Consider the following 66,642-nt stretch of genomic DNA (forward strand, 5'->3'; position numbering starts at 1 on the left):
TCAAGTAAATTGTGAAAAACAATTGACCAGTGATATACAATATGTGGATACCCGCGCCTGCCGTCTTGGACGTGGCAAAATTTGGTCGATGGTAAATCTAGCTTTTATATAGGCAGTATGTGACGGAGGCATCTATCTGCACTTAAATATTATAGACCTGTAACTGACGAATGTTTAACAATATAATAAATAGAGACTGACAGGTTTCCCCAAATCATATAACCGACTTCTCCATATTTAACATAGATTAATTTTAAATTGAAGATCCGATTCGCCGTGCTCTGTTCAGCTCTTTCCCTTTATAAACTCAGCAGGAAGCCAGTCGGCTTTTGGTCAAGAATCAACATGCAGTAAAATCTGTGGCTTGACAGAGAGCGACTGTCACAATGCAGGAAACAGGAGAGATTCAGCCATCTACTCTCGCACTTGTGACTGTCGGAAAGAAGGAATTAGGCAAAACGGCACTGTGACTGTTACATGTAAGTAGTCATTTAAAACAACGATGAGTAGTACACGTGATTAAGGCTTAGGAGCAATTTCTCACTGATGTAGAACACACGAAAACGCTGTCCTGAGCCCGGGGTCTGTATCTACAAAGAGGAAGTATGGATAACGTTTCACTGGGAGATATGAAAAATCCAATGAATGTCAAGCCGTTTGGTAACGTTAGAAAGAAAACGGCGAGTGAAGAGATATTGCAATGGCAGAGGTAGAAATGGCGGCAAATCCTAGAATTCGAAACAACACTTGCTAGGGCAACCCCAGCCCACCGCCCAAAACTCTTCCTCTTAACTTTCTTGCAAATACATCTATCCTTTTAACCTGACTCCAGTAAAACACCACGTCACCTGGTTTTTGATTATCCCCTTGCCTTACACTTTCCGATCCTGATCCACTTCAGCCAATCCTAAGCTGCACCTGATGCTGACCTGTCCTTTCGCTCAAATGGTGTTGTTGACCAGGAGGATCTCGTTTCCCCGTTTTGCTGTCACTCTCTCTGCAACCGGACAGCACGGTAGCATGGCGGTTATCACAATTGCTTCACAGCTCAAGGGTCCAAGGTTCGATTGGCTTGGTTCACTGTCTGTACGGAGTCTGCACGTTCTCCCCGCGCGTGCGTGGGTTTCCTCCGTGTGCTCCGGTTTCCGCCCGCAGTCTAAAGATGTGCAGGTTGGGTGGATTGGTCATGCTAAAATTGCCCTTAGTGTCCACAATTGCCCTTAGTGTTGGGTGGGGTTACTGTGTTATGGGGATAGGGTGGAGGTGTGGCCTTGGGTAGGGTGCTCTTTCAAAGAGCCGGTGAAGACTCGATGGGCCGAATGGCCTCCTTCTGCAATGTAAATTCTATGATACCCGGCACATCTCTGTATCTTCCCCAATAAATTGCGGCTCACATTCACAAAACCCCCTCAAAGCATTTTCATCCACCCAACTCTGAAGGTATTTCTATATTGCCGCCGTTCTTATTCGGTGTCTTAACTTTGACCCTCTTTTGACAACTATTTTGACCCTCCTTCACAGCATTATGAGTGTGCCGCTTGTACTGACGTTCCATGCCACTGGGTTGGATTCCAGGTCCCGCAGACGCGTGCTTCTCGGCGGCGCTCCGTTCACTGGCGGCGGTATTCTGTGCTCCTGCGATTGTCAATGGGATTTCCCATTGAAGCCGTTACAAAACCGGGCGGGGAAGGGGAAAAGTAAATCGCAACGGTCGGAGAATTCCGGCCTCCAAGTTGAACCCTTTGACAGTTCTGCGACTCAAAACAGGACCCCAGCAGCAAAACCCCTTCCACTTCCTGTTAATATCCTGGAGCTACGTGTGCTCCGCAGAATCTTTTCGCATTCTGCGGCCCCATGTCACTGGCACTTACATCCTGCAGCAATATGTAGATGTATATCTGTTTATTAACTGTTCTGACAATATTGTTCAAAGACACCAGTGCTTTTTTTACGTTGCGCAGTCGTGAAATTGCTCCCTAAAATTTCCAATGCTGTAAATTAGATATTTATATTTTTGTAAAAGATTGTATTATAATGCGAAATTTAGCACAGCGATGGGACTTACAGTTTTGCGCGGGAGTGTGAAGTGGACGATAGCAGTGCACACAACTGCAAATTTTACTTTCCAGTGATGTGAAAATCAGACATGCAAGAGAGGTTAAGCAGCAGAAATTTCTATGCCAACTTTGATAATATCACGCTCAGTTGTAAAATGTCGCCTGGTGAGAATGGAAGGTGGGGAATAGTGCGCGACCAGATCGCACCATTTAACTTCCTGGGGGGGTGCGGGGGGGGGGGGGGTAAGATGCAGCGGAACAGTTTGCGGATGTGTTATTTTGTCCGTCCATGTGCTCCGATATTAGATCTGCCCACTGTGTTCCAATCGCGCGCCAGGCAGAAGAAACTGACCGAGTGTGAGCTGTAGGTGATCATCGCTTCTGCCCTGCAGTAACCCCGTGCGGATGTGGGTGACTACTTTGCTGAAAGTCTTGGTTCTGTCTCTAAATAAGAGCTTGGTCTCCAATTAGCTAAATTGCACGTCAAGTAAACGTCTTTAATTTCCCGTCTCCTTCAAAGTTAGCCCAATATACATCTCCAGCGACCTGCTGGCACGGTGAAAGGCTAAGTTCTGAATATTGCTCTCAGCTACGGTCCCACCATCCTCACTTCAGTTTTCTGAAGGTTTTGATGCAGGCCAACATCTGAAAGAGTGAGGGGGAGGGGAGGAGGCTGATAGAACACAGTTCTGACAGGAATACAATTAAGCTGCTTTCACGCAGTTGTGAACAGTTACTCTGAGTACAGAAACACCAACATCTAACTCGTGTTTCTAGATCAATTAAAATCTCCGCGGTTCTCCCTGTTTACTGTAGGCCTCGTTAATGAAACAGAGAGCGACTTAACACCGATTTTGCTGGGCGCCCTGGTGCTAATGGCTATGTTCATCGTATTTTTGACAGTTCAGGAGGTGCGGGGTAAACGAGGTTTGTCTTTTCATTATATTTAAATATACTGAATCAAATGTTGTTCTGACGACGCTATCAATGTCTTTCTTAACCCGGGACTATTTATTTACTAACGTGTTCAAATAATTATATGCTTAATGAGTGCCCTCGACCGAAGAATACTTAATTATTTAAGGCATGCATCAACACGCCAACGGTTTCTAAGACAACGTGCGGTTATTCCCATCTTCCTATCAGCCGTGATTCATTGTTAGGGCACTCGGGATCAAGAGCACAAATCAAGACGGATCTTCCAGTGCAATACGGTAGGACGCGTTGAACTGTTGGATGTGCTGTCTTTCGGGTGAGGGGTGGAACCGAGGCCCCATCAGTACTAACTTGGTGGAAGTAAAATAACCCATGGTATTATCTCGAAGTCACCGGGTGTGAGGAACAATATTTATCCCTCAATCCACATTTAGCATTGTTGCCTGACAGCGCCAAATTCGATCCCCGGCTTGGGTCAGTGTCTGTCGGAGTCTGCACGTTCTCCCCGTGTCAGCGTGGGTTCGCTGCGGGTGTTCCGGTTTCCTCCCACAAGACATGCTTGTTAGGTGAATTCGCCATTCTCAATTCTCACTCACTGCACCCGAACAGGGGCCGGGGTGTGGCCACTGGGGGATTTTCACAGCGACTTCATTGCAGTGATAATGTAAGCCTACATGTGACAATAATAACCATTATAGATTATTACATTTCGCGGCTGGCACTGTTACTCCAGTTAGCACTGCTGCCTCACAACGCTAGGGACCCGGTTCAACTCCCTCTGTGGACGTTGCACATTCTCTCCCTGTCTGCGTGGGTTTCCTCCCAAAGTGTGCAGGTTAGGTGGATTGCCCATGCCAAAATTGCCCCTCAGTGTCCAAAAAGTGTTAAGTACGTTTATGGAGATAATGCGGGGGCTGCGCCTAGGAAACGTGTTTTTTCAGATGGTCGGTGCAGACTCGATGGGCTAATGTCCTCCCTCTGCAATGTATGGATCCTACGTATATAAAGGCACAAATTATTTGGTGTCTGTTACTTTGTTGTATGTTGGGAAAATTGAGAGAAAATTAACTGGCGTGTATCCGATATTATAATGTTAAAGTGGTTCATTGGCTGTACACCGCTTTGAAATGCCCACTGGTCGTGAAAAGCGTCCTATAACTGTAAGTCTTTCTTTTCATTTCATAGAAAGATTGAAAAAAGGAGCAGGGGGAGGCTATTCAGCCCTTTGGGCCTGTTCCATCATTCAACATGATTTGTCAGAAACAAGAAAGGAGCCAAAACTTTATTGGGAGTTTACTGTAGACCCCCGATAGCAACATAGAGATGGAGGAACAGATTGGCCGGCAGATCTTAAAAGGGCAAAGAAGTAACATAGTTGTTGTCATAGGTGACTTCAACTTCCCTATGATGTGCGGGTTGTTTAAGGACTATTTGCTGGGAGTGCTAGATAGCTTTGTCCCACTGAGACGAGGAAGGAATGGTAAGGCGAAGGAGCCTTGGATGACAAGTGAAGTGAAGATTGTAGTCAAGCGGAAGAAGGAAGCTTATGTAAGGTTGAGGAAGCAAGGATCTGATGCGGCTCAAGAGGGTTACAAGGTAGCCATGAAGGAACTCAAAAATGGACTTAGGAGAGCTAGAAGGGGCCATGAAAAATCCAGGGTGGGAAGGATGAGAGAAAACCCCAAGGCGTTCTACACTTATGTGACAAATAAGAGGATGATCAGAATGAGAGTAGGGCTGATCAGGGATAGTGGAGGGAGTCTGAGGAGATAGGGGAGGCCCTAAATGAATATTTTGCTTCTGTATTCATTGGAGAGAGGGACCTTGTTACTCATGAGAACAGCGTGAACCAGGTTAATAGTCTCAAGCAGGTTGATATTAAGAAGGAGGATGTGCTGGAAAATTTGAAAAGCATCCGGATAGATAAGTCCGCTGGGCCTGACGGGATATACCCAAGCTTAATACGGGAAGTGAGAGAGGAGATTGCAGCGCCATTGGCGGCAATTTTTGCATCCTTACTCTCCACTCGAGTATTACCGGATGATTGGAGGGAGGCGAATGTTGTTCCCCTATTCAAGAAAGGGAATAGAGAAATCCCTGGGAATTACAGACCAGCCAGTCTTACATCTGTGGTGAGGAAAATATTGGAAAGGATTCTGAGAGATAGGATTTATGATTATTTAGAAAAACATAGTTTGATTACAGGTAGTCAGTATGGCTTCGTGAGGGGCAGGTCATGCTTCACAAGCCTCATTGAATTCTTTGAAGATGTGACGAGACACATTGATGAAGGTCAGGCAGTGGATGTGGTGTATATGGATTTCAGTTAGGCTGATAAGGTTCCCCATGGTAGCCTCATTCAGAAAGTTGGGGAACATGTGATACAGGGAAATGTGGCTGTCTGGATACAGAATTGGCTGGCCAAAAGAAAACAAGGAGTGGTAGTGGATGGAAAGTATTCCGCCTGGAGGCTGGTGACCAGTGGTGTCCCACATGAACCTGTTCTGGGACCTCTGCTCTTTGTGGTTTTTATAAATGATTTGGATGAGGAGGTGGAAGGGTGGGATAGTAAGTTTGCTGATGACACGAAGTTTGGTGGATAGTGTTGTGGGCTGTTGCAGTTTACAGCAGGACATTGGCAGGATGCAGGGCTGGGCTGAGAAGTGGCAGATGGAGTTCAACCTAGATAAATGCGAAGTGATTCATTTTGGAAACACGAATTTGATTGCTGAATATAGGGTTAAAGGCAGGATTCTTGGAAGTGTGGAGGAACAGAGGAATCTTGGGGTCCACATACATAGATCCCTCAAAGTTGCTACCCAGGTTGATAGGGTTGTTAAGAAGGCGTATGGTGTGTTGGCTTTCATTAACAGGGGAATTGACTTTAAGAGCCACGAGGTTTTGCTGCAGCTGTATAAAATCCTGGTTAGATCAAACTTGGAATATTGTGTCCAGTTCTGGTCGCCTCATTATATGAAGGATGTGGATTCTTTGGAGAGTTTGCAGAGGAGATTTACCACAATGCTGCCTGGACTGGAGGGTATGTCTTATAAAGACAGGTTGAGGGAGCTAGGGCTTTGCTCACTGAAGTGAAGAAGGAAGAGAGGTGACTTGATAGAGGTGTACAATGTGATGAGAGGCATGGATAGAGTGGATAGCCAGAGACTTTTCCCCAGGGCGGAAATGGCTGTCACGAGGGGGCATAATTTTAAGGTGATTGGAAGAAGGGATAGGGGAGACGTCAGAGGTAGGTTCTTTACACAGAGAGTGTGGGTGCGTGGAATTCACTGCCAGCAGAAGTGGTGGAGTCAGAGTCATTAGGGACATTTAAGCGACTCTTGCACAGAGACATGGAGAGCAGTAAATTGAAGGGGTGTAGGTTAGGTTGAACATAGGTTAGGATAAATGGTCGGCACAACATCGTGGGCTCAAGGGCCTGTACTGTGCTCTACTGTTCTATGTTCTATGTTCTATGCCAGATCATCCAAATCAATAGCCTGATCCTGCCTTTCCACATATCCCTTCACCCCAAGTGCCATATCGAACTTCTTCTTGAAAAGATACAATGTTTTGGACTCAACCGCATTCTGTGGTAACGAATTCCACAGGCCCACCACTCTCTGGGTGACGGCACTTCCCCTATTCTCAGTCCTAAACTGTGACCCCCTAGCTCTGGAGGCACGCACCTTCGTGAACATCCTTCTTGCATCTACCCTGTCTAGTCCTGTTAGGATTTTCTGTGTTTCTATTAGACTTCCACCAACCCCTATTCCTCTGAACTCCAGCGAATATAATCCGAGCTGACTCCAGCTCCCTCGTACGTCAGTCCTGCCATCCCAGGAATCAGTCTGATAAACCTGCTCTGCACTCCGACTGTACCAATAATATCCTTCCTGAGATAAGGAGGCCAAAACTGCCTGACCGAGGTCTGGTATGACTGCAGATAGCCATCCCTTCTCCTGTAACTCAAATCATCTTGCGATGAACGCCAACATACGATTTGCCTTCTTTACCGTCAGCTGCACGTGCATGAGTGCCTTCAGCAACTTGTGTACGAGGACACCCAGGTCTCGTTATACTTTCCCCTCTCCTAATTTATGAACATTCAGATAATAATCTGCCTTCCCGTTTTACTACCAAACTGGATGCCCTCACATTTATCCAAATTATACTGCATCTGACATTGATTTGCCCACTCAGGCAACTTGCCCAAACCACATCGAAGGATCCCTGCATCCACCTCACAGCTCATCCTCCCATCCAGATTTGTGCCATCTGCAAACGTGTGGACATTGCATTTAGTTCCACCATCTAAGTCGTCAATATATATTGTGGACAGTTGGTGACCCAGCACCAACCCTTGCGGTAATCCACTAGTCACTACCTGCCAGTTGGAAAAATACCCGTTTATTCCTGTTCTTTGTTTCCTGTCTGCCAGCCATGTTTCTATCCATCTCAATAAACTACCCCTAATCCCAAGTGCTTTAATTCTACACACTAATCTATTATGTGAGACTGTGTCGAAAGCCTTCCGGAATTTCAAATAAACCTCATCTCCTGGCCCACCTTCATCAACTCTCCCAGTTACATCCTCGAATAACTTCAATAGATTTGTCAAGCATGATTTCTATTCTGCAAATCCATGCTGACTCTGTCTGATCCTGTCACTGTATCCAAGTGCTCTGCTATCTAATCCGTGATAATAGATTCTTGAATTCCCCTTACGTACATCAGGCTCACTGGTCTATAATTCACTGATTTCTCTCTACATGCTTTTAAAAATAATGCGGTTACATTATCTACACTACAATTTGTAGGAAGTGTTCCATAGTCTATAGAACGTTGGCAGCTGACCACTAATGCGCCCAATATTTCTAAGGACACTTCCTTAAGTACTCTGGGCTGTATATTATCAGGCCCTGGGGATTTATTGGCCGTTTTATTGTGCAGCACCGTAGCACAGTGGTTAGCACCGGGGCTTCACAGCGTCAGGGTCCCAGGTTCGATTCGCTGCTGGGTCACTGTCTGTGCGGAGTCTGCACATTCTCCCCGTGCCGGCGTGGGTTTTCTCCGGGTGCTCCGGTTTCCTCCCACATTCCAAAGACGTGCAGTGTAGGTGAATTGGCCATGCTAAATTGACGTTAGCTTCCAAAATGTTTAGGACGAGTTATTGGGTTACAGGGATAGGGGAAGTGAGGGCTTAAGTGGGACGGTGTAGACTCGATGGGCCGAATGGCCTCCTTCTGCACTGTATGTTCTATGTTCTATGTTAATCCCATCAATTTCCCATATACCATTTTTCTAATAATACTGATCTCCGCCAGTTCCTCCCTATCACTAAACCCTGTGTTCCCCAACATTTCTCGCAACCATTCCTTTGTTGGCCATTATACATTCCACTGTTTCGGACTGGAAGAGGCCTGAATTTGGCTTCACAATTCTTTTTCTCTTCCCATACCTATATAAACGTTAAGAGTCAGTTTTTATATACCCTGAAGTCTTACTTTTGTACTCTATTTTCCTCTTCTTAACCAATCCCTTGGTCGTCCTTTGCTGAATTTAAACTGCTCCTAATCGTCAGATCTGTTGTTTTATTTGGCCAATTTGTATACTTCTTCTCGGATCTAATGCTAGCATTAATTTCCATTGTACGCCATGGGTTCGCCATCCTTCCACTTTTACTTTTGTGCCAGACAGGAATAAACAATTGTGCGCCTTGAAATTTTGCCATTGCCGATCTAACGTCATCCCTTTAAGTAATGTTTCCCAATCTATCATAGATAACTCGTACCTCATATCATCGTAGCTTCCTTGATTTGGATTCAGGACACTGATTTCAGAATCAACTATGTCACTCTCCACCTTGATGAAAAAATCTATCATGTTATGGTCACTCATCTCAAGGGACGTTCTCAACTATATTCCACATTATTATTTTCTCATTACAAAGTAACTCGTCTAGAATGGCCTGTTCTCGAGTTGTTTTCTCAATGTATTGATCAAGGAAGCCATCTTGTATACACTCGAAGAATTCCTTCTCTGCGACATTGTGGCTGATTTGATTTGCTCAATCTACAAACAGCTCAAAATCAATCACAATTGTTGACATTCCTTTATTGCACGTGTCTCTAATTTCCTGTTTAATGTCATTCCTAACATCACCAGGACAGTTTTGGGTATATATACAACCCCTACTAATGTTTTTGCCTCTTTTTGTTTCTCAGCTCCACCCATACATAATCCACATTGTCATAGTTAATATATTTCCTATCTATTGTGTTGAATTTCTCTTTAACTAGCAATACAACTCCACCACCTTTTCCATTTGTGTGCCCTTCCGGAATGCTGAATACCCTTGAATGACCAATTCCCATCCCTGCTCACCCTGCATCCATGTCTGCGTAATCCCGATGAAAGCATGCCCGTTTACCTTTATCGCGCGATCAATTTTTCATAGAATTAACATTGAATTTACAGTGCAGAAGGAGGGCATTCGGCCCATCGAGTCTGCACCGGCCCTTGGAAAGAGCACCCTACCCAAAGTCAACACCTCCACCCTATCCCCATAACCCAGTAACCCCACCCAAATTGCAAATGCTCCTTGCGGTTTTGCACAAAACCTTAAAACTTTTCTCTTTAACGTTGCTTGTCCCATTCCCATTATTTCCACTGTGGCTCGGTTTGAATTAGGCCCTTGCTTTCTCTGCCTATCAGCGTTTTTTTATTTCCCTTTCTGTCTTTTACATTAGACCTTGATTTCCCCTCCTCCGCCACCTTGCATAGGCTCCCATATCGCACACGATATCTCTTCACAAAACGACCGGATTAAGTGTTATGCACAATCCCTCCGCTTTAAACTTCAAACATTTCAGTTGTGCCTTGACAAAAAGCAGAACGACAATGAATAAGGATTGTTGGAGAGTGAGAAAAACATTTTGTTCAGACTTTGAAATTACGATGATGTTACTGAGAAGCAGTGCAGGGCTGAACATTAAACACTCACACATTTTGAATGGTATTACCACGATATAAACGCGATCATTGGGACGGAAGAAGAGAGTTGATTTCCTATTTCCTCTTTGTTTTGTTGCGTAGAATTTATTGGGAACGGAAACGACTTCGATTGTCGTTCTTTATTTAAATGCGATCTGAGACGAGATCCGTCCTTCATACTACTAAACAGGAACATAGAGTTCAGTTACATGACAAACTTACTTTATTGCATTTTACATAATTGTGCTATATTTTTATTACCACAGATTCCAGCGATGTAAAGACAACGGCACAAGTAAGAACTATCAGACGCTTTACGGAGAAATTGATAAGTGGTTCAGACACAATCTTAGGTTCCCGGGGTTATAATAATCTATTGAGGCTTCTGATATTACCCTTGTACAGAAACAAGGAAACGTGACTTTTAGCATGTTACTTAATGCCCCAGTGCTTCGCAAAGGGAAACTATTCCTTGCATCTGATATCTTCGGAAAGGAAAAAATGGATTTATCCCCATAGCACTTATAATAATTTATGAATGGGGTGTTGTATGCGGAATTGGTTTCTTGTCCCTTGCAAACACTTTGTTTGACAGCATACTTGTGTCATTGTGACCTTTTGACAGATCTCATAGAAGGCGAGGAACCGTCCTATGCCTAAATAGCATCTTCATTACTTTTTAAAAATATTTCACGGAATGAGGGCATTTCTGTTGAGACCAGTTTTTGTTACTCATCCCTAATTGCCCTATAGAAGGTGGTGGTGAGCTGACCTCTTGAACTACCCAGTTCCTGAGATGTAGGTATTCGCACAGGACCGTTAAGGAGGGAATTCCACGATTTTGACCGAGCGACAGTAAAGGGACGTCGATGCAGTTCCAGGTCATAAAAATGGGTGACTTGGGAGGGAAATTGGAGGTGGTGAGATTCCATGTATCTGCTTCCCTTGTCCTTCTAGACGGTAGACTTTGTGGGTTTGGAAGTTGCCGGCGATGGAGCATTGGTGAATTTCCGTCGTGCATCTTGTGAATGATACATACTACTGCCTTTGTGCATCGGTTGGAGGGGGTGGCGTGGGCGGGTAGGTGGGTGGGGGTAGCGTCCAGGAAATGAATGGTTTATGGGATGCTAATCATTCGGCTTCCGGACGGTGTCGATCTTCTTGTGGTTTGTTGAAATGCAGTCATTTAGCCAATTGGGAAATATTCCGTCACAACCCTGATTTGCACCTTGCTGATGGTGGACAGTCTTTGGCGAATCATGAGGCGAGGAACTCTCCGCGGAATCCCCGGGCTCTGATCTGCTCTTGTAGCCATTTGGCACAAGTAAACGAGAAATGAGTGTAAAACTATTTCGGGGAGTGACAACAATCCGACGATCTGTATGGTATGAATTGAATCAAGTGACTATAATATATTGTCAATATATGGAAGAGAGCGCAGAGCACACTCGACGTTGTGGGAATTCCTTTTTTTGGTGACGGTAACATTTTAATCCTTTTAGGAGCTTAATCATATTGCTGAGGAGGATTCTCTGAATTACACCCAGTTGAATGTACAGCAAGCGAGAAGGACGGACAGAGTAATCAGCAACCTAGATGGCGTAGAATATGCCTCAATAAACTTGAGCACCAGCATGCCCTCCAAACCTCGGAGACCCGAGAGTGCACACGCCAATCCCAGTGACGCAAGGTGGCAAAATAACGTGAAAACCTATTGTGGGTGAAGCTGGCCTTGGGCGGAAGGTCAAACCGGCAGTCTGCAATCTATGCTGCATTCGAAACATTGGGCTTCAATTGAGTTAAATTCAGGTCAGAGACCTGTCAGTATTCTATGGTACAGAAGGGCGATTTTACCTGATCTATGACCCATTGTACACTATAAATAATGGTAAAAAAAGACCCATGATATTCGAATGTTTTTTTTTCTAATTCTGCAGTATTTGGTTTGTTGGAAGCGATTTGACACGCAGGACAATTGTTACGGGAATATTGAGACATCAATCCCCAATGAGGGACCGTACGAAACGTTAACACATTTCAACGAGTGTGAGCGGTAAAATGCGCTGAGAAATCCTCGGTGCAATTTTAATCCATCCCGCCGTGTCTGGTGCAACGACGATTTTTGCCCTGTTTCGTTTTTATCCTCCCTTGAACACAATGCAGATTGGAAGTGTACCAGGTGATGAGAAGGATTCCGCGCCTGTGCACTCTTAAAAGCTTAACCATCTTTAAAGGTTTTCCAATTTACAACTTGAAATGCTGTTGATCCTTCTCTTGCTATGCTAATATGAGCCCATCCTCTGCGCGGGGCATTCTCTGATCCCTTTCCATTTGTAGGCTTGCCATGAGATGCATCCTGAGAATACATCATGGTATTTCTCCCCATGTTTAGTTACCCGTCAGTCGGGGTTCTTAAAAGAATCCACTACATAATCCCCACCCATTGCAAACCAAACGCCTTCTGATTCCTCTGTCCAGTTCGCTTGCAAATGTCTATTCAGAAGAACAGGAATTGGGAGCAGATTTAAATTTCACGACCACTAAAGCCTGAACTACAATTAAATAAGGTTTCAAATGCACCATTCCACCCGAACCCAAACCCGTTGGATTTGTATGTGTCTATAAAACATCTGGACGCAATCTTGAGGCCCGGAAATCGACGGCGAGGGCGGAAATCTCGCGAGAATCGAGAAACGTCGGTGGCGTCACGAGGTTAGTGGGCGTGAAATTCATTTACATAAATTTCAATTAAATTGATCAGGATTTCCGCCCCTCACCCTGGAGTAAGTCTCATCACAGAGAGCTGCCGGCCGATCCGATTGGTCAGCACCTCTTTGGTCCCTGCAGCGCCAGAAGCTGCAGTGACTGATGTGGGAGTACAAGCATGCTCCAGTGACTAGGGCCCAGAAATCCAGGATAGGTAAGTTTTGAGTGTCTAAAGGCGGGGAGGGTGGTGAGGTCTGGGGGGAGGGGTGGGGTCAAGGGTATGGGTGGGCAGTGGAGTGAGAGTGGGAGAGTTGACAGAGGCTATGAGTGGAGATGCTGGGGAGGGAGGACCTGCGGTAACCGGACATTATGGGCATGGATTTCACTTGTTCATGGCCGGTTTTCAGGCAGAAAGGAACATTAAATGACTGAAATGTGTTTCCTCCCGCCCCGACTTCTCAATTATTTTACGCTGTGGCACCAAAGCCTCGAACTCGCCGTCTACTTGTTCCCCAATTGTGGCACTTAAATGCCAATTGTTAACAATTTTTCTGACGTTTCCCGGCCAGCCTCAATTTTTACGATGGCGGGTGGATTCGCCGTGCAGGATGAAATGGGACTTATTGCTCCGGTGGAAGTTGTGGAGTTAAGGAGAGGGCTGCACCCCAGAAGCCGCATCCTAACTTGTGCCACCCTACCTCAAGGTCCGGTGACCTCCAACCTGCCTCTCTCCCGACTTTCAATCATCCAATTTCCACGTCTCTAGACCCCCCCTCTATTTTCTTCCGCCTTTCGGCCATGAACATTTTCCTTCCGCCCAGGAACTGGGCTTTGTCATCTTCCTGCAATTCCTCTTCGGTCCACTGCAATTCCGGTCGCTAGAGGTACCAGGGGAGGACCTTGCTCCGGTGTGCGAGGCTGCCTGCAGCCAATTAACCTCATACAAGCAGGAAATTCCGGTGGGACAGAAAGTGTTGGTGGGGACGTCTCATCGGACGTCGAGAAGGGTAACCCGCCACCCAAAACATCATGGAATTGTGGTGTGGGGAGGGCGTTTTCCGGGGCTAGGTGTGGGAATGGTGGGTGTGGAGGATATGTGGGCGATGTCTGGGGAGGGGTGGCGCCCGCTATTCAAAGGGGGCTGCTGATGAATGTGCTCCAGTTTCCCGCTCGAGGACTCAACACAATTTATTTTCAGGCTTCTCCCATTTCCCGGACACCTCCCGCAAGCCTGTAAATTGACCTGTCAATAATTGGGCAAATTAGTGTCAAGGGCGGCAAGGCTGACATATGCATTGCCCATCCCAGAGGAAAATTATGGTGAGGATGGAGCGAGCGGGAACCCAGCGGTAAACCTATCCGATGAATTTTACACTCACCATGCCTCCCCCGCCCCCTCCCCCATCAAAAACGTAGAAATCCGCTGGCATGGAGCATAATCTTCTACTTAATATCTTCGGGCGTGTAGAAACCGAATCTATCTCCTACTCATTTAGTAACAACTGTTGCAAAATCGACGGCATATCCGTGGATCCAATGCCCATTCATTTTTTAAAAATATATATTTTATTCAACCTTTTCGGCCAAACAAAACAGTACAAAGGTTTTTCCCCTTTTTACAACAGCAAAACAATATAAATAACCGTGACCGTATTTTAACCAATAAATAAATAATATATAAACTAAATGGCAACTGCCATAAGAAAAATAATAACTCTCCCAAATAATAAAATCAGCAATTCAATATACATAACCAAGTACCAATATCTTTACAAAAACACCCCTGAGGACCCACCTGGGCCCTCCCCCCCCTCCCACCCCCTTCCCCCCTGGATTGCTGCTGTTACCTTCCCATTTCCTTTATCGTTCTGCGAGGTAGTTAATGAACGGTTGCCACCGCCTGGTGAACCCCTGAGCCGAATCCCTTAGTGCAAACTTTATCCGTTCCAGTTTTATAAACCCTGCCATGTCGTTTATCCAGGTCTCCACGCCCGGAGGCTTGGCTTCCTTCCACATAAGCAGTATCCTTCGCTGGGCTACTAGGGACGCAAAGGTCAAAACATCAGCCTCTCTCGCCTCCTGCACTCCCGGCTCTTCTGCAACCCCGAATATAGCCAGCCCCCCGCCTGGCTCGACCCGGACCCCCACCACCTTTGAAAGCACCTTCGCCACCCCCTGCAGTGCCGGGCATGACCAAAACATGTGGGTGTGGTTTGCTGGGCTTCTCGAGCATCTCCCACACCTATCCTCTACCCCGAAAACTTTACTGAGCCTTGCTCCGGTCATATGTGCCCTGTGCAAAACCTTAAATTGTATCAGGCTAAGCCTGGCGCACGAGGGCGAAGAGTTTACCCTACGTAGGGCATCTGCCCTCAGCCCCTCTTCAATCTCTCCCCCCAGCTCTTCCTCCCATTTTCCCTCCAGCTCATCCACCATGTTCTCCCCCTCATCTCTCATTTCCCTGTATATATCTGACACGCTACCATCCCCCACCCATGTCCCTGAAATCACTCTATCCTGAATCTCCTGCGTCGGGAGCTGCGGGAATTCCCTCACCTGTTGCCTCGCAAAAGCTCTCAGTTGCATGTATCGAAATTCATTCCCTTGAGGCAACCCATATTTTTCCGTCAGCGCTCCCAGACTCGCAAACGTCCCGTCCAGGAACAGATCCCTCAGTTGCACAATCCCAGCTCTCTGCCATGCTCCAAATCCCCCATCTATTCTCCCCGGGACAAACCTATGATTATTTCTTATCGGGGACCGCACCGAGGCTCCCGTCATTCCCCTATGCCGTCTCCACTGCCCCCAAATTTTCAGTGTTACCACCATCACTGGACTTGTGGTGTATTTCTTCGGGGAGAACGGCAACGGCGCCATCGCCAGTGCTTGTAGGCTGGTTCCTTTGCAGGACGCCATTTCCAATCTCTTCCACGCCACTCCCTCCCCTTCTCCCATCCACTTACACACCATTGAAATATTGGCGGCCCAATAGTACTCACTTAAGCTCGGTAGTGCCAGTCCCCCCCCCTCTCCCTGCTACGCTGCAAGAACCCCCTCCTCACTCTCGGGGTCTTCCCAGCCCACACAAAACTCATGACGCTTTTCTCGATCTTCTTGAAAAAAGCCTTTGTGACCATCACCGGGAGGCACTGAAACACAAAAAGGAATCTCGGGAGGACTACCATTTTGACCGCCTGCACCCTCCCCACCAGTGACAGGGGCACCATGCCCCATCTCTTAAAATCCTCCTCCATCTGTTCCACCAATCGTGTTAAATTAAGCTTATGTAAGGTTCCCCAACTCCTGGCTATCTGGATCCCCAAGTACTGGAAATCCCTTGTTACCCTCCTCAGCGGCAAATCTTCTATTCACCTGCTCTGCTCCCGCGGATGTACCACAAACAACTCACTCTTCCCCATGTTCAATTTGTACCCCGAGAATTCCCCAAACTCCCCGAGCGTCTGCATTATCTCAGGCATCCCCTCCACCGGGTCCGCAACATGCAACAGTAAATCATCTGCATACAATGATACCTGGTGTTCTTCTCCTCCCCAGAGTACTCCCCTCATCTTCCTGGAGCCCCTCAGTGCTATGGCCAGGGGCTCAATTACCAATGCAAACAGTAACGGAGACAGGGGACACCCCGGCCTCGTCCCTCTATAAAGACGGAAGTAGTCAGACCTCTGCCTGTTTGTGATCACACTTGCCACCGGGGCCCTATATAGTAGCTGTACCCATCCAATGAACCCTTCACCAAAACCAAATCTCCTCAACACTTCCCACAGGTAGTCCCACTCCACCCTGTCAAATGCTTTCTCGACATCCATCGCCACCACTATCTCCGCCTCCCCCTCTGGTGGGGGCATCATCATCACCCCTAGCAGCGTCCGTATGTTCGTGTTCAGCTGAGGGTAGACAGGCAATATGCAGAGGCACCGGAGGAGGGACTGTACAGCGTCCGTATGTTCGTGTTCAGCTGAGGGTGGACAGGCAATATGCAGAGGCACTGGAGGAGGCACTGTTCAGCTCCCTCGCCGCTCCCCTCTTCCTCAATTGTTGAGCCAGTAGCCGACTCGCCTTCTCTCCATACTCATACTGCACTCCCTGTGCCCTCCTCCACTGTGCCTTTGCCTTACCCGTGGTCAGCAGGTCAAATTCCACATGTAACCTTTGTCTTTCCCTGTACAGTCCCTCCTCCGGTGCCCCTTAACGAACCCAGTTTGATCCTCATGGACCACCCCCGGGACACAATCCTCTATCCGCATCGCCATTACCTTGGCCAGGAGCTTAGCATCTACATGCAAAAGGGAAATGGGCCTATAGGATCCACACTGCAGCGGGTCTTTATCCTTCTTCAAAAGTAACGATATTGTCGCCTGCGACATAGTCGGAGTCCCGGGGCCTTCCCCGCCTGCATGCTCCCAATCCCCTTTACCACCTCCTCCACATCCATCTGTGCTCCCAGTCCCGCCCTCTCCTGTTCCTCCACCTTCAGGAATTCCAGCTGATCCAGGAAATGTATCATTCCCTCCTTCCCTTCCGTGGGCTGAGCCTTATACAACCTCTCATGGAATGTCTTAAACACCCCATTCACTCTCACCCCTCCCCGTTCCATCTCTCCCTCCTCATCCCTCACCCCACCTATCTCCCTCGCCGCTCCCCTCTTCCTCAATTGTTGAGCCAGTGGCCGACTCGCCTTCTCTCCATACTCATACTGCACTCCCTGTGCCCTCCACCACTGTGCCTCTGCCTTACCCGTGGTCAGCAGGTCAAATTCCACATGTAACCTTTGTCTTTCCCTGTACAGTCCCTCCTCCGGTGCCTCTGCATATTGCCTGTCCACCCTCAGAAGTTCTCTCAGCAATCGCTCCCTTTCTTTACTCTCTTGCTTCCCTTTATGTGCCCTTATGGATATCAGTTCCCCTCTGACCACCGCCTTCAACGCCTCCCAGATCACCCCCACCTGAACCTCTCCATTGTCATTAAGCTCCAAGTACCTTTCGATACACCCCCTCACCCTTAGACATATACCTTCACCCGCCAACAGGCCCATATCCATTCTCCAGAGTGGGTGCTGTTCCATTTCCTCTCCAACCTCCAGATCTACCCAGTGTGGAGCGTGGTCCGAGATGGCTATGGCCGTGTACTCCGTCCCTGTCACCTTCGGAATCAGTGCCCTTCCCAGGACAAAAAAGTCTATCCGTGAATATACCTTGTGAACATGGGAGAAGAATGAGAACTCCTTACTCCTAGGTCTGATAAACCCCCAAGGATCTACTCCTCCCATCTGCTCCATGAAGTCCTTAAGCACCTTGGCCGCTGCCGGCCTCCTCCCGGTCCTGGACCGCGACTGGTCCAGCCCTGGATCAAGGACTGTATTGAAATCTCTCCCCATTACCAACTTTCCTGCCTCCAAGTCTGGGATACGCCCCAACATACGCCGCATGAAGTTTGCATCATCCCAGTTCGGGGCGTATACGTTCACCAGAACCACTGCCTCCCCTTGCAGTCTGCCACTCACCATCACGTATTTACCCCCACTGTCCGCCGCTATGGTCTTTGCCTCAAACAGTACCCGTTTCCCCACTAAAATAGCCACCCCCCTATTCTTCTTTACACCCCCTCCCCCTTGTCGACTAGCCATCCCCTTTTTTACCCCAGCTTCTCACCCGGTTCCCACATACCCGTATACCCCACCGACGGTGCCCTCCCGCCTCGACCACCCCGCCCCATAAAAGCTCCCCCTTCCCCTTAGCAGCAGCAACCCAGTTAGCTCCCTCCCCTCCCCCCACTGCTAGATCCCCCTCTAGCGTAATTACACCCCCCATGTTGCTCCCAGAAGTCAGCGAACTCTGGCTGACCTCAGCTTCCCTGTTTGCCCTTGGCCTCTCACTGTGCGAGGCCCCCACCTTCCTGCGTCCCTGTTCCCTCCTTAATTACCATAGCGCGGGAACGAAGCCCGCGTTTCCCACTCAGCCCCGCTTTCCTACCCACCGGCGCCCACAGTTCCTCATACCCCCCCCCTCCCCAAACGAGGGGAAGAGAGAAAATCTACAGGATTAAAGAGTTAACAATTGAAAAATCATCCCCCCCCTTCCTCGTCCCACATAGTCACCCCACCACTTTGCCCCAGAAGCTCTATCTCTCGCCAGACTATTCCAGCTTCTCGTCCACTATGAATGTCCACGCCTCCTCTGCCGTCTCAAAGTAGTGGTGCTTCCCTTGGTATGTGACCCACAGTCTCGCCGGTTGCAGCATTCCAAATTGAACCTTCCTTTTGTGAAGCACCGCCTTAGCCCGATTGAAACTTGCCCTCCTTCCCGCCACCTCCGCACTCCAATCCTGGTATACGCGGATCACCGCGTTCTCCCACCTGCAGCTCCGAGTTTTCTTCACCCATCTTAGGACCATCTCTCTGTCATTATAGCGGTGAAACCTTACCACTATGGCTCGAGGTATTTCTCCTGCCCTTGGTCTTCGTGCCATAACTCGATAAGCTCCCTCCACCTCCAAAGGGCCCGTCGGGGCCTCCGATCCCATTAACGAGTGAAGTATCATGCTCACATATGCCCCGACGTCCGCCCCCTCTGCGCCCTCGGGAAGACTTAAGACTCTTAGATTCTTCCTCCTCGAATTATTCTCCAGGGCTTCCAACCTCTCCACACACCTCTTGTGCTGCACCTCGTGCATCTCTGTCTTCACCACCAGGCCCTGAATTTCATCTTCATTTTCAGCAGCCTTTGCCTTCACGACCCGAAGCTCCAGCTCCTGGGTCCTCTGCGCCTCCTTTAGCCCTTCAATCGCCTGTAGCATCGGGGCCAACACCTCATTCTTCAGCTCTTCCACACAGCGCCGCAGGAACTCTTGTTGCTCCGGGCCCCATATCGAACTGCCACCCTCCGACACCATCTTTCTTCGAGCTTCCCTTCCTTGCCGCTGCTCCAAAGGATCCACTGCAATCCTGCCGCTGTCCTCTCCTTTGTCCATCAACGTCCGGGGGGGAGTCCCTTCTATTTCACCGCGCAGTGATTTTGGCCGTTTAAAATTGCCGTTGGGGCTCTTATCAAGAGCCCCAAAGTCCGTTCCAACGGGAGCTGCCGAAACGTGCGGCTTAGTGGGTCATCACCGCACCCGGAAGTCACCCCAATGCCCATTCATAGCTTACGTACTCTTACCATTAACTGTGTACTGAGAGCCTAGCAATGTTGGATCCTTTCTCCAGATTATCTCACTGTTTGAGACCAATCGGCTATCTAATTCTGGTGCGATGTTCCGCTGCCATAAAAGATGCAGTTCAGCTGGGCTTCTTGCAATGCTTTGAGCAGAAACACTTGCTCTCAAACTATTTTCCATTTACGCCACCGAGAAATGCTCTGCACATCCACGATGGTCTGTACAGCCGCGTGTATTATTGCATAGAGATACAAGTCTTGTGTTATTAATAAACTGTTTTTGAGCTAACATACTGGTTGTGTGGTCATTTGTCAATATAAGAAACAGCTTGTGGTTCACATAATGGGTAAGGAAAGGCAACGGGTGGGGGGATAAACCATGAAATTACAGGTCCGTCATTCTAACCTCGATGTTGGGAAACTACTGGAAGCAATTCTGAGAGGCAGAATTTACCTGCATTTTGTCAGGCAGTGGTAAATCAAGGACAGTCAGCATGGTTTTGTTAAGCGGAGGTCTGACTAACTTTATTGAACGTTTCGACATGTGAACTGATATATAGATTAGGGAAATTAATTTAATGTAGTCTACGTGGACCAGCAAGTATTTTAATAAGATCCCACATAGGAGACTGGTAGTGATGGTAGGAGCCCATGGTATCCAAGGAAACTTTGCAAATTGGATCCTGAATTGGCTGAGTGGCAGAAGGCAGGCTGTGATGGTCGAGGTGTGTTTTCTGACTGGACCGTGTATAATCCTGTTCCTAAGCGTATTGGGAAGTATGGCCAAGTTAAAAGAGACACTATAGCCTGATGGGTATTTGTAAAGGCACCAGCAACGCGATGACACCAGAAAAGCCTGATGGTTAACAGACTAACCGTATTAGCGTAAACAGCAAAACAGTGGGGATCTGCAGTGAAGGACAGGATGTGCAGTTAGTGAACACAGGAACGGATTGAACAGTAGCTGTTGCTATCCCTTGGGCAGAAAGTGGTTGAGTCCAGACTTCTCTTTATTCTGCTCTTGAGAATAGATAAGACGTCTGAGTGAGTCACGACTCTTTGAGCATTCCTGACCAGAAGATACATTGATTGATTCGTGGTGAAAGTGCGAGCGAGACTGTAGTCACCTGGGTTGGCCACTTCCCGACTTAAAATGGAGGTCCGCAAAGAATACAGGGAAATTCAGTAAAGCCAGGAAAAACTAGCAGGTGCAAAGTTGCCTGTGTATTAGAACATAAGAACATAAGAACGAGGAACAGGAGTAGGCCATCTGGCCCCTCGAGCCTGCTCCGCCATTTAATGAGATCATGGCTAGTATACCCAATAATACCCAATAGTCTAGTAAGTAGAGTTTTATGCATGAGTAGTGATTGACTGTGTGTAATAAATGTGTTTTGATTTGAAACTTACTAACTGGTGTATTGAGTTATTGATCAGCACTTGAACTTGAACCTCGTGACGGTACCATAAAGATGCCTGGCGACTCTAGAGCAAAGGTTTTAGAAACAGAGCAAATTAAGTAAAGACACAACGAGCAACATTTAAGAGCCAACCAAAGGTTAGCAACAAGACCTGTATGGAAAGGAGGCACAAAGAGATTTCATCAGCGAAACATAGAGGAACAATCTCGCAGAAGGATAGATAAATAGATAGATCGCAGATAGATAGTTTTTTGAAGAATAAACCAAGCCGAAACTTATAGCCAAGTTCCGCACACATGAGTGCGGCCTCAACCGGGACCTGGGATTCACGTCGCATTACATTCATCCCCCACCATCTGGCCTGCGAAATCCTACCAACTGTCCTGGCTTGACAAAATTCACACCTCTTTAACCTGGGGTTATCCCATCTCTGGATCTGTAAAGATTTAATCACCTGCTAATGCTCGCATTCCAAGCATTGTCTGGCATCTTTGAATTTGTCTATATATATGTTTCTGGAGCATACATCTTCATTCACCTGAGGAAGGAGCAGCGCTCCAAAAGCTAGTGATATCGAAAGCAGTTTACACCCAGATCAGGATGGGAGTCTGTAACTCATTTCTGAAAAAGTGGTGAAGGCAGAGACCCTCATAACATTTAAGAAGTATTTATCTCTGCACTTGTGATGCTGAGACATACATGGCCAAGTGCTGGAAAATGGGATTTGAATAGCTAGGAGATTGTTTTGACCAGCGTAGACACGGTAGGTCGAAGGGCCTTTGCTGCGCTGTAGCCGTCTATCACTATGGCTATAGATTCTGTCCGTAGAGACAAGAGTAAAGGGCTGAAGTATCGGAAAGTGCTAGCATGTGGCGCTGTTTCCCACACAAAATGATGTACTTGATGATATAAAAGTACTACTGGTGATGTCAGCTTGACGCATCGTTGAATGCACGTTGCACTACATTGTTCAGTTTGCCTGCTGAATGATTTCAAGAAGGTGTTTGAATATCCGAGAGCAATGTTATCCCTGTTTGCAAATACACATTTTCTGACAAAACCAACTTTGGAGCAGAGATTGTGTTGACAAATAATAAAACCACAGATCTGATATTAGAAATAAACAATAATTGAACCCAAATTGCATTTGGCATTCCGCCTCTTGCAGTCCCACAATGAGGTGAACAAGCAGATAAAGGACATGATATATTAAAATAATCAGGAACAGAGCAAGTATGTTTCCGGTTTATAGCACGCACGAATAATAGAGATGTGAATAGTAAGGCACAGCATAATTTGAACATAAGTAGGAAATTCAGCCCCTCGAGTCTGTTGTGTCCTTCATTTGGACCATGATGGATTTGTCCCTTGAATCCTATTTTCTCTCCTAAGCCTTAACGTCCTTATAAGGTGGCCAATGCGTTTGGTTGCTTTGGCGGATACAATATCGTTCCATCCCCGTTCTAGCGGACATAGACATGGGTCCTATCTCATCTCCCTGCAAAAGACAGCGTGAGCCATCGTTTCGTAACCCATGTCTGCGACCTAGAGAAAAATATATTATTCGCGTTTTGGAAAGTGCACTTAATCCCAGCCTCAGCAGTTTTTTGGGAAGAGAATTCTAGATTTCCACTATCGTGTGAGAATGCTGCTAGCATCACCGCTAAATGGTTCAACTCTTCTTGTATCGTCCTGTTCCTTGTTATGGACTTTCACACAGGAGGAAGTGGCCTACCCATCTACCCTCCTAATTCTATTGATAAGTTTAAACATCAATGAGACCAGCATTTAATGCTGTATAATTGAGGTAATATAAAGTTGATATATTCGCCCTGTGCTCAGTCTTACTCCTTACCCCAGCACTACCCGATTTCTGATATCTGCGTTTTCCCCGATTTCTTCTTTATCAATGCGAGATTGAATTACTAACTATTTACTCATCAACTTGATTACACGGACGAAGATTTACTCTCTATTCTTCATGCTATAAAAGTCATTCAATTACGATTTCCTAACTATCAAATATTCGTTTAAGTCGCATTTCCTGATTTGGCAGAGAATACAATTTTTTGCTTTAAATTTTTTATTTCAATCACGCAGCCTATGCATTTATACATACATCGTCTTTCTATAATCGGAAAAGGAAATTGTTCCTCCACACAACGTACCATGTGACTATGCTGCTCAGGCCAAAACATCAAACAGGGCCGTTAAACCGTCCAACCTAAATAAAAACATAAGAACTAGGAGCAGGATTTGTCAATTCAGCCCCTCAAGCCCGTTTCACCATTCAATACGGTCATGGCTGATCTCAACTCGGCCCCAAATCCACATTCCTGCCCGTTCCCCATAACCCTCCAGCCCGTTACTTAGTTAAAGTCTGTCTATCTCCTCCGTAAATATACTCCATGTCCTCTGGAAGGTGAAACAGACCCGGAAGGGGGTAGGAGGGGCGGGTGGCTGCTGGGGCGAATATACCAGGGGAGGAAAAATACAGGAACAGTGTGGACAACTAAAGTTCAGGGCAGAAGCAGCGAGTCTCATAGATAGGGAAAGGAACCGCCTCCATTGTATGAAGACAAAGGGAGCCGGCGTAGAAGTCAGAATCTGGGATCCAACCTGGGTGGAAATTCAAAACAACAAGGAGGTAGTCAGAGGATTCGATGTTCCAATGTAGCTGTACTGGCCAGTGTGCAGGGGATTGTCGAGCGCCACGCCAGCAGACGCCACGACCACAACCTCAAGGGCAAGAACACAATCTGCCGTTGTGCCCTCCCTTAGAAGGACCACAGATGGGAAAACAGGGATATGCTGTAATCCCCATCATAGTGGCTATAAATAACATATATCGGGACCTCTCGGGATATAGCCCGAGTGCATGATGGTGTAGGGCCTGCCCAATATAGTGTGTAGTGCTAGGTGTGATGGTGTGGGACGGTGGATGGATGGTGAGGCCGCCCCGTCGAACTTTGATGGGATGCTGGAGGGTCCCTCCAATATATCCAAATTCACAACCTACCCTGGCGCACTGGGGAAACCATAACGTTGAGTGGATACACTGGCCTCTCACAGGTCGGATTGTAGACCACCCCACTAAAATTCAGATCTGGACCTTTCGTTAGAGCTTTAATCCGGTCATTTTAGTAAACCTATATGTCTGTTTTCTTGCCTCAAGTTGGATTGCCATTTCAGTTCAGACAATCCTTGCGCTTTCAGTTAACTGCTCCTGGAACTCCTAGTCATTCTCATCACACCAGTCTTGGTGTTTCCGGCACGAGTGACCAAGCCTCTCTTTGCAGGTGCTGATTATGGAGGCCTTGAGGGCAGACCAGGAACTGTGGGCACTTTGCGTCTCGGGTCATCAGGAGTCATCAGGTTGGCAGTGTGGCACTGGCTGAATCGAGCTCCTATATCAGGGTCTTTGCGTCCTTCCACATTGGCTTTCCTGTGGCATTGTTTCTGTTGTCACCGTTTCTCTCAGGCTACGTTTTTGTTGATCGGAGTTGATCAGATGGTGGTCCGTCCAGCAGTCGTCAGTTCCTGTTATGGCGTGCGTGATGCACAGATCCTTGTGGTCCCTCGCACCAAAGACTTTGTTGAGCAAGTGCCAGTGCTCAGAGCGAGCATGTTGCCATGACGTTTGTACTCCGATGGAACAAGGTATTGGTTAAGGCAAGTCTGTGTTATCTGCATTTGCCAGGGTCAGGGCAACATTGGTTTTGGTTCCCCAACTTCTCTCTGGTGATTACGCCTCCCCAGAGGCCGGTGTCCTTTCACACTCTATCATTGAAGTTGTCAAGGAGGTTCAGATTATTGTCCCATGGGATTCGGGCAAAGGATTGATCAAAGCTGGAGTAAAATTCCTCTTCGGACTCCTCTGTTGCCGGAGAGTACCTGCTGAGGACTGTTGCACGCTGGTTCTGGGCTAGGGTGAGCTGAAGGGTAATGAAGCATTCGTTTATCCCATAAAAGGAGACTCTGAGCCAACTAATTAATGTTTAATTGAAAAGCCAACCCCGTTGAGGTGGCAATTTAATTGTGGTTTACCTTTCGAGAATCCGGTGTAACCACCACTTTGTTCCTTGATTTGTTCTTCCCCCTCCCGCCGGGTCCTGTCAGGGCCGCAATGTCAGTGTCCAAACGCCTGGGTTCCTGAGCAATGACAGCAGCATGTTGTTCAATCCTTTGCAGTTGGAGTTATCTATGAGGGTCCTAACGTTCCAGGTCCCAAGCTTAATTTTGATGGGGTAGAAGATTTCTGTGCGTGAGTTATTTAAACTTTTGATCCAAATTTGCTGCACAGGACGCTTTTTCAAAAATTGTGAATGGTACAAAACTTGTATTGTCAGCTGTGTGGAGGATAATGTGGAACTACAAAAACACATGGCCCGTAGAATGTACGAAGAAGTGGCAGGTGAAAGTTAATGCCGAGAAGTGCGAGGTGATTCATTTTGGTTACAGGAACGCAGATAGGCCAAATAGTATAACATGGACAATTCTAAAAGTGTTGCGGGAGAGGACGAATCTGGGCGTACATGTGCATAAGTCATGGAACGTGGCATGACAATTTGAGAGAGAAGATTAGTAAAGCATATAATATCGGGATTTATTAGCAGGGCGACAGAGGACAAAAGCAAAGAATTATGATGAACGTCTAAAACATAGAATTATGATGAACGTCTAAAACATAGGTTAGAAGTCAACTGACGTATTGAACCAAGTTCTGGGGTTCACGCTTTAGGAAGAATATGAAGGCACGAGAGAGAGTTCCGAGAAGGTTTGGAATGATAATGGTTCCAGGGATGAAGATCTTCAGTTATTAATATGGTCTGGAAAGGTTAGGACAATTTTCCTGGGAGAAAAAATGACGAGGGGGATTTTGACTGAGGTGCTCAGAAATCATGACGGATCTTGTCTGGACAGAGTAAATGGGGTTAAACCTTCCCATTTGCGAAAGAATCGAGACTGAGAGGGCACCCACGTCCCGTGAATGAATACAACAAAATTGCGAAGAAATGTATGATAATGTATACCATGAATTAGTATCAATAGTTTAAAATATTGTTAAAAGAGGCCTCCTGAATTGGTATCCTACCCGGATCAAGAGATTATATAACCGACAGACAGAAATATTGTTAGGCCAATAAGTAGGGAATGATGGGGAACGAGTAGAAGAAAGAGGGGTGTGGTAAACGATGTGGCACCCTTGCACAGTAAAGGAATGGCTACTGTTGACACTTTAGATTCGCAAATTTGGATGGAATATTGAGTTTCAACAGGATAAGTGCTGAAAATTTTATTAGGGTAAATTGAATTAAAGCATTAAACAAGAAACGGAAGTAAATGAAGAAACAATTCAAGCAGGGTTAGTTATTGTGAAAATACTGGAAGAATATAGAGAAAGAATTAACTAGATAATAAAAGAGAAGGCAAATAATTCAGAACAGAATCCGAATCAAATAATTTGGAGTGTTCATGGAAATAGGATGATGTAGCAATTGAGGGGAAATTTTGATGAATTGAAAGAAGGATTGGTGCCATCATGGATTAGTGATGAGCAGTTACAAAATTTGAGCAATTGGGACATTAACCTGCAAATTACAGGGTGCCAAAATAGATAGCTAACTAAAACGGATCACTGAAGAATATAAAGGGATCAGCGGAGAAGCAATAGGGGTAGTTTTAGGAATTCCCATCATCCCACCTGAAGAATCTGGGATGACGGTCTTTCAAATAGAAAACATTGGAATCAACCAGCATGACGTGTGGATGAGGCACAGCTATACACCCGTATTTGCGGTAGAATGGACGAAAACATTGGTAGCAATTATGCTGGACAAATGTCAGCAACGCAGCAAAATTATAATCGGTTCATATCCAATATACCCATCTGATCAAGCCAAGTGTGGATTTAGGACAAATGAGAATATAACTTCTACCCTAGAAGGTAGAAGGCCTAAAGACAGAGATCAAAAGGGGCACACAGGCGGTGAAGGATAATATTGTATTGCCATCTCACTGAGCAGATATTGATATGGGACCAGAAAACGCTCTGTTGAGAAACCCCCATTTAGCATAAAAGCCGGGTTTCAGCTAGAATTGGTAAAATTGAGGTACCTGACATTTAAAAACGAAAGCAAACGTTACGTAAAATCACGGAGGGAACTAAATCTGAACTTAAGAATTGTTCGGAAAAATATGTGACAAATATACAACTGTTGCCAGAAATTTTAAGAAATGTCCTTTAAATATACTCATAAGACATATCAGAAAGTGTTACAATAAGTGAGATGAATGAAATTGAAGAAACTAGTTGGTGGGGTGATATTTGAAACTGGGGAACAAATATACGCCTTTACTCATGGGAACGAATCATATCGCATTTAGTGATAATAGATATGATTATTATTTTGTTTCATCACGCTTACATTACGCTTATGTTAAAGTATTGGGAAGTTACAATGGAAAATAAACTAGAGATGGAGTTGTTTTTGCAACAAAGGGAACGATTGATGGGAAGATCATATGCCAATTAATAATTTATATTACATAAATATGTTAATATATATTCATAAGAACATAAGAACATAAGAACTCGGAACAGGAGTAGGCCATCTGGCCGCTCGAGCCTGCTCCGCCATTTAATGAGATCATGGCTGATCTTTGTGGACTCAGCTCCACTCTCCCGTACACCATATCCCCGAATCCCTTTATTCTTTAGAAAGGCATCTATCTTTTTCTTAAAAACGTTTAATGAAGGAGCCTCAACTGCTTCACTGGGCAAGGAATTCCAGAGATTCACAACCCTTTGGGTGAAGAAGTTCCTCCTACACTCCGTCCTAAATCTACCTCCCCTTATTTTGAGGCTATGCCCCCTAGTTCTGCTTTCCCCGACCAGTGAAAACAACCTGCCCGCATCTATCCTATCTATTCCCTTCATAATTTTATATGTCTCAATAAGATCCCCCCCGCATCCTTCTAAACTCCAATGAGTACAGTCCCAGTCTACTCAACCTCTCATCATAATCTAATCCCCTCAACTCTGGGATCAACCTAGTGAATCTCCTCTGCACTCCCTCCAGTGCCAATATGTCCTTTCTCAGGAAAGGAGACCAAAACTGAACACAATACTCCAGATGCGGCCTCACCAACACCCTATACAATTGCAGCATAACCTCACTAGTTTTGAACTCCATCCCTCTAGCAATGAAAGACAAAACTCGATTAGCCTTCTTAATCACCTGTTGCACCTGCACACCAACTTTTTGCGACTCGTGCACCAGCACACCCAGGTCCCTCTGCACAGCAGCATGTTTTAACATCTTACCGTTCAAATAATAATCCATTCTGCTGTTATTCCTCCCAAAATGGATAGCCTCACACTTGGCAACATTGAATTCCATCTATCAGACCCTAACCCATTCACCTAACCTATCCAAATCCTTCTGCAGACTTCCGGTATCCTCTGCACTTTTTGCTTTACCACTCATCTTAGTGTCGTCTGCAAACTTTGATACATTGCACTTGGTCCCCAACTCCAAATCGTCTATGTAAATTGTGAACAACTGCGGGCCCAACACTGATCCTTGAGGGACCCCACTAGTTACACGTTGCCAACCAGAGAAACACCCATTTATCCCCACTCTCTGCTTTCTGTTAGTTAACCAATACTCTACCCATGCTACCACTTTACCCTCAATGCCATGCATCTTTAGTTTATGCAGCAACCTTTTGTGTGGCACCTTGTCAAAAGCTTTCTGGAAATCCAGATATACCACGTCCATTGGCTCCCCGTTATCTACTGCACTGGTAACGTCCTCAAAAAATTCTACCAAATTAGTCAGACACGACCTATCCTTTGTGAACCCATGCTGCGGCTGCCCAATGGGGCAATTTCCCTTCAGGTATCCCGCTATTTCCTCCTTAATGATAGATTCCAGCATTTTCCCTACAACCGAAGTTAAGCTTACCGGCCTATAATTACCCGCTTTCTGCCGACCTCCTTTTTTAAACAGTGGTGTCACGTTTGCTACTTTCCAATCCTCTGGGACCACCCCAGAGTCTAGTGAATTTTTATAAATTATCACTAATGCATTTACAATTTCCCTAGCCATCTCTTTTAACACTCTGGGATGCATCCCATCAGGGCCAGGAGACTTGTCTACCTTTAGCCCCATTAGCTTGCCCAATACTGCCTCCTTAGTGATTACAATCACCTCAAGGTCCTCATCTATCATATCCTTATTTCCATCAGTCACTGGCATGTTATTTGTGTCCTCCACTGTGAAGACTGACCCAAAAAACCTGTTCAGCTTCTCAGCCGTTTCCCCGTCTCCTATTATTAAATCTCCCTTCTCATCTTCCAAAGGACCAATATTTAGCTTAGCCGCTCTTTTTTGTCTTATATATTTGTAGAAGCTATATATATATAATATACATACGTATATAGAGAGAAAGATGAAAAGATGACCAATATCATGCCATGAGGCATGATGGTAAATTAAGTCAGTAGATTTGTCTGTTTGAAAACCTGCATCTACAGAAAGAACATCATGGGAACAGACAGAAAGCCTTTACGTGGAATTTTTTGAGGACATTACCAGTGCGGTGGAAAACGGGGCGCCAATGGATGTGGTAGATCTAGATTTCCAGAAAGCTTTTACAAGGTGCCACACATAAGGTTGCTGCATTAGATAAAGATGCATGGCGTTAAGGGTAACGTAGTAGCATGGATAGAGGATTGGTTAATTAATAGGAAGCAAAAAGTGGGGATTAATGGGTGTTTCTCTGGTTGACAATCAGTAGCTAGTGGTGTCCCTCAGGGATCAGTGTTGGGCCCACAATTGTTCACAATTTACATAGATGATTTGGAGTTGGGGACCAAGTGCGATGTGTCCAAGTTTGCAGACGATACTAAGATGAGTGGTAAAATAAAAAGTGCAGAGGATACTGGAAGTCTGTAGCAGGATTTGGATAGTTCAAGTGAATGGACTAGGGTCTGGCAGATGGAATACAATGCTGACATATTTTTGTTCAAGTCCTGAGTCTTCAAACGTATGTACCTGTTTTAATAAATAAATAGCTAAAGCCTGAGTTAAAGAATAAAACCATATTAATGCAACTGGCGAGTGAATCTTCAGTTTTGTCTGTGCTGTTAGTTGATACCAGCAGAGGGTAGCAAACAACACAATGAGGATTTCCTATTTCAAAATCACGTGCCCTGCCCCCTGTCATTCAGAGAAACCACCAACGCTGGCGGAGGCAGCTGCCGAGGACACAGTCACGGGGATGATACTGTCTCGCACAAGAGGGGGATTCAAATCTAGCAACCACGCCCAGGAAGGATGAGAAAATAGCAACTGCGTCCATGCTGACAAGCTGTACATACTTCAGTGATTAAACCATCCACATGCCAACCACGCACCAAGCAACTGAGGTGTAAGCTGACTTTCGAATCGACAACTCCGAAGGAAAATATCCCGTGAAAAGCATGGTTAAAAACCTATTCCATTAGCCAGGGTACACGGGATTTCGCGGACAGGATAATCTATTTGGCGGTAATCAATGGAATTTTGTATTCTTATTACTCGAATTTATTTTGTAGACGTCTGTGGCCACAATAGGATGATCTATGCAGGTTCGGGATCTTGAGCTTCGCTGTACACGTCAATCGCTTGGGACGGGCTGTTCATTTGAAAAAGTCTTCACGTTGTTTTTATCATTTTTTATAGAAAATAGATTTGTTTTTCAGTAAGCTTGCTTTTCGGAAGTGTTGGATCTTTTAACCCGGCTTCAGAAACATTGTCAATTTTGTCGGCATATTTCACAGGGAAATGTTGCTGCTTCTAGCAACATTCTAAAATTATACTGTGTCGGTCCACATGTCAGAGGGTGATTCTCTCTCTCTCTGTCTGCCACGTCACGCACAGCCCAGTGAATTGTCTCTTCATCCAATAAGGTCTGGAATTAATCTCTTCCCGTGCTTGAAAAGTGGATTCATAAAATGTTTCTTATTTTGGTACCAGTTCCTCTTTCAGTTTTGATTTGTAATGCATCAGCTGTTTTGCCAAAACAAGGGTAAGGGTAGATCGATCCGAGTGCCTTAAGCGTTCTTGTCACATTATTGAAAACTTTAATTATGCGCTGTAATAACTTAAATTTGACAGATTAGAATATCCCAGAAAAACAAAAAAAGGTGTGACCAATTCTGTCTGAACAATACTTGAAAACACAAAATTGGTTTCAATGTTTCACCCTCTCACTATCGCTACCATTCGTCCCCCATATTTAAATTTGATCTGTTTATTCTTATCTTTAATCAGATAGGTTGTTCAATGTGAACCCTCAAACATCTTACATTTAACTAAAAACAACAAAACACTGTAATTAAGAATGAACAAATTGATTTTGGGCTATTTCCAAAGTTATCCCAAACTTGTTTAATTGAATTACGTTTCTTGAATACCAGCTAAAGAATATCTTTAAATAACAGTTTTTTTTGTCGTTGAAATATTAAATATAAATGGGGGATAGATAGATAGATAGATAGATGGATAGATAGATAGATAGATAGACATAGGTACAGTCAAATAGTTAGGTAGTTAGACAGGGAGGAAGGTAGGTTCATAGGGAATAGGTACGTCAGTGGGGTGGCTGGAAATGTAGGTAAGCAGGCAGGTAGACAGGTAGGTCGGTGGTCAGTCGGTAGACAGTTAGATACATAGAACGAGCGAGCGATGGCCGCCGAGGGAAATTGATAGGACACATAAGAAATAGGAGCAGGTGTAGACTATACGGACCGTCGAGCGTGCTCCAGCCAGCTCCGCCATGAAATATGATCATGGTTGAATTTGGTCTTCTAGCACATTTCTGCCCTCTCTCCTTATTGCTTAGTTTCCTATTCATCCCTGTCAGATGGAATGGATCTGACCTTCTCTGGTCTCTTCTCCTTCGCGGTTTCATTCTGCCACACCTAAGAATTGGTAGCTCGGATTTGGTTTCCGCAATTAGATACCATAAATGTGGCTTGGTCAATGCTTTGAAAAATCGAATCTGTAATCCTTCACCCTCGTACTTTATACTCTTCGTTATATAATTGAAAATACTGTTGTTATTTTTTTCAATTTCTGACTAGCTCAATGAAACATTTTACCCGACAGGCCTCAATGCTCATCTACATCCAGACTGCTTTGCCAATGATTATATAATGCCATTATCGTTTCCCCTCTTCCAAATTTTCCCTCCCGACACATCCCTATCGTTACAGCTTCCACTTCGATTCCCCTTCTGATAAGTTATACTCACCTTTAAATTACTGTGCACTGTTGTTTTGTTTTGAAAATATTTTTATTGGCTCTTCTCATATTTATAAACAGTCGTTTCTTCTATACATTACATTTTTCTTACCCGCGCTAATTTGCTTTATTTTACAGAGAGATTTGTTCTGTCCTTCATTTGACTAACTGTACGTACATTTCGCTGCCCTCTGGATCGGTCTATGATATCCCCCCTTCATCCCCCCCCCCCATTGGTTGCAGCATCCTTCCTCTTCTCTTGTGGTTTCCCCATTTTTCTCCCCCCCCTCCCCCCGGGTTGCACAGTCCTTTGGTTCTTCATCCTTTTTTCCCCCCTGGCTTACTCCTCATTGTTGACCTCGAACAGGTTTTGGAACAGGCCGACGAACTGCCCCCAAGTATCCAGGAAGCCTTCCTCTGACCCTCGGATGGCGTACTTAATCTTCTCCAGGTGGAGAGATTCTGGGAGGTCAGCGAGCCAGTCTGCAGCTTTGGATGGTGATGCCGATCGCCAGCCGAAGCAGGATTTTCCAGCATGCGATTTGCGAAGCGAAAGCGAGGGCATTGGCCCCCTTCCCCATGTGTAGCTCTAGCTGCTCCGATACCCTGAAGATTGCCACTATTGGGTATGGCTTCACCCGTACCCCTACAACTTTGGACATTGCCACATTGCCCCGGAGAAGGCTGTCCAGAACCCAGCAACCTTGGGGCAAGCCCAAAACATGTGGGTGTGGTTGGCCGGGCCCCTCTGGCACCGCTCACATTTGTCCTCCACGTCCGGGAAGAACCTGCTCATTCGGGTTCTGGTCAGGTGCGCTCTGTGCACCACTCTGAGCTGCATTAGGCTTAGCCTTGCGCAGGAGAAGGTGGATCTCACCCTGCTCAGTGCTTCGTTCTAGAGTCCCAATCCTACCTCTGTCCCCAGTTCGTCCTCCCATTTTGTCTGGTCCCGCCCAGTGGTGTTTGGGTTCTGTCCAGTAGTTGTCTGTACATTTTCCCACATAGCCCCCCCTTCTCGCTGCCTGTGCCTATCAGGTCCTACAGCAGTGTGCTTTCTGTGCCCCCGGCGTACCCTACTGTCTCTTTGCGGAGGAAGTGCTTTATTTGAAGGTGTCTCAATTCCTGTCCTCTTGCTAGTTTCCACTTCCTCGTCAGTTCGTCCAGTGTTGCCAGTCTGCGCCCTACATAGAAGTCCCTGACCATCAGTGTGCCCCTGGCCCGCCTCCATCTTTTGAAGGTGGTATCTAGCATGGCTGGAGGGGAAATCAGTGATTGCCGCAGATGGGGGCCATAAGAGACATTTTGGTTATCCCGAAGTGCTGTCTCAACTGGATCCACGTTCTCAGCGTGGCCGCTACCACTGGGCTCGTTGTGTACCTTGTTGATGAGGATGGGAGTGCTGCTGTGGCCAAGGCCCGGAGGGTTGTTCCTTTTGGGTAAAGGATGCCTCCTCCATTTGTACCCAATCTGTGTCGGGTTCTTGTACCCACCACCTCACATTTTCTGCCATTGCTGCCCGTAGTATTGTAGATTCGGTAGAGCCGGGCCCCCTCTGACTTTCCCTCTCTGCAGTGTCGGGTTGGGAACTCTCGGGTTCATGCACCCCCCCCACCCCCCCCACACACACACACAAACGCCTGATTAGCCAGTCTATGTTTTGGAAAAAGGCCTTGGGGATGAAGATCGGGGTGGATCTAAACAGGAAGAGGAACTTTGGCAGTGTGTTCAGCTTGATCATCTGCACTCTTTCCGCCAGGGAGAGTGGGAGTGAGCCCCACCGTTGAAGGTCTTTCTTACTTCCTGCACCAGGCTGGTCAGGTTCCATTTGTGGACCTGTGTCCAGCCTCTGGCTATTTCGATCCCCAGGTAACGGAATATGTTCTGGGCCATTTTGAACGGGAGCCCCTTCAGCTCTGTTCCTCCCCCTTTTCGGTTCACTGGGAATGTCTCGCTTTTGCCCAGTTTAAGTTTGTAGCCCGAGGGTGTTCCAAACTCTTTCAGTGCTTGCAGTAGCGCCTTCAGCCGCTCCTGAGGCTTCGAGACATAGAGGAGCAGGTCACTTGCATAGATTGAGACTCTGTGCTCTCTGTCTCCTCTCCGGATTCCCGTCCAGCTTTGTGCGACCTGCAGGGCTATCGCCAGGGGTTCGATCGCTAGCGCAAACAAAAGTGGGGACAGGGGGCAGCCCTGTCTTGTTCCTCTCTGTCGCTGGAAGTATTCAGAGCTGGTGGTGTTAGTTCGGACACTCACTTTGGGAGCATTGTACAGGAGCCTCACCCAGGCGCTGAATCCCGCTCAAAGCCCAAACCGTTCCAATACCTCGAGGAGGTCGTTCCATTCGACTATGTCAAAGGCCTTTTCTGCATCCAGGGAGACAATGACCTCTGGTGTTCTCTCCCTGGGGGATGGGGCGGTCATTGTCACATTCAGCAGCCACCTGATGTTCGCTGTGTGCTGCCTACTCTTGACAAAGCCCGTTTGGTTCTCTAGCATGAGTGGTACGTCTGTCTCACCCAGCCCTTACTTACCAGCTGTCGGTCCTTCTCCCTCAAGTGCATCTCTTGTAGGTAGATTATGTCTGCTTTAAGGCTTCTTAGGTGGGCGAACACTCTGGATCTTTTCACTGGGCCGTTGAGTCCCCTTACATTCCAGGTAACAGTCCTGATGGGGGATCACCCATACTTAGCTGGTGGATGCGCTCCTGCATTCTGGGGTTTCCCTTTGCGAGGGGGGCGTCCAAAATGGCCAAGGTCACAGCTCTCACCATGGGGTCGGGCCCCAATGCTCAGTGGTTTCCCTTTGCCCAGGGGGCACCAAATGTGGCCACCAGCTGTGTGTACGCCACACGGGTGCGGCCCTGCCCTCCGGTGTCTCCCTCCGCCCTGACGCCCTCTCGAGTTGCTGTTTGCGGCGCCCTCTTGGTTCCTCGCCCTGCTCCATGCCAGCCGGGGCCTATGTCTGTACTGCTCCACTATCACACCCTTCTCTTTGCTTCTCTTTTGTTCTGTGTTCTCCCCCAGACACCGCTCGCTCCTAGCCCCTGTCCCTTTGCCCCCCCCTGCGTTCTACCACCCCCTTCTGCCACCCATCCCCTTCTTGTGCCAGGCGCTTCCCCTGCCCTGAGAGGGGAGCCATGGCCCTCCTTCCTTCATGCCCTCGCCTGCTGTCCCTCCTCGCCAGTTCCGTGGCCCACCTCCCAGTATTCGCCCAGTTATGGCCCTGTTTAATCTTTCTCCAAATGGCCCTTGTCTCTCCCTCCTGTTTGCTTTCGTCAGCCTCTTTTCCCTCGCTCCACTACCCCCCCCCCCCCCCCACCCCCATTGCATTGAGAGAGGAGACAAGCTTTGAAACAAGACAGCACGGTCCAGTGCAAGGCATAACACACATGTGCACAGTTCATGAGTCCATTGTCCTTGTTTATGGTCTGTCCTCTGCTCTTTGTTCTGGTTTTCCCTTCTTTTTCCACCCCCATTGCGGTTGGGTGTGCTCCTCCCCCAGCTTGTTTGCTCTACCAAACTCATCAGCCGCCGCTGGGGTGTTAAAATACAGCTCTTTCCCCTCAAATGTTACCCAGAGTTTGGTCAGGAATAACATCCCAAATTTTACCTTGCTTTTATGCGGTGCTGATTTCGCCTTGTTGATTCGGCCATTCTTTTGGCTAGGTCCGCCCCAATGTCCTGATACACCCTTATGGTCTTCCCTTCCCACGTGCTCTGTTTCGTTTGCCAGGCCCACTTTAGGATTCTCTCCCCGCCTTGGAACCGGTGCAGCTTCGCAATAATTGCTCTGGGCTGGTCCCCGGCTTTGGGATTGGGTTGGAGTGACTGTTTCCGGGGGTTTTTGGAGTACATCCTTTCCCACTAGCTTGCCCATCATTTGGGTGATGTAGCCTGTTGGGTCTCTGCCCTCTGTCCCCTCTAGCAGACCCACTATTTTAATGTTCTGCCATCTGGACCTATTTTCCTGGTCCTCCACTTTCCCTTTTAGGCTCCACTGGGCCGTTACTAACCTTTTGACCTCAGCTTCAATGATTATCACCCTGTCGCTCTGGTCCGAGGCGGCCCTCTCCAACTCCAGAATCATTTTTTTCTGCGCCTTCACTTCCCTTTCCAGGCCTTCGATGGTCTGCTGCATTTTGTGCGTCGTCTCCTTCATCATTGCTTGGAGCTCCGACCAGAGCGCCTCCTTTATGCTGGTCGCTGCGTCCTGCTCACTGCTTGGTCCGCCATCGTTTTCCCTTTCAGGCTCGCCTGTACCTCCGTCTCGTCTTGTGGGGCCGCCTGCCTGCGCGTCCGCCGCTCATGCACCTTACCCTCGCTGCTGCTGCGTCTCGCTGTCCCTTCACTTTGGTGGTTTTCTTTCCTCCAGCCATCTGTCTGTCTCTCTTTCTTTCCCCGCTGCTGTTCCTTACCCTGGGGTTGCTCTCACTTCCCCCGCTCCTTTGCTCTCGCGGGGTCTGTCTCGGGCTTAGGGTTTCCCTTTTTTTTGTGGGGTGGTGGGGGGAGGGTTTGTGGTTGGTTACCTTCCTCCCGTCCTTTCTCTCTTTCCTTGTCCCTTTGTTTATTTATTTATTTTTATTTTTCCCCCTTCTCCTTCTCTTTTTTTCCCTTCCTTTTCACTGGGTCAGGAGGGTTTGGGAGAGAAGTTTCCTGGTGCGGGCCGGAGTCTCTGTCTCGCCGCTCACCACGCGGTCGCTGCCACTGGTGAGCGGCGAGTCCCCCTCTCTCTCTCCTGCTCGTCGGCCCCGCTGACTCCGCTCCCGAGCGCTTGAGCTACTGTGCACTGTTAAGCTAATCACTTGAAAATGTCGAACTTTTAAATAACAAATATGTTTTGGGATGTTTGTTTGTTGTTTCTTGGTTTCGTTGCTGATTTATTGCAACACCGAATACTAAACTACCTGGTCTTCTTACTTCCTATGGCGCACTAAAGCGCTCAATCGGCCAACCTCCAGTCTAATGTCACTATTTAGGTCTTCAATAGGCATTTGGAAATTTGTCCAGATGTTTTTCTACTTCCTCTATTGCTGATGCCAACTTCCCAGCCACCCAGTTGCCTTGTTCTGATATAAGGACATGTTTGCTCACCACCACCAGAACCACACTAAAAGCCACCCCCACCGCCAAATTCTTTCCAAATGCGCCCCATTGAAACACACCATATCGTACTCCAACACATTTAGATTTTTTTCCCCACAAAAGATGTATTTCATCCACCTGGTATAGCCTATATGTGATTGTAAAGCCAAAATGTGGCTGATTATTAGAGCGTTCTGATGTACATTTTTATATCATGGCGTTTTGACTGTGACATAACAGAACGATTGAGAAAGATAACGAATACCCTATTTGCAAATGACAAGTCGCTGTATCAGTAGTATGCTGTATAAGTCTGCAATCTTCCAAAAGTTTACTCCTCCATATAAACGCATTGATACGCAAGTAGTAATATCTGTATCACAGATTGACATTACATATGGGCATATGATATAGGTGCAGGGGTAGTCCATTGGCCCGGATCCGATTGTACCCCCAGTCCCCTCTCCCTGCCTATCTCCATACTCGTTGACTCGCTTGTTAACCAAGATTCGATCTAATCCTGCCTTTAAAATGTTCAATGATACAGACACCACCGCTCTCCAGTTCTGAGAATTCCACAGACGTACGAAACTTTTAAGTCAAAAAAATCTCCTTATCTCCGACTCCAGTGACAGTTTTTTAAAAATGTTTAACCGGCGTCACTGAGTTCAGCCACTCACACAAGAGAAACACTTACACAAAAAGTAGTTGAGGCCAAAACACGTTATGCTTCCAAGATGAAGTTAGATATAGCACTTGGGATGAAGGGAATCACGTGATATGGGAATAAGGCGGAATCACACTAGAGAGTTGGATGATCAACCATGATCATAATAAATGACGCAGCAGACTCGAAGGGCCGAATGGCCCCCTCCTGCTCCTATTTTCTATGTTTCAGTGCGTCTATCCTCTTCAGCACCCACCCTGTCACGGTCGGCCCACGATGTTATTGTTTCAATAAGATTAACTCTCATTCTTCTAAACTCCAATGGTTACAGACCTACAGTGTACAGCCTTTCTCAGAGAATAACCCCCTCATCCAAGGAACCATTCGATAACGGCATAGTCTCAGAAGCATGTATTTCAGCTAGCATCCCTGGTCATATTGTATTTAAGAGAGCCTGCATCATAATTGTCCATTTGTGTGACCATGGCCTGGGATATCTCAGCATTTGTAATGTTCCACAAAAGGCTTCATGGCATCAAGGGACCCTTGAAATGGCAACAATGGACTACCCCTTCACCTATATTCCTTCGTGTAGAGCACACGTTTTAAGAAGGAAATATCAGAGGATAATTCACACTGCATTGGGACTGTAGTGACCACAAGCCAAAGTGGTTAGGTGGTCATGCTAACTCTGTTAGCTGGAAGTTAAGAGACACAGCTACCAGATTGGACAGCTTTCTCCATGTCATTTTCTGTTTAAAGTACAAAGAACAAAGAAATGTACAGCACAGGAACAGGCCCTTCGGCCCTCCAAGCCCGTCCGACCATGCTGCCCGACTAAACTACAATCTTCTACACTTCCTGGGTCCGTATCCCTCTATTCCCATCCTATTCATGTATTTGTCAAGATGCCCCTTAAATGTCACTATCGTCCCTGCTTCCACCACCTCCTCCGCTAGCGAGTTCCAGGCACCCACTACCCTCTGCGTAAAAAACTTGCCTCGTACATCTACTCTAAACCTTGCCCCCTCACCTTAAACCTATGCCCCCTAGTAATTGACCCCTCTACCTTGGGGAAAAGCCTCTGACTATCCATTCTGTCTATGCCCCTCATAATTTTGTAGACCTCTATCAGGTCTCCCCTCAACCTCCTTCGTTCCAGTGAGAACAAACCGAGTTTATTCAACCGCTCCTCATAGCTAATGCCCTCCATACCAGGCAACATTCTGGTAAATCTCTTCTGCACCCTCTCTAAAGCCTCCACATCCTTCTGGTAGTGTGGCGACCAGAATTGAACACTATACTCCAAGTGTGGCCTAACTAAGGTTCTATACAGCTGCAACATGACTTGCCAATTCTTATACTCAATGCCCCGGCCAATGAAGGGAAGCATGCCGTATGCCTTCTTGACTACCTTCTCCACCTGTGTTGCCCCTTTCAATGACCTGTGGACCTGTACTCCTAGATCTCTTTGACTTTCAATACTCTTGAGGGTTCTACCATTCACTGTATATTCCCTACCTGCATTAGACCTTCCAAAATGCATTACCTCAAATTTGTCCGGATTAAACTCCATCTGCCATCTCTCCGCCCAAGTCTCCAAACAATCTAAATCCTGCTGTATCCTCTGACAGTCCTCATCGCTATCCGCAATTCCACCAATCTTTGTGTCGTCTGCAAACTTACTAATCAGATCAGTTACATTTTCCTCCAAATCATTTATATATACTACAAAGAGCAAAGGTCCCAGCACTGATCCCTGTGGAACACCACTGGTCACAGCCCTCCAATTAGAAAAGCATCCTTCCATTGCTATTCTCTGCCTTCTATGACCTAGCCAGTTCTGTATCCACCTTGCCAGCTCACCCCTGATCCCGTGTGACTTCACCTTTTGTACTAGTCTACCACGAGGGACCTTGTCAAAGGCCTTACTGAAGTCCATATAGACAACATCCACTGCCCTACCTGCATCAATCATCTTAGTGACCTCCTCGAAAAACTCTATCAAGTTAGTGAGACACGACCTCCCCTTCACAAAACCATGCTGCCTCTCACTAATACGTCCATTTGCTTCCAAATGGGAGTAGATCCTGTCTCGAAGAATTCTCTCCAGTAATTTTCCTACCACTGAAGTAAGGCTCACCGGCCTGTAGTTCCCGGGATTATCCTTGCTACCCTTTTTAAACAGAGGAACAACATTGGCTATTCTCCAGTCCTCCGGGACATCCCCTGAAGACAGTGAGGATGCAAAGATTTCTGTCAAGGCCTCAGCAATTTCCTCTCCAGCCTCCTTCAGTATTCTGGGGTAGACCCCATCAGGCCCTGGGGACTTATCTACCTTAATATTTTTTAAGACACCCAACACCTCGTCTTTTTGGATCTCAATGTGACCCAGGCTATCTACACACCCTTCTCCAGACTTAATATCTACTAATTTCTTCTCTTTGGTGAATACTGATGCAAAGTATTCATTTAGTACCTCGCCCATTTCCTCTGGCTCCACACATAGATTCCCTTGCCTATCCTTCAGTGGGCCAACCCTTTCCCTGGCTAACCTCTTGCTTTTTATGTACGTGTAAAAAGCCTTGGGATTTTCCTTAACCCTATTTGCCAATGACTTTTCGTGATCCCTTCTAGCCCTCCTGACTCCTTGCTTAAGTTCCTTCCTACTTTCCTTATATTCCACGCAGGCTTCATCTGTTCCCAGCCTTTTAGCCCTGACAAATGCCTCCTTTTTCTTTTTGACGAGGCCTACAATATCTCTCGTTATCCAAGGTTCCCGAAAATTGCCATCTTTATCCTTCTTTCTCACAGGAACATGCCGGTCCTGAATTCCTTTCAACTGCCACTTGAAAGCCTCCCACATGTCAGATGTTGATTTGCCCTCAAACATCCGCCCCCAATCTATGTTCTTCAGTTCCCGCCTAATATTGTTATAATTAGCCTTCCCCCAATTTAGCACATTCATCCTAGGACCACTCTTATCCTTGTCCACCAGTACTTTAAAACTTACTGAATTGTGGTCACTGTTACCGAAATGCTCCCCTACTGAAACATCTACCACCTGGCCGGGCTCATTCCCCAATACCAGGTCCAGTACCGCCCCTTCCCTAGTTGGACTGTCTACATATTGTTTTAAGAAGCCCTCCTGGATGCTCCTTACAAACTCCGCCCCGTCTAAGCCCCTGGCACTAAGTGAGTCCCAGTCAATATTGGGGAAGTTGAAGTCTCCCATCACCACAACCCTGTTGTTTTTCCTCTTTTCCAAATTCTGTCTACCTATCTGCTCCTCTATCTCCCGCTGGCTGTTGGGAGGCCTGTAGTAAACCCCCAACATTGTGACTGCATCCTTCTTATTCCTGATCTCTACCCATATAGCCTCACTGCCCTCTGAGGTGTCCTCCCGCAGTACAGCTGTGATATTCTCCCGAACCAGTAGCGCAACTCCGCCTCCCCTTTTACATCCCCCTCTATCCCACCTGAAACATCTAAATCCTGGGACGTTTAGCTGCCAATCCTGCCCTTCCCTCGACCAGGTCTCTGTAATGGCAACAACATCATAGTTCCAAGTACTAATCCAAGCTCTAAGTTCATCTGCCTTACCCATCATACTTCTTGCATTAAAACATATGCACTTCAGGCCACCAGACCCGCTGTGTTCAGCAACATCTCCCTGTCTGCTCTGCCTCAGAGCCCCACTGTCCCTGTTCCCTAGTTCTCCCTCAATGCTCTCACCTTCTGACCTATTGCTCCCGTGCCCACCCCCCTGCCATACTAGTTTAAACAGTAAATGAATAATCAGTGGTCTTCAACGACGGTTTATTTAGGGTAACAATATGAAGGCCTTTATAAAGGAGGATTGAGAATCTAAAGTGTACAACTGTCAGATGTCTGTAGAAATTTACATTAATATTAAACAGAATAATGGAATTTATGATATATATTAGGTATCCAATACAATAGATAATGAAACTGAATACACAAGAGGCGGAAGAGGAACTAATAAAGGACAATAATCACAATAAGTGCGCATGAACATATGTGGTCAAACGAAATCAGAGGGGCCACTCAGTCTTTCAGAAAAATAGAAGAATCACATCCGGGTCAGGTGACCTATCGACTTTTAACGCTGCTAACCTTTAAATAGCCCCTTATTATCTATCTCATTCTGTGGAATTACTGTACACCAACACTCACAGCAACGCCCCCCCCCCCCACACACACACCTACCGCCTGCCCCCCCCCCCATTTTCTGTGTACCATGAGCTCGGTATCAACATCTATTTTGTGAAGACTTGTACAAATTAATCATTCAAATAAGTGATTTGCCTGCACAAGCAGATCTCCTACTTGATTCCCAGTTGACTCAGTCATTCAATAAAATAGAATAAATGAAGTGATCTTGAAAGGAAGGGTTGAGTCAAGTCTTCACAAAACAGATGTTGATGCCGAGCTCATGGTAAACAAAAAAATGGGGGCAGGCGATAGGTGTGTGTGTGTGGCGGGGGGGGGGGGGGGGGGGGAGGGGGGATGAGTGTTGATGTACAGTAATTCCACAGAATGAGATAGATAATAAGGGGCTATTTAAAGGTTAGCATTACAAGGTTACCCGACCCGGATGTGATTCGTTTGTGGATGCGGAGGGATGTATGGATCGAAACAGAGTATGTGATCCTTGGATTTATGCATATAGTACAAACCCCCCCGAATTTAGACTCAAACCCTTTATGAATAACGGCGTAGGCCTCCTTTGGAGTATTCCATTAACTTCTCAATACCCCATTTCAGAAAATATTATGGAGGTGTTCAAAATTCTCAGTGACTATGATGGAACACATAATTAGAAGCAGTTTCCACTCAGGACAAGATAACGTCGGTATCCGATGAATGATGCAATCAGAGACGAAATTGCGAAAGTCATTGGCTGGCCCTTATTATGATACGGAATGTGCTGCCTGGAAGGGTGTTGCGTCACTGCTAAAATAGTAACTTCCAAAAAGGCAATAAATACATAATTGAAATGGAAGGCAAATATCGGGTTATGGGGAACTGGCGGCGGAATCTGGAGTGGGGTGTTGGATGCTTTGTGGTGGTGGTTGTTGCTGGGGAGGAACTAATCAATTAAGTCTTTTCAGAACAGGCATAGGCAAGATTTGTAGATTCATTTACGATAACACAGTGCTCCAGTCTTTTGTTTTCCCCCATCAACTGCTTGAATGTACTTCTGCTGCCCTCGGTCAAAAGTTGATGTTCAAAGATCCAGCCTACGCGGCTGCCTTCTACAGTTAATGCTAAGCAGCGTTGTTGAGTTAAGCTGTTCCTTTCAAGAATGGGCTCACAGAATGCTTCCATCGTAGCAGGCTCATGTGCGTTTAATTAGGTCATGCACTGGCCACAGCAAGGGAAAATAATTGGTATACAGCGCACGGAGAAGCGTGCTTTGACCTGCAATGGAGTTGTACAAATTCATGCAACCTAGTTTCTCAATGCATCAACATAACAGGAAGAACAATTCCATGAACGACTTGTTTTGTAATCAGTCTGTCGTCGCGTAATGAACCAATCTTCAGTTAACCATTTACAAACGTCAGCTCCTTTGTCTATAGCCTGGTCATAGCACTCGTGCTACTTTAATTGTATTGAGTGCCACAATATATAAAGCAGCGGCAGTTCTTTATCATCCTTCCTTTCATGTAAAAGCGCTCTGCGATATCGTGAATTCATGCATGTGGCAATGCCTGGCGCTGCATTCAGTTTAAAACCTGGCTAATTTTTATACGCTTTCAGATGGCATGATAGTATTATATTGTGTTTATTGTTTTTTGTGTCCTTGTAAGTGGAAAGCTCTATATTTGAGAGACGTAGATACTCAAAGCGCTAACATCTATGCACAGCTCCAAGTTGGCAGAGGAGACCGGCCTGCATCAAGGATGAAGTGACAGTTGGGTGCTGACAAGTGTTCATTTTTAAAGATCAGAGTACACTGAACGGGTGGTTTTGTCTGCGCGGGGGAGGGGGGGGGGGGGGGGCTTAAGAATTCCATGGATTTGATAGTCGGTGCTAAACTATATAGAAAGGGGCATAAAATAATATTTCCAGAGTTTGTTTTTGCTTTAGTTATGAGGACGTGGACTGGGGCGGATATGCACCTTGCCATCTTACTGCTTCCTTTCTTCGCCAGGCTCGTTAATTTCGTTGACGTCTGACATCCTGTCAGATGTGGGCCTGTCAGTTCAGCCACATACTACAAACCCAAATTGCAAGGTTACCAGCAAACCGCGGTTCAGGCGTGCTGTAAAACTCAATATTATCTCACGCTAAAGGCTGATCTTATCGCAAACTGCCTTTCGACTAACGAAATTTGTTTCCCTGTCTCAATGCAGTCCGTAACAATGGCGGCAGAACGGTGGGCGACAACCTCTCTTTTTCTCCTGATTTCAAGTTTTTCAACGGGTAAGTGAATAGTCACGCTCTGATTGTTTAAATATTCTAAGAACGTCGTGACCATTAATCAGACTAATTAACGATGGCGTGCATTTTTAAAACACTAGAGAAGTAGGCCTTAATACCTTCCTATATTGTCTAAGCGGAGGTAGAAAAAAACATTAGTTGCAATAATAGATACGTATGTTTATAATGATACACAGCCGCCAATTTATGTTTACTGTCAAGTTTTTATTTAAACTTAAGTTTTTCAAAGCATTACCAGTGAAAGTACTCAAATTCAAACGTCTGCTATTGAGCTGACATGAACATTAGCCTGTGAATGAGTTGGTATGTTTCACCCGGTACCGCTGTAAATCTATAATCATGTGTTTGGAATGTTTATTGTGAGAAATGATTAAACCATGCAGTTACATTTCACTGATTTGTTTCCTGGTCATTCACTAAAGAAATGCCTTGATGGGTTACCAGCGCATAACTATAAAAACAAATGTCAGCAATTTTGTAAAGTGGGTTTGTGGTCTCCACAAATGAAGGAAACATCCAACAGCCGAACCATTTAGCCAATATTACCGATGTGCATTTCTGATAATCCTCAATCCTTAATTGTTGAAAAGAGCCTCCTAGACGTTCAAGACGTCTTCTCCTTCCACTACCTTTGCCAGTAAAATGCCACCCGGAAGAACTAAATTCTTCTCGCATTTACTATTGTTCTGCTGTTTTCATTTGTAAACGAATCATCCTTAAATCCTTCAACCGTAGACAAACTGACTCCAATTTGCCCAGTTATTTTATAACTTCAAATAATTTTACCTTTTTAGATATTCTTGTCAAAAATGTCCGAAGGTTATCGATAGTTCCTCAAAAGTAATTCCCTGAAATTCAGGGATTAAGCGTGCAGATCTTCTCTGTATTTCTTCTGATGTCTGGCCATGCTGGTGGAAACAGTGACACACGCAATACCCACAATATAATCTCACCGGGCAAGATATAGTTTTAAAATAGACAATCGAGCATTATTTGTTTTGCCTCTTGGATTACAGACAAATTGATACTTACTTTCAACAGATGATTACTGTAAATGATACAATTAACTGGAACTTACAGGGTTACTCTTTCTAATAATCTTCTACTCTAATCTTTAAGGTTAACATCAAGACACTTCTTTATTTAACTAAACATGCAGTACAATTGAGGACAGTGCATACAATACTTTGTTGCTTATCATGGAAGAATATCTTCCGTGGAGTCAGAAACCTTATAGTCACAAATTTCGTATACGGATCAGAAAGAAAAGTGCTTTGTTCATAATGTTCATTAAATTTCTTTGATAATGTGACATACAGCCTAAAATCCATAAATTTCATCCGTTGTTCAACCACAGATGAATAACTTAATCTAGCGAATTAAGGTGAAAACTACAATGAAAACTCTTATGAGTGAACGCTATTAAAATGATCGCATTTTTAGCGGCCACATCCGACATATTTATAGACAATTTTTCTTTGAGGTGAGCAGCTGAGGGAAGAAAATAATGATGCCAAATAGGGTTAGGGCTCGAGATCGTAATCTCTAAACCTAAAAAGTAAATGAAATTCGGTTATTTATGGGCATTGTGTGGAAATGGTATCATTGTATATATATATATCCATATATATATATATATATATATATATATATGGATATATATATAATCAAAGAATTTACAGTGCATAAGGAGGCCATTTGGCCCATCGAATCTGCACCAGCCCTTGGAAAGAGCACCCTACCCTACTCAAGAGCCCACTCCATCACCCTTTCCCCGTAACCCAGCAACCCCACTTAACCATTTTGGACATTAAGGGCAATTTAAGCATGGCCAATCCATCAAACCTGCACATCTTTGGACTGTGGGAGGAAACCGGAGCATCCGGTAGAAACCCACGGAGACACGGGAAGAATGTGCAGACTCCACACAGACAGTGACCCAAGCCGGGAATCGAACCTGGGGCACTGGAGCTGTGAAGCAACTGTGCTAACTCCTGTGCTATCGTGCTGCCCACCAATATATATATATAAATATACTTGTTTATATTTAGTTTCTCTGAATTTATGATGTGGATAGTGCTCAATGATTTACTCTATCTATAGTTTATTGTTTCACTGACGCAATATATTAATAGCGAATGCCAGCATCTCATGTCATATTATGGCTCTGTACATTAAGGAAACACATTTTTTTATAATTCCCTAATATGGAAATCAAAGACGATTTAAAGGTAAAAATGTATTGAATACATTTATTACATCTAATATTAATGAGGAGGAAGATCTCAAAATTGTCTTTTTGGTTTTCTTTCCATTATGTTCTCTTTACACCTCTCATTCTTTATTTCCTTCTCCAATGCTTTCTCCCCTATGCTTTTATCATACTTATAATAATTTATTCCGAATTTAATGATAACGTAATGTTGAATTCAATCAAAGTGTAATCTGAGGTTGCATTACTTGCAACTAAAATCTTCTCAAAGTGTTTCACGGCCAGTGAATGACAACTGAACTATCATATTTGTTGCTCGATAGACCAATGCACCAAATATTTTTGTCATATTAAGATTCTTCAATTATAATGATCTCAACAGTTCGCATGTTGACTTGGGGTATTTTTTCACTGAACAAATATTCGCTGTTGCACCGGGTACACGTTTCTTCTCCTTTGGTGGGGTGGGGGGTAGCGGGGTGGGGGGGGGGGGGGCGGATGGGGACATTCGCTTATTTACTGCATTAAACTCTTCATAGAATAATATTTGCATGTGCAAACTTTGAACTTACAACCATTTTAGTCGCAGGCAAGAGTGCGAGCTTTTAACCAGATTGACAATGCATAATACGCAATACTTTGTTCGTTAGATTAGTTAATTAATACTGTTTCTTTGTGCACCACTAGGTATGGAGGCCGTTATTTCTCGCGTGGTGCAAGCCCCCGCTTCTATTCATATATTCCAAGGTGGCAATGTGACCTTGAATTGCAGTTTTCGTTTAGACGGCTTGGGGACGTACAGCTGGAGACGGGATGACAGTCCCATTGACTTTGATTCTCCAAGGTACAAGCAAAGAATTATAAAAGCGGATCAGGAGGCTTTCAAGTCGAGGAAGGATGCATCTATCCACATTAAGCACATGACTGAATGCGAGTCTGGTATATATTACTGTGAGATTGAAATGCTGGGGAAACCGAAGCAGACAGGCAATGGAACCTTGGTCACCGTAGAACGTATGTTAACCTAACCATAAGGCATTGCAGTATTGTTCCCTAATTTAAAACGTTCCCTCATTCTTTCCTCAATGCTTTAGTTACTCTTCTTTCGTGTAGCCCTTCATCTGTCTCTGTGTGTTTTTAACCTTTCCAAACTTTCTTCACATGTGTATTTCAATTTCACTCTCTCCCCTTGCCCATCTTACCTGTATGTTTTGGCCTTTCTCCCCACGTGCCTGTCTCCCTATCGACTTTGAAACCTGTCCCCTTATAGCGTTGCTTTATTTGCTGTTGTTCTTTCGTTAAGAATTTATGAAGAAATCACTTATGTTTTCTTTCCATCTGCAGATGTTTGCGACAAATCACGTCCTTTTAATAACTTTACGTTCGACTGGATGTGGATTGCAGTGGCAGGGGGTGTCGCGTTGCTTGTTACTCTGGCACTGCTGGTGGTGATAATATTTCTTACTCGACGCAACAAAGGTATTTAAAATATTGAAAATTATATCCATGCCATGAAATCGTCATTTTTTCCTTTTTCATGCTTCACAATTCCAAAATATAATTACAGTGCAATGCACATTTTGGCAAATTTGAAGTGAATGCATTAGTGATTTTGCATTTTCCAGTGAATATGGCATGTATGACCTATATGGTTTTCACAGTTGGAGTGTGCGAACAATTCTTGTCTCCATATTTAAAAAAAACAAAGGCACATAGCCATTGTAGAAGGCGCAATAAATAATATTTACTCGGATGAAGTTATGTCATTCCATTTCTTGAGTGATATGCCAAAAGACAGGTCCTTGACTCATTGTCTGTTGATTCTCCATCCTGAGGCATCTCCTGTACAGTTTGTTTTTCCAGTGAGCTTTTGTCATTGTCTTCCACTCTCTGGGGTAGGATGAAGAGGCAGGTCTCAAGTCCTCCTCAGCTGTGCGTGGAATCGATTCCACGCTGTTGCTGCTGGCCGGAAGTACACTATTTGGCTATCTAAGTTAAACACTCCTCTTCAGTACTTATTCCGGGTAGGAATAATTGAAGAGGCAGGAGCTGGTTTATAAAGTTATGCCGGACGGTCGCATAATAATGATTACAGCAATCTAGTAATTCAAAGACCAAAATTAATACTCTGGACGATCTTCTATCACGGCATCTGGTGGAATTAAAATTTAATGAATAATTCCGAAATAAAAATGTACTCCCAGTGATGATAACTATGAAACTATCACCGATTGTCATAAAACCCATTTGGTTCACTCATGTCTTTCCGGGAAAGAAATTTGCCTTCCTCACGGTCCACGCTAAACATAACCTCAGAACCACAGTTGCTGATTCTTAACTCTCATCTGAAATGACCTAACAAACCTCTCAGTTCAAGACCAATTGGGAATGGTTAAAATTGCCAGCGACGTAAATGGGGCAGCATGGTAGCACCGTGGTTAAAACTGTTGCTTCACAGCTCCAGGGATCTAGGTTCGTTTCCCGGCTTGAGTCACTGTCTGTGTGGAGTCTACACATTCTAGCTGTGTCTGCATGGGTTTCCTTTGGGTGCACCAGTTTCCTCCCACAGTCCAAAGATGTGTAGGTTATGTGGATTGGCCATGCTAAATTGCCCTTAGTGTCCAAAAAGGTTAGGTGGTGTTACTGGGCTGCGGGAATAGGGTGGAGATGTGGGCTTTAGGGTGCTCTTTCTCAGGGCCCGTGCCGTATGGCCTCCTTCTCCACTATAAAGTCTGTAAGTTCTGACGGACAAATAGCATGAAAGAATAAAGAAAAAATATTGTGAAAGCTTTTGATAAGTGAAAATATAAAGATGTAGCATAGGCTATTGATGGGACGAATCAGAATTACGGGCCATTAATATAAAATGGTCACTGATAAATTCAATCGTGAAATCATGTGAAACCGCTTTACTCAGAGAGCGGTTAGGATTTGAAACTTGTTACCACAAAATGTACTTGATTCGACTAACATAGAAACGTTTAAGGTGAAACACATGAGAGGCAAAGAAATATAAAAAACTGTTGATGGGCTAGATGAAGAAGGGTTTGAAGAGGCTTTTGTGGGGCATAACTAACAGCGTGAAGTTGTAGGGTCGAAATGTTTGTTTCTGCGTTGTAATAGCATGCAATTTTCAAATGAGTCATTATAAAAAAATGTATTCTTTTATGAGATCGCATGACCAGCATTTGTTGCCCATACATCATCACCCGGCGACTGCTTGGCCATTTCAATGGGCAGTTAAGAGTCAACCATATTATTGTGGGTCTGGAGTCATATGTAACCCAAGCAGGGCAAGGGCGATGGATTTTCTTCAGTAAAGTGCATCAGTGAACCAGATGGGTTCTTACACCAATCGACAAAATGTTTCATGATCATCATTACTGAAACTAGCTTTCACTCCAGACTTATTATTAGTTCAATTGAAATTGTAGTAGCGACTGAGCTGCCATGGCGGAATTTGAATTCCCGCATAGAATTAGCCCGGGTCTCTAGATTGCTAGTCCAGTAACTACCGTAGTAGTATTAATATGCAAAGGTACTTTTTATTTTTCAGAGAAATATAAGCTGCATTAATAAGTTAATCTCGTTTAATACTGTAACGTGTTCCCAGCAGCCATATGTATGCGGAAAATGAAAAGACATAAAGTAAGATTAAAATGTAAAAGAAAATACATTGGGAACACCAGATATTATGACTAAGATCCAATTGTTAATTCACCATTCATAAGAACAAGCACATTTAAAGTTAGTCCAACTCAGCAGCGGCACATGTGCTTTTGGAGGATTTCCATAATTTTGAGATTGTCTTGCAGTCAATCATTGTTTTGCCATATTAATCATGACTCTAAATAACAATATTAACTACAATTATATTTAATCATTTTCTTATTTACAGCTTACGCTTTACTTGTCAGGTAAGCCGATCAACAGTTCCTTGTCGATTTGTAATAATGTCATGATTCATTCCAACTCTTTACACAAGATGAAAAATTAGAGCCAGGTACACATTTTCTAAATACCTTCTTATTCTGCAGAGAATGTTCCTCTTTCGATTGTACAAAAGAAACAGGTAAGGGATTTCCATCTTTATTTGGTTTACTCAAGAGATTGCCAGCGGCTTGTATTTAAGATAAAGGAACTGTGGTGTGTGTATGTGTGATTGTGTGTGTGTGCCTATTTGTCTGTGTATATTGATTTCTGTGTGTGTGTATTTATGAGGTTGTTTGCCTGCGCTCCTGTGAGCATACTTGTTCCTGTGCGTGCTTGTGTGCGTTTTTGTATTTGTGAGGGTTCATGTGTGTGTGCACAGGCACGTGTAGTGTCTAGGTTTATCCTTACTCAGGGCAGCAAGGAACATTTACACCATCCTTTTAATCTGAAAATATACAATGTCCCAAACACATCAGAATGTAATGTCATACCAATAACATTATCGAATTTAAAATAGGTGGCCTTTCAACCTTGGGTGTCGCTGAAAAGATTCAGCAAAAATAGATTGTTTCAACATAAAAGTTATGTTAGAATTATGTTATGTTCACTCAGGTGTTTCTGAGAAATAATTTCCTGACCTACAAAGGGTTCAGAAGTGAAATTTGCAAATTTGAGGTGAACATGCCCCATCGAATTAACAATAAAATCCAATGCATTATGTCACTCAGGCTCACTTACAAATTCCCTCAACATTGTTGTAATGTGTTGGAGTCATTCCGCTCAATGGCATTTTCTGCGGTATTGTTAAAGTAAACTGTTTTTACCTTGAACGGGCAAAAAAGAATACATTTGAGAAGTAGCAAAGTAGCAAAGGGCAGCTCGGAGCACACGTGGCTAGCACTGTGGCTTCACAGCGCCAGGGTCCCAGGGTCGATTCCCTGCCTGTGCGGAGTCTTCACATTCTCCCTGTGTCTGCGTGGGTTTCCTCTGGGAATTAGGAGCAGAAGTAGGCAATTCGGCCCTTCGAACCTGCTCAATCATTCAATCAGAACACGTTTGCTCTTCCTGGTCTCGAATCCACCTCTCTACCTGGGGCTGGTTTGGCACACTGGGCTAAATCGCTGGCTTTTAAAGCACACCAAGGCAGGCCAGCAGCTGTAGGGAACATAGGCTGTCAGGGAAGGACACAAGTGAAATGTGGAACTTGTTCAAGGAACAGGTACTACGTGTCCTTGATATGTATGTCCCTGTCAGACAGGGAAGAGATGGTCGAGCGAGGGAACCATGGTTGACAAGAGAGGTTGAATGTCTTGTTAAGAGGAAAAAGGAGACTTATGGAAGGCTGAGGAAACAAGGTTCAGACAGGGCGCTGGAGGGATACAAGATAGCCAGGAGGGAACCGAAGAAAGGATAAGCGAGGGCATGAACAGTCTTTGGCGGGTAGGATCAAGGAAAACCCCAAGGCCGTTTACACAAATGTGAGAAATATGAGAATGACGAGAGCGAGGGTAGGTCCGATCAAGGACAGTAGCGGGAGATTGTGTATTGAGTCTGAAGAGATCGGAGAGGTCTTGAACGAGTACTTTTCTTCTGTATTTACAAATGAGAGCGGACATATTGTTGGAGAGGACAGTGTGAAACAGACTGGTAAGCTCGAGGAGATACTTGTTAGGAAGGAAGATGTGTTGGGCATTTTGAAAAACTTGAGGCTAGACAAATCCCCCGGGCCTGACGGGATATATCCAAGGATTCTGTGGGAAGCAAGAGATGAAATTGCAGAGCCGTTGGCAATGATCTTTTCGTCCTCACTGTTAACAGGGGTGGTACCAGGGGATTGGAGAGTGGCGAATGCCGTGCCCCTGTTCAAAAAAGGGCAGGGTTAACCCTGGGAATTACAGGCCAGTTAGTCTTACTTCGGTGGTAGGCAAAGTAATGGAAAGGGTGCTGAAGGATAGGATTTCTGAGCATCTGGAAAGACACTGCTTGATTAGGAATAGTCAGCACGGATTTGTGAGGGGTAGGTCTTGCCTTACAAGTCATTGTATTCTTTGAGGAGGTGACCAAGCATGTGGCTGAAGGTAAAGCAGTGGATGTAGTGTACATGGATTTTAGTAAGGCATTTGATAAGGTTCCCCATGGTAGGCTTATGCGGAAAGTAAGGAGGCATGAGATAGTGGGAAAATTTGGCCAGTTGGATAACGAACTGGCTAACCGATAGAAGTCAGAGAGTGGTGGTGGATGACAAATATTCAGCCTGGATCCCAGTTATCAGTGGCGTACTGCAGGGATCAGTTCTGGGTCCTCTGCTGTTTTTGATTTTCATTAATGACTTGGATGAGGGAGTTGAAGGGTGGGTTAGTAAATTTGCAGTCGATACGAAGATTGGTGAAGTTGTGGATAGTGAGGAGGGCTGTTGTCGGCTGCAAAGAGACATAGATAGGATGCAGAGCTGGGCTGAGAGGTGGCAGATGGAGTTTAACCCTGAAAAGTGTGAGGTTGTCCATTTTGGAAGGACAAATATGAAAGCGGAATACAGGGTTAACGGTAGAGTTCTTGGCAATGTGGAGGAGCAGAGAGATCTTGGGGTCTATGTTCATACGTCTTTGAAAGTTGCCACTCAAGTGGATAGAGCTGTGAAGAAGGCCTATGGTGTGCTAGCGTTCATTAACAGCGGGATTGCATTTAAGAGCCGTGAGGTGATCATGCAGCTGTACAAAACTTTGGTAAGGCCACATTTGGAGTGCTGTGTACAGTTCTGGTCGCCTCATTTTAGGAAGGATGTGAAAGCTTTGGAAAAGGTGCAATGGAGATTTACCAGGATGTTGCCTGGAATGGAGAGTTGGTCTTACGAGGAAAGGTTGAAGGTGCTAGGCTTTTTCTCATTAGAACGGAGAAGGATGAGGGGCGACTTGATAGAGGTTTATAAGATGATCAGGGGAATAGATAGAGTAGACAGTCGGAGACTTTTTCCCCGGGCGGAACAAACCATTACAAGGGGATATAAATTTAAGCTGAATGGTGGAAGATATAGGGAGGATGTCAGAGGTAGGTTCTTTACCCAGAGAGTAGTGGGGTCATGGAATGCACTGCCTGTGGAAGTAGTTGAGTCGGAAACATTAGGGACCTCCAAGCAGCTATTGGATAGGCACATGGATTATGGTAGAATGATATAGTGTAGTTTAATTTGTTCTTAAGGGCAGCACGGTAGCATTGTGGATAGCACAATTGCTTCACAGCTCCAGGGTGCCAAGTTCGATTCTGGCTTGGGTCACTGTCGGTGCGGAGTCTGCACATCCTCCCCGTGTGTGCGTGGGTTTCCTCCGGGTCGTCCGGTTTCCTCCAACAGTCCAAAGATGTGCAGGTTAGGTGGATTGGCCATGATAAATTGCCTTTAGTGTCCAAAATGCCCTTAGTGTTGGGTGGAGGTGTTGACCTTGGTTAGGGTGCTCTTTCCAAGAGCTGGTGCAGAATCAATGGGCCGAATGGCCTCCTTCGGCACTGTAAATTCTCTGATAATCTATGATTAATCTAGGACAAAGGTTCGGCACAACATCGTGGGCCGAAGGGCCTGTTCTGTGCTGTATTTTTCTATGTTCTATGTAATTCCCCTACCAGTCTCCCCGAAAAGGCGCCGGAATGTGGCGATTAGGGGCTTTTCACAGTAACTTCATTTGAAGCCTACTTGTGACAATAAGCGATTTTTCATTTCATGTCACTTGTCCCCCATATCCCATTAACACGTTGTTTTAAAAAATCAGAACTGTATCTATCTCCTTCTTGAAACCATTTAATGACTCGGTTTCCATTGCACTATGGGGCAGAGTTCCACAAATTCACCATCCTCTGCGAGAAGTACTTCTTCCTCATCTCAGTTCAAAATCTGCTGCCCCGCAACCTAATCTGTGATCTCTCGTTCTAGATTGCCCTTCCAGGGAGAACATTTGTTTTACGTTTACTTTAACAATTTCTTTTAGGATTTTATGTACCTCACTCAGATCCCCTCTCATCCTTTTAAACTCCAGCGAGTATAAGTCCAAACTGTTTCATTTCTCCTCATATGTCAATCCTTTCATCCCTGGAATCAATCTGATGAAGCTCCTCTGAACTGCCTCCAATGCCACCACATCCTTCCTCAAATAAGGAGGCCAAAACTGGATACAATACTCCAAACGTGGTCTCACCAACGCTCTATACAATTGCAACAGTTCTCACTTTTATACTCCAGTCCTTTTGCAATAAACGCTAATGTTCAACTTGTCTATTTAATTACATGCTTTACCTGAGTATCGACTTTCTGTGATTCATGACAAAGACACCCAGGTCCCCCTGCCCAGCCGCATATTGAATCTACTTTACATTTCAATAATTATTTGCCTTTATATTGTTCCGGCCAAAATGGTTAACCTCACACTTATCCACATTAAACTCCATCTGCCAAATGTTGGATAATTCTCTTCGCCTATCTGTCTGCAAAATCTTTATTTCCTCTTCACTGTCTGCTTTCCCACCTATTTTGCTAACATCCGCAGATTTTGCTATGTTACACTAGTCCCTGCTAAAACGAAAAAGGGAACAACATCGCAAAAATACGAGATTAAATGAAATCTAAATTCCACCTACCTGCACGTCCACGACTGGAATAGTATAGAAGTATTTATTTGATGGCAAAGCCTTTCTGGACATCCAAAGGTTGTGGCAAGACTTCAATTTCTTCTTTAAATTTTATTTTAAGCATCTAGCAGGTGAATTGGCCATGTCTTCCAGGATGCATGCAGAGTTCATTAACAGACAGGCTGATTCCATTCGCAGCCCCCAACATAATTTGAACGCCACCTAGTTTTGGTCTATACATCCACACGTGACTGCATTTTGAAAATGAAAATATTTCGTCACCCAAAATATAAAATATGTTTTAAGTTAGTTTCCTCGAACAATTCATTAACTTTATTTCCCCCTTCCCAAAACAGAGCCACCACAGAGAAAAAAAAGGCGTAATCCTGCCCAACATCAGGTACATGCGGGTCTGTCTGTGTAGTTGCACGTGTTGTTACGTATGAAGTATGATGTAACTTTACAGGCACATATATATTGCAAATACATTGATTATATCAAAATACTTCTCAAAAACGAATCAAGTAAAGCCACTGGAGTAACGGTGCTGACATTTCTGAGCAACGTGTCATCCAAGGGCAAGAAAGGAAGGAGGGTTAGAGCAGCAAACGGTTTCGGGTAGATCATAACTTATTTTCTTCCACATTTGCAGTAGGTGTGGCCTTTAATTGGAATTACTACACATTCATGAACTCTGACCGTTCACCAGTGAACAGTGCTGTCATACCGGGAAGGGGGTGGGCAACCTCAACTGGTGGTAGGGAATCGGTAACTCGTTTTGCACATCACCCGCTTTGAGTCAATGATCCGAATATTTCCCTATTTACTGTCATGATTCCATAGCTATTGATTTAAAATATATCAAGTCTGGTACAGCGATCTGCCAAGAAAAAGCATTCCAACTATAGCCTGCAAAGGGCTCAAAGGTCAATGCTAAATGGTAGGGCACTTTCAAAATGCCGAAAATACTTTCACCCGCAACACGCAATTATATAGCTGCAGTTGCGTAATCCTGGTCCTGCTCTCCACAGAAGTCTCATGGGGATAGAAACAATGCGCTGGTTTAATTATATCTTTTTTTTTTTTAGATCTGTCGAAATTACTTAATAATGAAAGTATGATTGGGATTCAATTTATCGCCAACCTCCATCCTGACGTTAGGATTTATTTTAATTTAAAACATAGGGATTGATGGAGTGGGACTGGGATTTACTGAAAACCAACGGGGGTCCTGCCCGGCATTGTATCTTCCCTTGAAATCTTCTTCCCTGGTCACATCCACCACATCCCTCACTAGGGGACTGACAGCCGGGCAGCGCGACCCCGTATTTCTTAGGCTCTTGATGGCTGGACTGCATGTAGTCCCAAAAATGGACACCGCCCCTGTGAACCTGCCGAGTATCCAGGGTAACAGGTCAATCTGATTTGCCCACAGCTACCTGAATTGGGACATGCTGACACTTATGCACAGACGACTGGTTTACACATTCAGGGACAAATTAAAATTGAAAAACTCCTTCCCCAAAATATATATTTGACACCGGGTAAAGGGTAAATCACACAAGGCCATAAGATTATAAGCCTAGGAGCAAGTAGGAAATTCAGCCCACTGAGTTCACTCTTTTATTCAATGAGATCGTGACTGATCTGATATGATAATTCTCAATTCCAGTCATAACCGTTCTCTCCCTTTCCGACTAAAATCTGTGATTCTCAGCTTTGAGTACACTTAACAACGTAGCCTCCACAGTTGTCTGCAGTAAAGAATTGACAGTCACCACCATCTGAGAAAATAAATTCCTCCTCATTTCTGTGTTCAATGGGCGATTCATTACTCTGAGGTCATGCCATCTGGTCCTACGCTCCCACAACGGGAAATGTGCGCTCCGTATATACCTCGGCAAGCCCCTTGAGAATTATACATGTTTCAATAAGTTCACCTCTCATTCTTCTAAACACGAGTGAGTACGGGCCCAACCGACTCAATCTATCCCCATAGGAAAATTCCGCCATACTTGGGATGAACCTAGTTGACCTTCTCAGGACTGCCTTCAATGCCAGTATATTTACCTTAGATAAGGGGACCAAAGCAGTTCCCTTAATCCCGGTAGAATACAGTTTGCTTGGCAATACCCACGAAGTTAATATGTTTGGTACTTTCTCCCCAAGCTAATGGGGCTCCATCGAAATTGGTAATAAAACAGCGATTGTTCTTCGGCAGCTTTCTGCATAACGATACTTTGTATACTGATGTGACTACGATCTGTAAATGCAGTGTAACCATAGCTCTGTAATATAATGTAGAATTATGTTAAACTGATTTTATTCTGATTGCTGCCCCTTTCCTTTGAAGGCTATTTCTTTAATTTAATCAGACAAGGACCGTTATTATCACGTTTGTCTTTAAATCCATACCATGTCCTCTACCTGATGTCTGCATCCTTGTTGTTGGAACAGCAAAGACGCTAGGCATGGCCGTAATACTTACTACATCGTCGAAGAAGTTTGAAATTGCTAAAGAAAAGAAGAAACATGCTATCGTAGCTCATCGTCTTGCATTCGTAAGGAGAGCTACATATGATAAGCCAACAGTAAAGGGAACAATTATTTGTATTGCATGGGAAGAGAATGCTTTCCGGTTGGCACGTGGACTCTGATTGCTAACCAGCCCGCATCATTTCTTGATGCAGTATAAATTGTTGTTCTTTTTACTGTTGGCTTATCTTACGTAGCTATCCTGATGAGTGCAAGCCCAAAAGCTTCTATAATATATCTATTTTTCCAGCGACATTCAAGTTCTATACTATCAAAGGATTAAGAGTTAAATTCTATAATAGTCTCACGTGGGCTCAATTTTGGACACCATAATTTCAGCTGGATGCAAGTTAAAACTGGCTCTGAAGGAAGGTAAACTGTCAAGGTTATATAACACAAATCCTTGCTCTATAAAATGAAGTGGGTGAAAACTGCCTTCTTCCTATCGCGTGGCTGACCAAAATAATGTTCGTGTCCTTTCTCCAAAAGCAGGACGATAGTTACCTTCACTGTCATGGTAATGAAGCCAAAGTGAAGAATAAACGCCCGCTACCGCCAAGGAGGAATATGCAGTAGACCGCATTCTTTAATTATTATCGCGTTTCTGTTTCACCACCGCCTTTTCAAAATAACTGTAAGATAAAAAAAACTACTTTTACCTTTTCTGTTTTACGTGATACTATTTTTCGATCGTTGATGTAGAATACATGTTCTATGAAATTTCAAATATATGACTTTGCTTCGTTTTCAACTAGAGTCTTTCTTTGAGGTTGCTGCTGCCGTTGAGTAGTCTATATATGTATTATTGAGAATTAGTATTAATATGATTTATTGCAATGAAAAGCTGCAGTCCCCTGAAATGCTTTCCAGTACCGAAATATTCGCAGAGCATGTCGAAAACGTCTGGTTCTGAATGGCACAATAAATCACAAATACGTGGGTCTGTTTCCATAGCTAGTGTCCGTTGGAACAAACCGATAAACACTTCAGCTTGAAACGCCACACCAGGCATGGCTGGCCAGGAGACTCTCACAGGTGCATCAAAAGGATTCACAGTTTGGCTGTGTTACTAATGCACCTTCTATGCCTTTCATACCCTGGAGTGAGTCTCGATTCCAGAGATCACAGATCTCAGAAACGTTATCCGTTGCGGCACAAGACCTTCCGAGAGTAAGCTTACCCGTGTTTTAATTCAATTATTCGTACTGGTGTTTTATCGATATCACCGTGTAAATTTCTTCTGTGAGTTTACTTTGCTGTTCTTACGACACAACTCGAAGTTTTATTTTTCTTCTCTGCGCTGTTTAGTTTTAATTGCAGGTATATGATCTAACGCTTAAAAAAACATTCTTGTTACAACCTTAGAACTGAGGGGCGTTTATATCCTCTCAGTTAATCCAAATTCCCACCTTCCAAAGTAATTTAAAACTGTGGCGTCATCTAAATACCTTCCTTGAATTTGTTAAACTACTGTGGCGTTCTGTACTTTGCGTTTCAATTTGCACTTACATTTCCCAGTGATAAACCTGGCTGTCGCCTGTCCGTCTTGCTTTATAATTGCTGTTTTTAGGTGACATAGGGGATATGTACAGACAGCTCCCAGGTCCGAATCCAATGGGTTACAATCCAATGGGTTACAATCAAAATACCAGTGTTTTTACAAAGAAAACACTGATAATTCCACACCAAACTGGGGAAATTAGTTCCATAACATGTACCTGTGAATACGTTGCGTGTAACCAGCAATTAGAATAATAAAATAGAGTAACAAACATAATTGAACAGAAACAAAAACAGAAAATACTAGACCATCTCAGCAGGTCTGAACGCCTCTGTAGAGAGAAAAGGGTGGCTGGCGTTTCGAGTATGGATGACTCTTTGTCAAATCCAACTTTGACAGAGTCATCCAGACTCGAAACATTAGCTCCTCTTTCTCTCCACAGATGCTGGAATATCTGCTGAGATTGTCCTGTGTTTTCTGTTTTTGTTTCAGATTCCAGCATCCGCAGTAATGTGTGCACAAGTATCTCACTGTACACCCAACAATATTTTGGGCGGCATTAAAGAAACAAAATGTTTTGAAACCAGGAAAAACCCCATTAGGATATGTATATACGTGCATTCGGTTAAGATAGATATGCATGTACTGATAAACATGACAGATGGTTATGTTACATTTCCTATTATTCTAAAATTATTTTACATGCTAAATACCACATTCAACATTTTACCAGAATTTTGGTTTTCATTTAAGTACAGATCTTTCTGTAGAGTAAATTCTTACAGATTTGTAATTAATAATCTGCACTACTTATAAGTAAATGTATTATTATGCAACTAATTTTCACAATTTTAGAAATGCAACTGAACTACAAACTTAATCATATGAATCAATTACACACTTGCACACTATGTAATATCCCTGCTCTTTTCAATAAAAGCTCATTTCAGCTTTTGATTTTCAATTTCTGTGCATGAGGTTTGTTGCTAAACAGTTAAATAACTATAACATAAATGTCAATAATAACAAATCTTTCTTCTGAACTGCGGAACAATGTCTCAGAGAACCTTGAAAAACTGAACGTTAAAAAAACTAAATCCCTAGAATTAGGAAACAGGGATGGAGGGAAGGCCAGAATAGATCCAAAATAGGTTCATTGACTTCTGGCAGGAAATACCACTGCTCACAATAGACTTGAGGGCTAGGTAATGGTCGTCTAGGTTCAGTAATGCAGGCAAAACTATGGTGCCATACCTCATGGAAAAGCATATTTGAAATACTTCGATTGGGAGCAACCTGTTTAAAACAGGCGCCACGGTGGTTACACTGCAGTGCCATAACGCTACAGACCTGGGTGCAATTCCGGCCTTGGCTGACTGTGTGGAGTTTTCACTTTCTCCCCCTGTCTGCGTGGGTGTTCTGCGGGTGCTCCAGTTTCCTCTCACAGTCTAAAGAAGTGCAGATTAGGTGGTTCGGCCATGCTACATTTCCCCTTAGTATCCAAACATGTCTAATTTATGTGGACTTACGGCGATAGGGTGGAGGAGCGGGCTTAGCTAGGGTGCTCTTTCAGAGGGTCGATGCTGACTCGATGGGCCAAATGACCTCCTCCTGCACTCGACGAATTATAGTCTATATCAAGGTGTCTTCTGGTTTGGCTGCATGCTCCTCGCAGCTAATAACATCTTAGAGAAGTATTTGGGAGTGTTTTTTAAAAAATAGCCTTTCAAAGGAAAGAAGCAGCAACGTGTTAGAAATCATGGAGTGAGTTTCTCAAGATCCGGGCAGAGTCACTTAATAAATGTCCATGCTAATCTGATTCAGCATTCTTGTAAACATGAATATAAGCTGTGCTTTGTAGACTTATAGCTGTTAGAAATGTTGGGAATACAGTCATTTGGAGAATTAGGAGAGATCATCTGACTCACTTCTGCCGGCTGAGCAAGCCAATTCTGGAAAGACAAAATCTACCGCTAGTGTTATGTGTGAAGTTATCCCTTTCCAGGGGGTGCCGAATGATTTTTACGAACCGCTTGTTTGCAGTGTTGGCGACTCATGTGGATCTTCTGAAACCACATACCGTCGGGGTCCGCCAGCTGCTGCTGTTATTTGTACTCATCGTTAGCTCGGGTTTTCCACTTGAAATATTTGATGTTGAAGCTTTCATGTATCTTTTGGCAATCTCCTTGCATCGTGCTTTGGCCGCTATTCTCGTCACTTAGCACCGGCTACCTCCCCATGTATCACATCCTTGGGGATGCGGCCGTCTTCCATCCAACGCAAATGCCCAAGTCAGTGATGTGTTATGCACCTGATTTACTTCATCTTTATAATGCTGCCAAGGATGCGCAGTAAACACCAGATATAGATGTATTTGAGCCTTTGTTTTTGGGAGGTGTACGTTGTCCAGGTCTCCCTGCCTTCCAGCAATGTGCAGTGGTTATTGACCCTGTAGGTAAGCACCTTCGTTCTCTGGTCAATGTGTTGAGTATCAATGCACTTTTTGTTAATCGACTAAAGTTGGTGGCTGCCTCTACAATGCTGGGCTCATCCTGGGACAGTTTGTCTATCATCGTAGATGCAAAATAACATGATTTGCTTACTGTTCCCAGTGGTGAGTTATTTACTCCGGTCATGGGTGGAGACACAATAAGCTATGCCATAATTACGGTCATGATGTGGAGATAATGGTGTTGGACTGGGGTAAGCACAGTAAGGAGTCTTACAACACCAGGTTAAAGTCCAACAGGTTTGTTTCGAATCACTACCTTTGGGAGCACTGCTCCTTCCTCAGGTTTCACCTTAACGTGGTGTTAGAACATAGAACATAGAACGATACAGCGCAGTACAGGCCCTTCGGCCCACGAAGCTGCACCGACATGGGAAGTCAAAAAACAAAAACCATCTAACCTACACTATGCCATTATCATCCATATGCTTATCCAATAAACTTTTAAATGCCCTCAATGTTGGCGAGTTCACTACTGTTGCAGGTAGGGCATTCCACGGCCTCACCACTCTTTGCGTAAAGAACCTACCTCTGACCTCTGTCCTATATCTATTACCCCTCAGTTTAAGGCTATGTCCCCTCGTGCTAGTCATTTCCATCCGCGGGAGAAGGCTCTCACTGTCCACCCTATCTAACCCCCTGATCATTTTGTATGCCTCTATTAAGTCTCCTCTTAACCTTCTTCTCTCTAACGAAAACAATCTCAAGTCCATCAGCCTTTCCTCATAAGTTTTTCCCTCCATACCAGGCTACATCCTGGTAAATCTCCTCTGCACCCGCTCCAAAGCTTCCATGTCCTTCCTATAAGGAGGTGACCAGAACTGTAAGGCGTATTGCTATAATTACGGTCCTCATGGCACTGCTGGTGACACAGGCATGGGAAAGAATATCCATGAGCCTTTGGAGCATCAGCGGTGTACATATGTCCCCTATTCAGGATGCAGGATGCATTGAATACTTTAGTATTCAATTTGGATAATTTAAGGAACCTCCTGTCTTATCGTGAATGTGGAGGTATTAGGACAGATTTTAAAAACTATCTAACAGAGTCAGAAGTAAGACGCAACCCCTATTGATCACCAGGATGTCACTGTGGGAGCCATTGAACTGACTGGTGTGACGCCTGTTATCATGGTAAGTCTATGGGACTACGAACTATTGGAGGGCAGCCAATTTCCACTGGTATCAGTTGAGACCCGTCCTACTCAGGATGTCAACTTCTTTAGTGAAATTCATAAAAGCAAGTGATAATGGTTTACTCTACACTTTGCACTTTTCTGGAAGCTGATGGAAGGGTAGGTGTGAGGGAAGATCACATGTCCACTCTGAATCTATTGCTGTTCAGTCACATTGTGCCGATGGATATAATCTGTTGAAGGCTGAGACATCTTCGTTAGCTTGACGGTAAAGGCCATCCCAGTGATGCGGATATATCATGGGTGGGATTCTCCACTCCCACGCCGAAGTGGCGGCGCCGTCGTGAACGCCGTTGAGGTTCATGGCGGCGTGGAACGGCCCCGGTCCCGGCCGTTTCAGGCCCTGACAATGGGCCAGGATCGGGGCCGCGTCATCTACACGCGCCAGGCCTTGTCGCCCGCGTAAAAGCGGCGCCACATAGATGACGCGGCCGGCGCCGCATAACGGGCGTCATCCGTGCATGCGCGGGTTGGGCGGCGCCAACCCGCACATGCGTGGTTGTCGTCCTCTCTAAATCCGCCCCACAAGAAGATGGGGGATGGATCTTGTGGGGCCGTTGAAGGAAGGAGGTCCTCCTTCAAAGAGGACGGCCCGACGATCGGTGGGCACCGATCCTCGCCATTTTGGGTGTCTCCGGCGATTCTCCGGCCTGCGGCCCGCGAAACCCGACCGGGCCGTTCCCGCCGCTTGGGAGAATCGCGGGAGGGCGTCGGACCAGCGTCCCCGGAAATCTTGGTGGCCCAGGCGATTCTCCCAACCGGCGTGGGTGTGGAGAATCACGCCCAAGATATCCCAATGATTGCTGCGATCTCCTCAATACTAACATGTACTATTGCCAATTGTGCTCTCCCCATTTTGTTGAATTGTTCCAGATTAACTCCGAGCTCAATAATTCAACTGATTTGTTAATTTAGGAATAATTTAGATTATATCTTTTACGAAAGTGAGCCTTAGAAAATATGAGTTTGTGCCAAATTATTATATTTGTTTTACCATCTTTTCGTGATATATTAGTTTATTATATTGTACTTGTGGAGAGAGCAATTAATTAATTCATTTTTGGCTGCTGAGTGAAGGAAACCATTTCATTAATTTCGAAGTATCACTATCACAGCTTAATCAATCAAGAAATATTTCTGTGATTTGAACTTAACCATATACAGACGAAATACTGTTTGAATGATAAACCACTATCGAAAATACAGTTTGGATAAGAAGTTTATATACGACGAAATGATCCAGGTTGACGCTAATATTAGGGGGGATATATTGTAGGGAAAGTAACCATACTCTTTTCCATAAAAACATTGTTCTCGACATTAATCACTAAAACTACTTTTTTTTAAACCAATTATTGCCCGCCTTCTCAATTGACATTCAGTAGGACTCGGACCACTCATCTGTTTTGTTCTTTCTTTGCTGTGTGAAAATCTCCAACAAACTGTTCTACAGATGAGAAGGCCTGTGAAGATACAGACCATCAGAATCTTGGAACCAAAAATAATTAATTCATAATTTCAGAAAGGATGCTAAGAATTTGGAGAGCTGCTGTGAAAGGTGAAATGTACTGAAGGCGAAAACAATAAAAATAGTAATATTCGGGTAATTGTAATTTTACCCGTCCCTCAGACACTGAACCAGTTTGGGTACAACGATAGTTTTACACCGAACTCAGTATTATTCTCCATTCGTGTCTGATCACTAGAGTTACATTTTATGCTCGATGTATCTTCTGGAAATCTCATTCTAATATTTAATGACAGTAAATGCATTTTGTTTTCTTTCTTGGTGGGAGTGTCACTGATAAGCTGGTCACCATGTGGTACCCATCCTTAATTGCCCTTGAACTGAGTGGCTTGGTAGACTATTTCAGAGGGAAATTAAGAGTGAGCCATTGCTGTGGGTTTGCAGTCACAAGCAGGTCAGGACAGGTAGGGTGGCGCATTTCTTTCATGTTTTAAAAATAACTCAAAAATCAATTACATTTTCACGCTCGCCATTAGCTTTACATTCCAGTTTTATTAATTGAATTCAAATTCCACCAACTGGTGAGATTTGAAACAAATCGCCTCTGAATTATTAGTTTTGCGATATTGCCAGTGCGCCACTGTCTCCCTGTCTTCTGCATACAATGAAACCACACTAGCTTCTTCGAATGAAATAATTGTTGTGTATTTAGAGCCAGTTCAAACTTGGAGAGTGCACGATCAAAATATTTCTGCTTTACTGTTATGTCACAAAGCACTTGGTCTGACTCATAAACAATCTTCTATTGCAACATTTTTATTCAATAAATTATATGTTTCAATCTGTCTTGCAATTTGCTGTTCCCCTGAATAATTGATGGAAACATTACTTTGATATGAGGCTTAGATAATGTTTTGTGGTCTAAGTGTGTTACAAGCAAGTGACACCCACACAAGCGTTCGTTTGCCTGGTATTTCCACGCTGAAAATTAGAGCTGTCTATCATTTAGTTATCTTGCGCAATAAATTGTTGAAATGCGCCTGAAGAATTGACCTTCATCTGTGATCAAACATGCACGTAAACCTGACTAGTAGGATGACTGAGGTTTTCAGTGGTATAGTCAAATCCGGGCGTCAGCAATAAACATGTAGCATGCACAAATGTTGAATGGTTTGATGCACTTTCAAACCCAAACCACAAAAACACTTAACACCGTTTATTTAATCCAATCTACTTGTCTACATGTGATACTTTAAAAGGGGAAGAGCTCCTCTGCTCCATTTGAGTATTGGATGATTCGCGATTCCTGCTTTTAGAACAGAAGAGATTGTATTGGATTGGATTTTGTTTATTGTCACGTGTACCGAGGTACAGTGAAAAATATTTTTCTGCGAGCAGCTCAACAGATCATTAAGTCCATGAAAATAAAATAAAATACATAATAGCACAACGCAAGGTACACAATGTAACTACATAAACACCAGCATCGGTGAAGTATACAGGGGTGTAGTGTTAATGAGGTCAGTCCACAAGAGGGTCGTTTAGGAGTCTGGTAACAGAGGGGAAGAAGCTGTTTTTGAATCTGTTCGTGCGTGTTCTCAGACTTCTGTATCGCTTGCCCGATGGAAGAAGTTGGAAGAGTAGGTAAGCAGGGTGGGAGGGGTCTTTGATTATGCTGCCCGCTTTCCCCAGGTAGCGGGAGGTGTAGATGGAGTCAATGGGCTCAGCGCACATTTAATAGTGACCTCTGAATAATAAAAATACTAACGTCAATTCACTTATAGCTACACTTTGCCCTCACCTCTACCTTTGATGACCTACTCCCCAATAAAGTCAATACTCTGGCAACGCGGCCATTTCCCCTGGTGCAACCCACATCCCC

At 44.9% G+C, this 66,642-nt stretch overlaps 1 protein-coding gene and 1 long non-coding RNA gene across 5 annotated transcripts; both read left to right on the forward strand.

Moving 5' to 3' along the window:
• Positions 1-328: 328 nt before the first annotated feature.
• On the forward strand, positions 329-10,279 carry LOC140389417 (uncharacterized). Its single transcript, XR_011934389.1, has 3 exons — positions 329-479; positions 2,874-2,984; positions 10,253-10,279. It is a non-coding gene; the product is annotated as an uncharacterized lncRNA (long non-coding RNA).
• A 20,402-nt stretch (positions 10,280-30,681) lies between these two features.
• On the forward strand, positions 30,682-58,886 carry LOC140389418 (uncharacterized). Of its 4 annotated transcripts, none has more exons than XM_072473562.1 (8): positions 30,682-30,842; positions 44,708-44,777; positions 47,695-48,021; positions 48,352-48,486; positions 50,906-50,924; positions 51,045-51,079; positions 55,908-55,951; positions 58,576-58,885. In XM_072473562.1, exons 2-8 carry the CDS (start codon positions 44,717-44,719, stop codon positions 58,660-58,662), a joined length of 708 nt encoding a protein of 235 aa, XP_072329663.1. In that variant the 5' UTR covers positions 30,682-30,842; positions 44,708-44,716; the 3' UTR covers positions 58,663-58,885. The 4 variants fall into 4 exon arrangements, with proteins under 4 accessions (XP_072329663.1, XP_072329664.1, XP_072329662.1 ...); XM_072473563.1 differs by lacking the exon at positions 30,682-30,842 and adding an exon at positions 44,506-44,588 and having other exon boundaries at positions 58,576-58,886; XM_072473561.1 differs by lacking the exon at positions 30,682-30,842 and having other exon boundaries at positions 44,600-44,777; positions 58,579-58,886.
• The last annotated feature ends 7,756 nt before the right edge of the window (positions 58,887-66,642 follow it).

Source organism: Scyliorhinus torazame, chromosome 14 (assembly GCF_047496885.1).
Source record: "Scyliorhinus torazame isolate Kashiwa2021f chromosome 14, sScyTor2.1, whole genome shotgun sequence".
Lineage (NCBI taxonomy): Eukaryota > Metazoa > Chordata > Chondrichthyes > Carcharhiniformes > Scyliorhinidae > Scyliorhinus > Scyliorhinus torazame.

What these genes read in the sequence shown, in the direction of transcription:
- LOC140389418 (XM_072473560.1), top strand. Translation starts at nt 44,702, where the DNA reads ATGCAGTCCGTAACAATGGCGGCAGAACGGTGGGCGACAACCTCTCTT. An exon ending in GATTTCAAGTTTTTCAACGG is followed by an intron (nt 44,778 to 47,694) that starts GTAAGTGAATAG and finishes GTGCACCACTAG; the next exon opens with GTATGGAGGCCGTTATTTCT. An exon ending in GTAATCCTGCCCAACATCAG is followed by an intron (nt 55,952 to 58,575) that starts GTACATGCGGGT and finishes TTTCTCCAAAAG; the next exon opens with CAGGACGATAGTTACCTTCA.